The sequence below is a fragment of the Protopterus annectens genome, chromosome 1.part1, assembly GCF_019279795.1.
Source record: "Protopterus annectens isolate FY-2018-M chromosome 1.part1, PAN1.0, whole genome shotgun sequence".
In the NCBI taxonomy this organism is placed as follows: Eukaryota; Metazoa; Chordata; order Ceratodontiformes; family Protopteridae; genus Protopterus; species Protopterus annectens.
In genome coordinates, this window is record NC_056726.1 from 1492090374 (window position 1) to 1492162462 (window position 72089).

Below are 72089 nucleotides of genomic sequence, written 5' to 3' on the forward strand. Positions count from 1 at the left end.
GGAAACTTTTTCTTGCTCTTTACCGATGTCAGTAAAAGTTAATAATTGCATTACTTGTGGGAAGCAAATACCTCATAAGGACTTTCATTTGTACTGTATTCCTTGCCTAAGCCCTGATCATAACATACCTTGTTGTCGGTTTTGTGCTGGATTTAATCAATGCACTATTGAACATTAGTGCATTTTTGCTTCTAAATATTTTGGCTCATGATTTAACTATCTAGAAATTATGTCGGTTAGCAATCCGACTACCGGAATACATAAAAAATGCAAAGAAAAAGACAGAGACAGGCTGTTGATGTCCAAAACTGATGACAATGCTTCTCCTAAGCCAGTTGCTAGTTTGCTGGTACTCAGTGAGGCGCTTTCGCAGCCCCTGATGCTCACTACTTTTGATCCACAGGCCGCTACTGAGACCCATTCGGAGTCCGGTATGCCACGAGATGCTTCAAGTATTGAACCCGCGGATGTCTCTACCTTAGCAGCTGTGCAGGCACCGGCTTTTGAAGGTGTTTTCAGGCCTAATGATTTGTATATTAAACCAACACCATCTTCAAAACTAAGGCCAAAATCTACTTCTATGTAAAAAAAAAATGACGCTTGGGCCACGTATGCAGGCCTCTATGCCTAAAAAACAAATGATCAAAATGGCTGAATATTTAATTACCTTGATCAGGGGTAGCCAACCCCCTCCTGCCAAGAGGCCTAGGCAAGACATTGATTATGACTCTTCTGATCAGGATTCTATTTCTTCTGATTCTTCTACTGAACAGCATTTATCTGTACCTACTTATGAGGACTCTGATGCAGAAGATTCCATTCCTTCTGCTTCTCCTCCTGAGGATTTCTCTTTTGGAGAAACTTTACAAACCTTAAGGGAACATTTCCACTGGGAAAGTCAGGATTTTTCTGAATCTAAAAAGAGACTTAGGGATTTTCTTCTTCTTCCTCAGCACAGGCCTTTGGCTATACCTCCTGTTTTAGACATTGTTGATGATGTTTTTTCAGAATCTAGTATGACTCCTGATTCTCTGTCTCCGGCTCCTAGTAAGCCAGCCAGATACTACATAGTTCCTGACTCCCACAAATTCCTTTTCAAAAATCCTACTCCTGATCCTGAAACCATTTCTCAGAGTCCCAAGGGCATTAACGCCTCTACTGCTAAAAATCCTACCCTTCTGATAGAGATTCCATGGCACTGGATAGATGGGGTAAGAATGTTTACACATCTGCAACCTTGGCAATCAGGGCTTTAAACTGTCAATTTCATATGCTTAAATATCAACAGCATATCATGGGGCTACTTAAACAGAAAATGATGTAGATCTCTGACTGTGTGGAAAATAAAGATTTGCAGGATTTATTACATTCAGCTGAACAAGTTGGAAAACATACTTTGCAATGTGGTTTTGATTCCTTGTAGGCCTCTTGCAGGGCTGCTGTAACTGGATCTATGCTAAGAAGGCATGCTTGGCTCAAAAAGTAAACTCTGCCTGACCATATTAAAGCAAAAATATTGGATGCTCCTTTACAACAGGACCGTCTCTTTGGTAATAAGGCTGAAGAATTGTTAAAAAGGTGGAAGATAAAGCTAAATCTATGCAAACTGTGAAAGATTATTTACAAGTGCAACCTCCAAGATTTAGTAGGCACTGGCCTACTAAGAACTGATCCTTTCCAGTCCCCTCAAGAGCCACTCAAGTCAAATCAAGACATTCCAAAGGCTCCAGGTTTCAGTCACAAGGAGCTTTTAGAACAAAACAATGGGGTGCCTCCACCTCCAAATCTGGAAACAACAAGGCACCTCCCTATGGTAAACAGTCTCAATGACTTTCCTCTACAATCACCAAGCACTTACCATTTAGCCGCCCCTTTGGGGGGAAAACTGGCACTTCATGCATGAAACTGGCAACTTATTACCCAGGACAAATGGGTTTTAAATGTAGTATCCCAGGGATACAGATTTCATTTCCACACGTTGCCAATCCCAAATGGATGGCCAGATCTGCCCCCAAATCAGTGGGCAGAGGCCCATAAACAAGTTCTGTCCCTCATGAACATGGGGGCTATTAAACCAGCACCAGAAGAGGAAAAGGGACAAGGTTTCTATTCAAGACTTTTCCGGGTACCAAGAAAAGACAAATCATGGCGTCCAGTTCTGGATTTATCCACTCTAAACACATTTCTGGACATTCCAAAATTCAAGATGCTGACTCTTCAACAGTTACTACCTATGCTAGGCAAAGATGCCTAGCTGGTAACTCTAGACTTAAAAGAGGCTTACCTACATATCCCAGTCAGGAAATCTTGCAAAAGATACCTCTGCTACTTGCATTACCAGTTCTTTGCACTGCCCTTTGGCTTATCTACTGTGCACAGTGTCTTCACAAAGTGCCTGGCACCAGTAATTGCATTTTGCAGGCAAAGAAATATTCAAATATATCCATACCTGGATGATTGTCTAATTCAGGCAGAAAACAAGGACATTCTTCTAAAGCATCTGGCATTTGTAAAAAGGGTCCTAACTTGTCTAGGGTACACCATAAATGAAAAGAAATCACAAGTAGTACCCTCTCAAAAAATTACATTCCTGGGTGCAAGCTTGAATGCAACTGCCCAGATGACTTACCTTATGCCAGAAAAGCAAATTCAATTGGTGACTTACTTCAAACAGGTGGCCACAAAAACTCTGCTATCTGCAAGACTAATTCTGCAAGCCTTGGGGTTCATGGCCTCCTGCATTCTTTTAATTCCATATGCAAGACTGCATATGAGGAAACTTCAGTGGTACTTAAAAAGTTTATGGAGTCAACATTGTCACAGCCTGGAAACAATGATTTCTGTTATACCTTGCCTGCAACTAGAGTTCCTATAGTGGGCAGAGGCCTGCCACCAAAACAAGACTGCCATTCACTCTACCCCCTGCCGCCCAAACCCTAACTATAGACACATCAGACTATGCTTGGGGGGGCTCATCTGGCAGGAAAGTGCATTCAGGGCAAATGGAGCCCAAATCAAATGCACCTACATATCAATCAGAAAGAGATGCTAGCTGTACAGAATGCACTGACAGCCTTCAAGGACTACCTTCATCCAGGACAAATAATGATAAAGACAGACAACACCACAGTTATGTGGTACATAAACAAGCAGGGGGGTACACATTCCTACCCCCTTTGCAGACTAGCCATGGCATTGTGGGATACGGCCTTGACCTATCAAATACAACTACAAGCTCAATTCCTGCCAGGAAAGCTAAATACTCTGGCAGACAAACTAAGCAGAAATCTTTTGGACCCACAGGAATGGAAACTAGAGCCACACATTTTCAACATGTTAACAAACAAATGGGGGAGCCCAGACATAGATCTTTTTGCCTTACCCCAGAACTATCAGTTGGACAAATTCTGCACAAGAATTCATCACAAAAAAGCTTGGAAAGTGGATGCTCTATCATTCAGCCAGAAAATCCAATCAGTCTATGCTTTTCCCCCTCTGCCTCTGCTCTCCAAAGTTCTACTAAAAGTCAGACAGGACAAACCAAAAATGATTCTGATTGATCCAGACTGGCCTCACCAATACTGTTACCCACTCCTGCACAATGTTTCACACCTTCCGTGGCACTTGCCTCTGACACCTTACCTACTGTCTCAGCAGAACTACCAAATTCTGCACACTCAGCTCCAAACTTTGACTCTTGCAGCATGGCTAATCAACTAATTTAACCCTTGGCATCCCTCAGCAAACCTGTGATTGATGTCATTTTGCAGGCTAGAAGGCCTAGTACTAGAAAATCTTATGCTGACAAATGGAAAAGATTCTGTGCCTGGAACCAATCACAAGGAATAAGCACAGCAATGCCCAATATTCCCTCAGATTCTGCAATACTTAACTGAGATGCTTCACAAGAGTCTATCTTTTTCTTCCATACAAATCCATGCCTCTGCCATTTCAGCTCATTACAACACAGAACCTCCCCTCTTCTCTCATCCTCTGCACAGGCAGTATCTCAGAGGGGCCAGAAATTTAAGACCTCCCAGGAGAGCACCAACTCCTGCATGGGACATCAACTTTGTTTTGGAAAAACTCACTCTCCCTCCTTTTGAGCCAGCTGCTACTGCAGACCTAAAATTTATCTCCTGGAAACAGCTTTCCTTTTAGCAGTCACTTCAGCTAGAAGGATTTCAGAACTACAGGCTCTCATGGCAGTGGAAACTTTCATTATTTTTATCTGGACAGGGTGGCTCTCAGGACCAATCCATCCTTTATGCCTAAAGTGGTATCTAGTGTGGCCCTTAATCAGACCATTCATCTGCCAACTTTCTTTCCTAATCCACAGAACAAGGGTGAGCGGATTCTGCATTCATTGGATGTACACAGACAACTTAGATTCTGCTTAAACAGGACCAAATCTCTAAGAAAATCTGATCAATTTTTGGTGGCATTTGCTGCAGGGGCAGAGGGAAAGGCTATTTCAAAGCAGACTATTTCCAAATGGATAAGCCATTGTATTCATTTCTGCTATATGCACCATGGTAAATCTATCCCCAAGGGGATCAGATCTCATTCCACCAGGGCTGCATCTACCTCTGCAGCCTTTCTCAGAGGGGTTCCTACCAGACATTCTAGAAGCTGCTACCTGGAGCTCAGTTCAAACTTTCACCAAACATTACCATTTACCTCTCTTTTCGAAATCCAGAGCTGGCTTTGCCACTGCTGTCCTGCAGGGCATTATAGCTGCTCCTAATGCTCTATAAATCCATCCTCCCAACCATAGCTTTGGGAATCTACCCAAATGTAATGACTGCAACAGTGAAACATGAGGAGCATAGTACAGTTGTGTACATTTACCATAAATGTAGATGTTCGAGTGCATTCACTGTTGCAGTCCTAGTTACCCATCCTCCAGCCCCATGTTTTTCTCTTACTATACCTCTCCTTTCTTTTACTCTGTTTAAAAGCCTTTTTGGTGTATTTGTTTTTGTTTGGAGGTATATTTTTTGTGTTTTAAATTATACGTATGTATATATATATATATATATATATATATATATATATATATATATATATATATATATGTATATATATTGCTCCCCATTTGGGGGGCACCTGACATCTGGGGCAAGAAAAACTGATGTAATGATGTCGGCTGCATGTTTTATACCCCTGACTACCTGACGTCATGGAAGAAGGGACAGCAACCGACGCAGGACCCAAGACTTTGTTAATCAGGCCGACTGAGGGCAACCTGCCAGCAGATTACCCAAATGTAATGACTGCAACAGTGAATACACTGAAACATCTACATTTCTGGTAAGTGTGCACAACTGTACTATATTTCTAATCAATTTGAAAGGTTTAATAGAGCATATAAATGCATTAATCTTTAAAACGTATTGAATATAACTAAGCTGAAATTGATTTATTAATGAATGAATTGCTTTCAGTTTTAGAGCTGACAAACAGTTATAACCAGTGCAGTATTTCCAGTCGTCTGGGCTTCTGCCATTAGTGTTGCAAGGAGTGATGTGGCGTACCTGCACAGTCCCATGCCCTGTACTGGCCCACTCTCTGAAGTGGGCTAACTCTAGGCTTGGTTACTCACTGCAAGAGGTTTTGTTCACCATGCAGACTGCTGAGCTGGCAGGAATGGCTCCACTGAACTAGCTCAGGCATTCATGTCCTTTGTGAGAGTTTCTCTTGATCATACTGGCCCGTTCTCATCGACATCAGTGGATGTGAAACCTCAAGGTTGTGATCCACTAAGGGGATGCAATCAGGCTTAAAAGGATGAAGAGGCAACCTTAGCTTTCAAGACCAGACGGGTGGCTGGGAATGGAATGCACTCATTAACTCAATCTTCTTCTTCTTTCAGCTGCTCCCGTTAGGGGTCACCACAGCGAATCATCTGTTTCCATTTCTTCTTGTCCTCTGCATCTTGCTCTGCCACACCAACCACCTACATGTCCTCTCTCACCACATCCATAAACCTTATCTTAGGCCTTCCTCTTTTCCTGTTACCTGGCAGCTTCATCCTTAGCATCTTTTTCCCAATATACTCTGCATCCCTCCTCAGCACATGTCCAAACCAAAGTAATCATGCCTCTTTGGCTTTGTCTCCAAACCTTCCAACCTGGGCTGACCTTCTAATATACTTATTCCTACTCCTGTCCACCCTCATCACACCCAGTGCAAATCTTACCATCTTTAACTCTGCCACGTCCAGCTCTGACTCCTGCCTTTTTGTCAGTGCTACTGTCTCCAACCCATATAACATAGCTGGTCTCACTACCCTCTTGTAGACCTTCCCTTTCACTCTTACTGGTACTCGTCTGTCACAAATCACTCCTGACACTCTTCTCCACCCATTCCATCCTGCCTGTACACTCTTCTTCACCTCTTTTCTACATTCACCATTAGTCTGAACTGTTGATCCCAAGTATTTAAACTCATCCACCTTCGCCACCTCTACTCCCTGCATCCTCACCATTCCTCTATCCTCCCTCTCATTCACACACATATATTCTGTCTTAGTCCCGATGACCTTCATTCCTCTTCTCTCTAGAGCATATCTCCACCTATCCAGGGTCTCCTCCACCTGTTCCCTACTCTCATTACAGATCACAATGTCATCTACAAACATCATAGTCCACGAGGACTCCTGTCTGATCTCGTCTGTCAACCTGTCCATCACCATTGCAAATAAGAAAGGGTTCAAAGCTGATCCTTGATGTAATCCCACCTCCACCTTAAACGCATCCGTCACTCCCACCGCAGATCTCACCGCTATCACACTACCCTTGTACATATCCTGTAACATTCTTACATACTTCTCTGACACTCCCGACTTCCTCATACAATATCACAACTCCTCTCTAGGCGCCCTGTCATATGCTTTCTCTAAGTCCACAAAGAAACAATGCATCTCCTTCTGACCTTCTCTATACTTTTCCATCAACACTCTCAGAGCAAACATCGCATCTGTAGTGCTCTTTCCTGGCATGAAGCCGTACTGCTGATCACTAATCATCACCTCCCTTCTTAACCTAGCTTCCACTACTCTTTCCCATAACCTCAAGCTGTGACTGATCAATTTAATCCCTCTGTAGTTACTACAGCTCTGCACATCACCCTTATTCTTAAAAATCGGTACCAAAAACTTTTTCTCCATTCCTGAGGCATCCTTTCACTTTGCAAGATTTCATTAAACAATGTAGTTAAAAGCTCCACTGCCATTTCACCTAAACACCTCCATGCTTCCACAGGTATGTCATCTGAACAAACAGCCTTACCATTCTTCATCCTCTTCATAGCTATCCTTACTTCCTCCTTCACAATAAGGTTTCTTTATTAGCAGTATTCCTCTGTCGTAGTTAGGCTGCAGGCCTGACTGCATTGCAACCAGTTCCATAGACTGCTGTGCCACAATGTACTGGCAGACTGAGTTACATCCTATTCCACGGACAGCTATGCCACACGTTTATTTTATTTTATTTTTATTTAACATTTGTTGACCGGGCTAGTCTAGCTGGATATATGTCCATTTTCAGTAGAGGCCCGGGGAGAAAAGCTCCACAAAGAACAGTCGATTAAAACAAATCAAAGTATTTGGGCATGTTACAGGTCAGGCTACATTGTATCCAGTTTCTTGGACTGCTGTGCCACAAAGTGCAGATCATACTGCATTAGATCCAGTTCCATGGATTGCTATGCCTCAGACTGCTGTGCCACAAGTCATAATCTCAAATCAGCAGCTCCCAGCAATACCCTTCTGATTGCAGCAAAAAGCACAAAGTCACATGTAAGCCTACAGTTTCCCCACTGAGCAGCAGTGGAGGTAGCACCAGTTTCTCGATCAGAGGAGCATTGCTATCATCGTCTTCTTTATCATCATCATCATCAATCATTTTTCCCTATCTTTGCACCATGTTGGGGAGTCAGATATGCTCAGAGTTAGTTCACAACAACAAAAAATACACTGAACCCAACTTAAAGCTTGTAATTGGTCCCCATTAAAACAACTTTCCCTTGATGAAGCTGTCGACTACTTCAATGCTAATTTCCTAGCCATCCTTAACCAACACGCTCCTACCCGCTCTATTAGGATAAAAACCAAACCTGCTCCATGGCTTTCTAAGGAAACTAAGCAAAAACTCCATCTCAGAAATAAATACTGGCACAGATCACGTTTAACTAAGAACCCCATTGACCTCCAAAACTTTAAACAATTGAGAAATGAAACAAAAAAAAGCCATAATGTCTGATAAACAAAACTACTACCTACATTTGCAGCAATCCCAGCATAATAAACCACAAAAATTCTGGGCAAGCATTAATGAACTATTACACCCTGGTCAATCTATTACACCAAACCCACAAGTCTCTGACCACAACAACCCCAAACAAACTGCCAATGCCTTTAATACCTTTTTCACCAAAACTATTCAAACTCTAGCCAGTCAACTCTCTCTCCACATAATTCTACCTCATCTAAGTCTGAATCCAACCCACCTCCTCCATTTCACTTCCAGCCTGTCCCTACAGCTTTTATTCTCACCCTTTTACAAAAACATAAACCTTGCACTCCCTCTGCTGACCAACTACCTGCAGAATACTTACAGTTATCAGCCAAATCTATTGCCTACCCCACCTCCATTCTCATCAATAGAAGCATTACTGAAGGATACGTCCCCAATCTTTGGAAAGTCTCACATATTATTCCCCTTCATAAAGGGGGAGACTCCACTGACCTTTCCAACTATCGTCCCATAGCCCTACTCTTTCCTTTATCTAAGGTTATGGAAAAGTGCATCCATAGGCAATTATTAGACCACCTTCTCCATAATAACCTGCTCTCCAACTCCCAACATGGCTTCAGACCTTCCCACAGCACTACTACTGCCCTCCTCTCCTTCATGGACACCATCAACAAAAACAGCAACCTTAACATGCTCTCCTCTGCACTTTTCATTGACCTGTCCAAAGCTTTTGACATGCTAAATCACAATATACTCATAAACATTCTGAAATCTCTGTCACTTGATGCACTAGCTATAAAATGGTTCCTACCCTACTTAAATAACAGACATCAAGCTGTGCTCTGGAATACCACTCTGTCTACCCAACTACCCGTTAATATTGGTGTCCCTCAAGGGTCCATACTAGGCCCACTCCTATTTTCCATATTCATCAATGACCTTCACGAAGCAGTTCCCCAAGCTACATGCATACAATACGCAGATGATTCGACACTTATATGCTCAGCCACATCTGAATCTGAACTTCACTTCCTTACACAGAACTTATTTAGCTCAGTAGAACTATGGTTTACAAAACGCTGTCTCATACTAAATCCCACAAAACTAAACTTCTACTTTTTACACCTACCAATAAATCTCCACCAATTGACTTCACTATAGCTTCCAATAATAGCACTGTTATATCCCAGGATCTTACTACCAAACTGCTAGGTATCACCATAGACAACAACCTTAACTTTGACACTCATATTAATAATATCTTGAAAACAACTAACAGAAAAATAGGCTCTCTATATAGAATCAAACCCTTCCTCACTCCTGCAACTAGAATAACTATCGCCCGCACCCATCTAATCTCTACCCTACTCTATGCCTCCCATTTTCACTAACCTGTCAAAAAATAACCTTAAAAAACTAGAAAACTCCTACAACAACATAGCCAGATTTGCCACTGGTAACCCTTTTAAAACACACCACTGTATTAATCTAAAATACCTAGGGTGGCTTGAATTACAGCAACAGCTAAAATATAATCAACTGACCATTGCCCATAAAATTCTTTATCAACCTGCTAAGACACCCATACTATCTAATCTTATTCATCCCTACAATAACCTGAAATCCCTAAGATCTTCACAAAAAATCCTCATAAATATTATCAAATCAAACAATAGAGCTGGAGACTCTCTCTTCACTAATACTGTTGGGAAAATCTGGAACTTACTCCCCACTGAACTTTCAACACTTGTGCGAATTGGGCAGCTATGTATGGGGCGTAATTTATTTTTGTAACCGAGTGCCTTTTTTTTATTTTTTTTTCAGGTGAGAGTGGAATGTGAGGTACAGGAAGTAGGTATGTTTGGGGAGGTTTGTTGGGGAGGTTAACAGACAAGACAAGATGCATACAGGGGTGGAGTATGACACATGTGGGGGGTAAACACAATTGACGGGGACGGATGTTTGGATGTCGCGAGCCCATGAGCCCACAGATGGCAACAGTGGAACTGAGATCCCCACCCATGGGCAGTTACCACTGTGCCTTCACAGCCCAGGCTGGGGCCGTGCTGGGGGCTGGATAGGATGGGCAGGCACACCCGTGAGTTGCACCACTCTCAGCTCAAGCTGGCATAGGGGATCAGTCACAAAACGCCTGATCTCACTATGCACCACAGACCGGACCCTATGGAGGGTGAGTGGAGGCTCTCCTCTGGCCACGCTTGCAGAGGGGGGATGAGCCCCATCCTCTGCAGTGCTTCCACCTGAAGGTGGCACAGGGCCACCGGAGGAGGAGGTCCCGGCCTGGGCACTGGTGCCAGGTGCACTCGCCAGCTGAGGTGGGAGAGGTGGGTCCGCTGGAACCCGCCTTCCCTGTTGTCCCATGTTTAGCAGTATTTTATGGCATTTTGGGTTAGTAACAAACAACACCATTCAAAATTAGTTGTAACAGCATGCATCAGTATTCCCATTGACCAAACACCCATGAATTCCGACCATTGAGCAGCAAACATAACGCATGCATATTTAGAACAACAGTGCACATTCCAACAGCATGCAGGGTTGATTGGTGGCAACAGGCCATTAGGTTTGGATATGTGAACAGGGCACATGCATCAACGTACATGCAGGTATGTATGAACCAACAGGACAAATGTCCATGGGAATTAATTGTGAATACACATACCCAGTTTGGTGTGGAATGGCATAATTTGTGAAAATAGGGTAGGGTGGAGAAATATTACATTAACAACTTACACTACATATACATATACTGTACATTCCTAGTAGATGCAGATATATATCCCCTACATGTATTAGTACAGTTTCCTGTCTGTAACCTTAGGAATGTTGGTGATGGGGATGTTACTGCTACATTAATATACATTCCATTTTTATTCATATATGTTCATATCTGGCTGTGTTCAGGTACAGCATACTGCTACATTTGATTTATATGGGTCTAGACAACTGTGGATGTTCAGCATCTCATACAACCATACTATCTCCATAATGCAAGGGTACAGCAACATATCCAAATTGTGGGACGGACACAGTCCAGGTTCTGTACTTTATTTAGGACATTACACTCTTTGGTTGTGGCTGTCTCATTCATTTCATTATGTAATGACTGCAGTGTACCTTTATTCCAGATTTATTACAGCTTTCTTGGTAGCTTTAAACTGTCTTTCTCACACTCTCTCACTTATTTTATATTTACATTTCAGAATGGTACTTAATTCTAGGCTTTATTAACATTTATTAATGGATTACAACAATCCTTTCCAGCTGACTCACTTATTTCATATGGTGGAATTTACAACGATGTATTCAACACTTGTCTATCCTTTGTTGATTGATTACCACTCATTTTCAGGCTGAAGCAGTTATCTGATATTACAATACAGGTGGAAACTCTATTTGAGACTTGTTTAATCTTTATTACTGGATTGCAATACACTCTTTTCCAGTCTGCATCACTTATCTAATCTTACAATACTAGCAGAATTTTTATTCTAGATTTATTTCACCTTTATTACTGGGTTACAACACTGAACTCTTTTACAATCTGTCTCACTTATATTATATAACAATACCAGCTAAATAATTACTAACCTGCCTGGTGGTGCAACCTCAGCAGCCTATCAGCATAGGCTCGCCGATTCACGGAATGAACACCGCAATGAAGGAATATTGGAACATACCTCTCCATACTATAGGCTAGGATAGCATTTCTTACATACGTAATTACATGGATACTTAGTAGTGGGTCATTGGGCATTTGGCGGGCCTCCTGAATCCAACAGTTCAGTTGGTCCTCCTTACGCTGCTTCAGGTCCGCATGGTGGTGACGGACCTGTTCACCAGTCCTCAGAATGCCTGTGGCACTGGTGAGATCATGTGCCAACCGGTTCCATGCCTCTGCTTTATACACTCCCCATTGAACCTGGCCCTGCATGAGTTGTGCTTCATGATCATGGACTAGGAGCCAAACCATATATTTTGCCTCGTCAACACCCCACCTTTGTGCTCTAAAGCGATTTCCCTCACCTGCACCTGCCATACTGACTGCAAATGGGTACCACAATCAGTTATGGTGTGTATTCCCGCCTATAGGGCTTATATATGCCGGTTTTCCCGCACTTATCTGTGATTGGCCATTTTGGATATTTATCAGCTTAAAGCCAACCTGCTTTGTCATTGTTCTATTTTCATTCATTCCTATATATATGCTAATACTGTATTTCTCAGTACAACTGTCATGGCTTAGTGGTTCAGTACTTTGACTATGGTGCACAGTATCCCGGGTTCGACCCTTGGCATTGCTTTTTTTTATTTTACTACTGTCTAGACAGGCTAGGAGGTGTGTCTGTGTAAAGGCGGCTTTGATACAGCTTGCCCAATATTGCCCACCGGTAAGCTGGTTGGCGCGCTGCACAGCTCCGCGCAATTGGCTTACGCTGGGTAATGAATTATTTAGCTATGAGCACTCATATTACACTGGGTGAAGCACTGCTGAGCTACGGGCACTCATATTAAGCTTGTTAAAGTGCTGCTCACCTCCGGGCACTCATATGCAGCTTGTTAAAGCGCTGCTCACCTACGGGCACTCATATTCAGCTTGCTAAAGCATTGCTCAGCTATGGGCAATTATAATCCTTTTTTTATAAATTATTCTGTCGGATTTCTTCACAAATACATGGCCCATTTCATTACATTTTACTTAAATTATAGTTTTATATATATATATATATATATATGTATAGATATATATATATATATATATATATATATATATATATATATATATATATATATATATGTCAGGGGATTGTTTCATACTTATTTAAATAAAAATGGTGAATGATGTTGTGGGGGCTCGAACCATGACTACCTCCTCTTTGGCCAACGTCATTACCGCTACGCTATTGCTACTTGGCTTAATTTGCATATGTAGATCTTATATGCTTTTCAATGTCTGCTAACTGTGGCTGAGCGAAGGGCATACCAGCGCAAAGGAGCGCAAATGCGGGAAAACATTTTTGAAATTATTAAAAAAAAAATGAAACTGCTATTTTTACTTTTACACATTTTCAGTAGGGATTAGTCTGTGGGGATGTGTGGTGTTGTGTTCCTTGACATTTCTAAGGACTAGCTCGTGGGTGTTTATTTTCAGGCCTCTGACTCTTCTGGGGGCGTGTCCCTTTGCAGTACTCGGCATTCGGACATGCCCCCTACTTTCCTACATGGACCGTGTTAGCCTAGGGTATGATTCAGCATGCGCTCATGAATATGCATGGCATGCTGACGTCATGCTGTTCAACTGCAGCCTCCGAGTAAGACATATTAAGTCTTACACGGAGGTTTCGTGAATCCAGCCCATTGACATTCCGTCATATGTCAACACATATTTATGCACAGCTTGTTGGTTTTGTGGATACTACATGTGTCTGGTATGCTGACAAAGGGTTATTCAAAGTCTATGTGACACATGTCTAGATGTGTTCATTGATGTATGTCCTGGGTGGCTGTCTTGCAAACAGTCTAGCATGTTTGGGAACCATGATCCTCACATGAACATACCACTGTTGGTAGGGTTGTGTGTATGTCAGCTTCCAATAGCTCTGTTTATGACTGCAACCATGATGGACTCCATGACCTTGCAGATCAGACTTCATAGGCGTACTGGACTTGACTTCCCATGGTGTGTTGTGCACCAACACTTGTGGGGAGTGCCATATGTAGCTGTGACACATTCAATGGTTCCACATCCTGTGTAGGGGGTGAGGCTAAGCTGACTGTTCAGGTGCATGATCTGTTTGTTCTGTAGTTTGTGCATGACACATATTGGGAATCAATGTATTCCACTTGCTGCCATGCTTTTGGCAGTGGGGGTAGCTGCTCATCCATTCTACATGTGATATCTTCTGGTATGATGAAGTGGACTATTGTCAGTGGGAGATGGGTATGTACATATGGGCCTGTCTGTCATGATGTCTGCATTGTCACTCAGGTACAGATGGCCCTGACTCAGGACATATATGGGTGTACATTGCTATTTATGACATAGCTGAAGGAGGTGTCATGATTCAGTCTGGACTCCTTCTCAGCTACTCTTTACAAAACACCAACGAACATGAGAACTAATCCCTGTTATACTCTTTTACACGCTTAACATCCTACTGATCCTTTGTGATCAGGCTACAGAGTATGTCATGATAATATCCTGGCATGTCCAGGGGTCGGTTTCGTGTGTACTCTTCAGTCCAGCTGGTGGATATTGTGATATAGACACAATGTCACATCTGCCTCATGTACGCAGACAACCCTTTCCTCCTCCCGACAAATGCAGATATATGTGTGAGATGCACCTATATAGACATACAGGGTGCTGAACTCTCTCGACCCATGACTGGCATAGTCTATCAGGTGGTGAAGGTAACCACACACACCACATACCAGTCTCACATATCCTTTAGCAACAGCACTCAAACCACATTATCACACATAGACATACTCGGATGCTGTAAATGTACTCTACCTAAGTGGCAGAAACCTCCAAAGCAGACACACACACACCTGCTACCCCACTATAATACCCACATATCACATAGTTCACAATGTCAGTGTGCCTCACAGTCACTGCCCTTTGGGCTAAACAACACACCTAATACACTTGTAATAGGCGACAGTTATTGTCAGACACACTGACATACCACTCACCAGCCCTAACAAGGGAATAGTCACTTTGGGCTGTCTGTTGGGTGCCAGGATCTGCCGCATAACACAGGCAGTCAGGTCACTCCAAAGCAAGTACATGACTGGCACCATCATTTTCCATGCTGGTGTGTATAACCTCAGACATTACTCCCTGGACCACATGACATGATACATGGAGGAACACTCTGATCATGTAGCCCAGGCCAGTATGACCCTGACCTTGTCTAGCATCTTACAGCCACCAATTATGATGTCACAGTATACGGATACACATATCACATTTGACAGTTGCCTAACAAATTTGTTTAATTCATAGGGGATACAGTGTCTGTTAGCCTATGGTGACATGCTCAACATGCCACGTTGCTTCACTATGGACAGCTTGCACCTGTCACCCTTGGACTTTGGAATGCTGGCTAAGGCTCTTGCTACCACCATAGTGCCTTTTTTAAGCAGGGCTCAGAAGACAAACCCACCTCCATAGACATTACAGGTTAAATGAAACTAAGGGTAATGCTGCTCAACAACAGTTGTGTTAACCTCATATTGCGGCCACTCAGGACTCTCCTCAGTATGGAGGAGAGCAATATCTGTGCACTGACAGACACCTGGTTCAGGCTCGCTTATGCACACCAGCACTACCAGGTTATGTTTCATACCATGCTGTCTGACAACAAGACTTGGAACAGACAACACAACTAGGGGGAGTATCCATATACATCACAGATACACACACCTCCGGGTTAGTAGCACTGCACAAAGCATCACAGACCATACATATACAACTACCATTGTGCAATACTGCCTTTCAGTTTGTTGCCTGTTACAGAACACACTCCCAAACTCAGGAACCACACTAGGCTTTAGTGGGAGCTATGGAGAATATGAAGGTCTCCACAAACACCATTATATTGTGTGTCTTCATATACACAAATATTGACTGGGGATACTACTCAAGCCCTGACACCCTCACCCAACAGTCGCTACATTTTGTAGACTCATATGCTATGGCACAACCAGTCAGCACAGCCACAAGGGGGAATACATATTGGACCTGATCATCACCAACATGGGGACTCTATGCTCCACATCAGCGATATACCCCTCATTGGTAAGGTCAGAACATACATGTATCTCACTGGAGATACATATACCCTCCACACACCCATCCTGGGTAATCTTGGTGAACTTCTCATGAGCCAACGTCTCACTTCGCCGAAGCAAGGTGGTATCCTTCAGAGACCCTGAGACAGTGGCAAATACGGCTCACACTGCTGCATCCTTTACATACACATTCTATGGACACCTAGTGGACTGCATGCATTGTACTATCCCAAATAACAACAGGACTCACTACTCCAATGGCAGGGGACCTGTGTGGTAGACCCCAGCCATTAATAAGCTGTACAACATCAGGAGGAAGCTACTACATGATAGAGCACAATCCCAGACTGGGAAGGCATCTGTGATCTGTACTAGCAGACAGCTACAATCACTCATGAACTTTTCTAAGGGCCGCTTCTACCAGACAATTGCAACAGACAGGTAGGACTATCACACGGCCTTCTTCAGTTATGTCAGGAACCTGGGTGGATACTCACTGATATGCTGTAAGTTACTGCATACTGACTAAACCTACCCTGAACCCACTGGCTTTTCCAACATCCTGGCAAACAGGTTCAGTGCAGATGTCTCCCACCCATCCCCCTAAAGAGCAACTATCGATCCCAACAGAGTATAACCTCCCTGACATCACACAGTAATAGGTGAGTGCTGCCCTCCCCAAAGCGTACATCACAGTATCAATGTGACCAGATGGTGTCCCAGCCTGCATCTTACACGAGCATCATGACAGACGCAACCCTCACATTACATTACTGTTCAATATCAGAGTTACCACAGGATATGTACCCAAGGAATGGCATACAGTGACAGTGGTCCCGCTCCACAGAGTTGGTTGCACAACGGACCACAGATAATATTGCAAGTAGCCTGTTCTGCAAAGCTATGGAGTGTATTGTCATGGGACTCATACACTTAGACATCGGGAACCTACAGACACTGTGTCCTATACATTTCAGCATTGTTGTGGGCAGATCTTTCCTCTTGAACCTGTTTGTATTCTTTAAATGGCTAACAGGTCCATCGACATAGGGACAGCTGTCTGCACAGCCTACTTGAACTCTGCAAAACCCTTCAACACAATAACCCATTGGGCCATTATGCATAGGTTCACCAGCATCAATATGGACACATATCTCACGCGATGGATTGATACCTGGATCAGGGATAGCACCCACATGGTCAGAATTGCAGGTGCCATGTCTGACTATACACCAGTTACATGTGGCATCCCACACGGCTCGGTCCTGGGACCTCTCTTGTTCAGTATATATTTGTCTGACATACAGGCTACCACAGGGGGAATATGGCTGAACATGTTTGCACTTGACTGCAAACTGGGTGCCATGATCAACTCTCCAGCTGCCACATGCATACTCAAACAGGGTCTCACAGAGATGGATGACTGGTGCCTGAGCCACGGCCTACAGCTAAATGCCATTATTTGCATAGTCATCCCCTTTGGGAATAACAACATGCCCACACATTACCACATAGGTAGTACTCCATTACATACGGTAGGAGTTGTTAGGGGTTTGGGGACATGACTTGTTCATACTGTCGCCTTTGACATTCATGTTGCCAAAGTGGTTGGACACACCTTCTATGTGGGCCACCTTATCCCATATGGTTTCACATCTAGATCGAGTGAGGTCATTGTGCCCCTATACTCATCACATCCATGCTTGGTTACAATGCCACATTTGGGGTGTACCTTACCCGACACCTGCAGCAACTTTACTGGCCACGGAAGTTCCTCACCAAGCAGATCTAGGGACTCACACAGATGCCCTGCACAGTTCAGATGCAGTAACTCCAGCTCTACTCAGTCGCTTACCACCTACTCGGATATGATGTGTGCCTGTTGTATACAGATATACCCAACCCAGAATTACTGGACATGCTCCACCTCAGCATATCCGACTCCCTAGGAGCTACACACTCCAGGGACGTATACCTCAGCACAGATGTTAATAGGACATTGTGGAGGGACAGATTCATATCCCAGAGGCTCCACTCACTCCAGAATGTAATCCCAGTTTCACATAGGCAGAGCCACCCACTGACCACCTACAGGAGACATCTTGACGACTGTATGGGTGATCGTATGTTTACCCCTGGGATATCTTCTGTATCCCTGCTAGACAGAGGCACACTAGCCTAAATGTGCATGGGCTATCTTGTGTGACCTACTATTCACACACACAGTGTAGTAATCTGACAAGGTTACGAATGCCAAACACACTCTGGCTAGGCTTATACATGCCCTAGGGCAGATAGCCTAGTATCGACCTCTGAACCTATGCTAATGTTCAGGATGCACAATGTTTATTGCTGATACTGTTTGCAGGTCTTTATCATCTTTGCTTTACCAGTTTCTATGAACAACTTTGGTATCTGCAGAACATATTTGATTATGACAGGGTTCCACTATATTATAGATGTGTCTGTTGTCATATAACTGTGTGCACAGGGTGGATTGCTGGATAGTGACAGGTTCCTGGGTTAACACATGCAACTGCCAGATATGCATGGCCCACTGCTGTATTCAGACATGGCCTAAGAGTGTGAGCATTCCCAGTTCTGCCATTCCGTGTTTTGTTGCCTGACATTTGTCTCATTTATTCAAGTGTGTGAGCATGCCCAGTGTGAGCTTTCAGTATGTTACTATCTGAAGTCCACTACATTGGTTGATGTGTGTGAACATGACCAATATTAATATTTATACTATGTGTGTTGGAAGTCAGGTTCTGTTCTCACTGCAGGACTCACCTTTGTGTCATAACTCGACAAGGATTATGCTGTGCCTGCAGGGTTTCCATGAAATACTTTGCATAGACTTATCAACATTCCTTCATACAGGCTAACCACTGCAATACTGTCATGGTTTAGTGGTTCAGTACTTTGGCTATAGTGCACAGTATCCTGGGTTTGAGGCCCATCATTGCTTTATATTTTCATACTGAGCAGACCAGACTGTTTAAGGGCCCGTTAAGCAAATATGAGCATGCTGGCTTTTGTTCAGCTATGTCCTACTTAGACCAGGCTTGTCCGACATTGCTCAGTATTCACCAACATTGCTAGACTTTGCCCAGTATTACTGAACATTGACCACAGTTGTGCTTGTTGGTGTGTGCGATTTTGTTTGCATATACTACATGGTGGTAAATGCTGTTTAGCACTGCTTTATATTGCTTAACACATGGCAATCATGCCTTAGGTGGTGCTGCAGGGCTGCCTATGTCAGATGCACATACTACACTCCCTGTACATGTTTGAAAGCCAGGTAGTGTCAACTTAGGCATCCCTTTTACTATATGTGCGAGTCGGAGAGAGGTATCATTTCCAGAGTTCCTACTGAGCCAGTGTATGTGCTATGCATTGTCTCTTTGCCAAGGGCACGCCTCCTTCTGCCTACTGGGGCAGGCTCAGGTTGTTCCTCCTCCAAGTCATGCTCTGCCTGTGATGGCCTTGGCAATGGTGGGGGCTGTTTGGCCCAGGCCTATGCTGGTCCTGCTGCAGCTGTTTTCGCAGGATCATATTATGTAGCATAGCACATACCAAGACAATTTGGGCACATGTACTTGGTGAGTACTGCAAGGCTCCACCAGATGTGTCCAGGCACCGGAACCGTGACTTGAGCAGCCCAAACACATGCTCTATTACATTACGTGTTTGTGCGTGTGCCTCATTATGGCGTTCCTATTCAGGTATGTGTGTGTTTCTGATGGATGTCATCAGCCACGGCTCCAGTGCATAACCAGCATCCCCCACTAGGTGACAATGTGGGATGTCCCCATTGGCAAATGTCTGGTACAAGTACGTCAGATGCCATATATGAGAATCATGGTAGCTTCCAGGGCAGCCTACACATACATTCAGTACTATGCCCTGGGCATCACACATGACCTGGCAGTTGATGGAGGGGAACCCCTTGCAGTTGAAGTAGACCCTAGCCCGCTCGCTGGCTGGTGCTTTGATGCATATGTGCGTGCAGTCTATTGCACCCACTACCTCGGGGTATTCCACTATTTGCTGGAAGAGACGCATATTGCTGGCCAATACCTCACGGGAATTGGGGAAATATACATGATCACTGACATGTGCTGACATGGCATCCAGAAGCTGGCGTAGTACCCTGGATGCTGATGCCTGTGATATCCCCATCATATCACCAGTTGGTCTCTGGAAGGTACCTGTTGCTAATATTCTTAGGCCAACACATACCTTGGTTTCCACTGGGATGGGTTCCCCTCTGTTGGTTCTGTGTGTGAGGCGTGGCCTACACAGCTCAACAATTTGCTGCAGGAGGTCTCTGTCCACTCTATAGCGCTCCACTATCTCCAGCTCATGTAGCCCCTGGTAGGTTACCCTGGTCCTGTACACTCTTCTCCGTCTCCTCACTGTGGGTTGTCAAGCAGCATTTCCACTGTCACCACCCTCAGCATGTTGCATATGTCGCCTTATAACAGCAATGGCAGCCCCTAACATTTCTTTGTCTCAGTAAAGCTTTTTCAGTTTTCACTTCTATTAGCTTACTGCAGTGTCTGTTGTGAGAAACATACTGGACTGTTGTTTGTAGAGTTTTAAGTGCTAGGCTGGGCTGGGCTAGTGTACTGCCTGTGTAATTGCCTGATTCTGATTGTTCTCACCTGCTAGCTCTGCTAGTACTCCCTGGTAGCTTCCTACTATTTGTTGTGCTTCCTTTTTCCTTTCTGTTTCCTTGGGGGGGGGGGGGAGCGCTGCGCACAAAAGTGCAAACACGCGCACAGCAGCTAACACGCGTGCACACATGCTTACATGCACTAAATCTTGCTTATTCACATGCCTTAGGTGGTGCTGCAGGGCTGCCTATGTCAGATGCGTGCACACTAGCGCAAATGCATATACAACTCTTTAAATAGCCTTATACATGCTTACTCCGGCTTAAACGTGGGCACTCACGCTTACACACGCGAACTCTGTCTTACTCGGGTTTACACATGCGCACACGCGTGCATACCCATTCAGCAAGAAACTTTGGAGTTATCCATGGCATACACCTTCCATTTCTTGTCTTTCCCTAGCCTACCTGTTGACACACCTCTTTCCATGATGTATAAATGACAGCTGACACATGCCACTCTGCTCCAATGAGCTTCACTTCTTTCATACATACCCCCCTCATGATGTCACCTATCTTCTACTCTGTTACTCCCCATATCCTACTCCTACACTCCACTGACTCTGCTCATTTGCTATATAAACTTGTGATTCGCTATCCTAATGCTCATTTACATAGGATTGTCTATTAATGCTTGGTTACATGTCTTAGACTGAGCTTCCCCCCTTAGCAACCTCTACTTGGTGCCATGTTGTCTTCAGCCTGCCATTCCCTTGCATTGTACATTAACTATTTCAATAAAATCCACATTTGTGGGTTTTAATTTATAGTATTCTGGGTTTTAGAGCACAGCCCGTTTGCGTGGCACTGCGCTATGCTTAAACATTGGAAATTGGCGAAAAAAATAAAATATTTTTATTTTCATATTGCATCAGGAAACATTTCACATGGCCGTATATTTGGCCATTGGCATGCTTCCTGCACTGGATGCAACCTTTATTTGGAGCTGTCACGGCTCCGTTTTGCTATTTGCAGAACGGTACTCAGTTGTCAACTGAGTACATTTCTGCAAATAACACTGCTCTTACTTGGACAGGTTTGGGTTTCCTGAATCACAAATCTACCTCATTTGCATGCCTTTCACCTGCAATTGAGGTAATTTGCATATCCCAGCCCTGTCCGTGTAAGAGCCGATTTAGGAGCTCTCTTACACACCCCTACAGGCTGTTTCTGGATTGCTCTTCGGACATGATGGCTGCATGGAGTCTTACTCTACTCTAAGACTTCGTGCAAGCCTTCGTGAATCTGGCCCTCTGTCTGTACAGGGCATTAGTAGACTTGTTTTTCCTTATGTTTATGTGTACATGTGCTCTCTTACTCACTGTCTCTCCCTTAATTTCCTGTTAGTTTTCCCCACATAGAATGCATCACATCAGTGAGTTAAAACTGGCAAGGTATACCATCTGGGTAGTATTACAATTACATCTCCCTGGGCATGGCACAGTCCTGTCAAAACCATGTACCACTATATAAGGGCCTTCATGTATTAATCTACAATATTTACAACACCTACATTTTCTCATAGCCCCCTGCCCAAAGTTCACTTTCATATTCCATGTGTTATTCACCTGTTATTAAAGAATAACACCTGTAATATGTCTATGTGGGGAAAAGTAACAGAAAATGAATGGAGAGAGTAAGAGAGCACATGTATGAGATAAAGAAAAACAAATTTACTAACGTCAAGCATTGGCATATAGTGTTGGGTGTCCCAAATTCAAAAAGTTTACGTTTTTTGTTATTGATAGGGTGATGGCTTTGAATTTGTTAGAAGATTTTGAAACTGTTTTGAAGTTTAAGGAACTTACTTGGCAGTTGAGGCTTAATGCCTCTATTAGTCCAGGAACAAATAATTCTCTTTCACTAGTGAGTGTGTTGAAGAGAAAGGCTAACGTTGTGTAATTATTATTAAAACAACACAATTTTAATTTATTTAGTTATACATCTATGTATTTATTTACTTAATGAACTATTATATTTAGTTAACATAATGATGTTTTTATGAAATGAATTTATTGAAATGTTTTATGGATTGTAGACAGTGATTTGTTTTAAATAGTACTTACATGATATTTATGATATGCTAATTTTTTGTTGTGATTGATTGCTGCACAGTATTTGAATTGGGGGGATTTGTGCAATGTATTACTCTGATGAAGTCAAGTCAGTAAAGTGTTTTCTTGAGAGACTTTGGTTCTTTTATCTGTTTTTTATTTTTATTAGTTGTGTATGTTCGTAGGGAGTGGCTTTTGTTGCCTCAACTATCTTAGGCAGAGGAATGTGGTTAACCTAGTACAATGCTTAACCTTTCAGGAATGATGAAATATGTCATGCGGGACTACAGGATGAGTGACATTCATGCTGTACTTTACCTGGACAAGTGATGGTTTTGTGTGCGCAGTGCACAGGGGAAGCCTTTGGGTTAAGTATGCCTCACTCCTGTGTATGATAGCCTCAGTACGCAAAGGGATAAAAACTAGCGTATGGATTCTTCCTCCACCAGGGAATGAATGGGTCACATGACTCTTGCCTTGTCACCTTGGTCCTCTGGGACAGCTTTTGCCCCAAGGAGTAACAAATGGGTTGAATTGGTGAGGGAGGGGCACTTAAAGCTCGTCAGAGTAAAGAATAAAATAAAATAAAATAAAAAAATAACAAAAATACAGTGTGATAGCAAACTTACTTTATAAAAATATCTTCTGACAACTTGGCATAAATGCCTTCCAAGAAAGTTGTACAATTAAATATATTGTATACATATAGGTGTGTGTACGTTGTATTGATTATGTAACTTCCTTTGAAGACATTCATGGCAAGGTGCTAAAAGGTATTGGATAATAAAGTGAGTTTGCCACCACTTCATATTTTTTTTTTTAGTTGTACTTATATAAAACAAACAAACAAATGTTACTATCATAGTTAACAAATATATATATATATATATATATATATATATATATATATATATATATATATATACATGGATTTACTTTACAATCTCAAGATACCAAAATATTGAAACCCAGTATCTTGAGACTGTAAAAGCAAATCCAAAGAACATCGAAATGTCACTTACTCATATAGCATGTAAGCGAAATCCGCTTAACAAACCCCACATATCAGCAGTAAGTAAAAGTGGCAGGAAGGTGTACAGAACTCAGCAAAAGGAACGGCTGACATGGAATATCCTGCACCAGGAAAAGTAGGTGCAATATACCAAACGAGCGTGTCCCACAAGGGAATGTCTGTGCTTCTAATGGAGGGGTATATACTGCATCAAGAAAGAAAAGTGAGGAACCGAACACACTGGTGCTGCAAATGGAAGTGCACACAAGCATGCAAAGGTAGGGCAGTCATGATAAGTTGCGGTAGTGGGGAGGAATCGCAGAAAACAGTGCAGCACAATCACGTTGGCAACCCCACTGAAATAGAGACATACAAGTTGTGTTCAGAGCTAAGGCACAGAGCCGAGGTCTTCCGGGACACCCCATGTTTATTAGTCGATGATGCCCCCACAACCACTGCTATTGACATAATCCCCAATCTCCCCTCTAGAAAGACCTTTTTGCAACAGGTAGGGAGGGTAAGGAGAAAGGATATCAGATGTGGGTTCAACCCCTCCATGAAGCTGCAGGACATAGATGTGGAACAGTCCCCATCTAAAGCTGGTGCATTCATAGAGAAGAGGGTAGTGGATGCTAGCACAATGTAGCTATTGTGCTAGCAACAGTAAACCTCTATGACCTTAATAATGCTACCATATGGCGTATGGATGACACCTTTTTCTATAAGAGGATCATCTGTCAGCAGCTATATAGTACACAAGGGGTGGTGACACTCACGTGTTACGCTTGTCACTGGAACCTGTGAACCTATTAATAATATAGGGGTTATGACACTCAAGCGTTACACTTGTCACTGGAACCTGTGAACCTATTAATAACATGGGGTTATGACACTCAAGCATTATGCTTGTCACTGTAACCTGTGAACCTATTAATAACATGGGGTTATGACGCTCAAGCATTACGCTTGTCACTGGAACCTGTGAACCTATTAATAACATAGGGTCATGACACTCACGTGTTACGCTTGTTACTGGAACCTGTGAGCCTATTAATAACATGGGGTGATGACACTCACGCATTATTCTTGTCACTGGAACCTGTGAACCTATTAATAACATGGGGTTATGACACTCAGGCGTTTCGCTTGTCACTGGAACCTGTGAACCTATTTCCCTTTGTTCCCTGTTACATTGTCAGTCCAAATAAAAAAGCCTGTTGATTTTAATATATAGTGTCAAATAATGGTTGTATTTATATTTTTTCTGAACTTCCACCCCCCCCTGAGCTCCTACTTTTGTCTGACTTCCCTAATGACCATCAGTATTGTAAAGAGGACACCATGTTGTGTGTCATCAACTCCACTTTCCAGTAGAACAAGCCTTGCTGTCTGTGAGAATCTTGGTCACCATCCCAGAGGAAGTGATAGAATTACAGACCCAGCAATACTGTTTGGAAGATTTTTTTTTTCAGTCTGGATGCATACTAAGTAGAATTTACCTTCTCTGAATCCCAACTCCAGGAGAATGCCATTCGCTATTCATTTATTTAAATTCCCTGATGGCGTACTTGCTGATTGTTTTGTTTCTTAAAAAACAAAATCATTGTGAGTGCAATTTCTAAGTGCACTCTGATAGTAGTTCCTTTGTTTTGGGTAAATTCTACTCACTTTGCATTTGTTTGACTATGGAGTTGGTAGGGGTTAAGTTTGAGGAATGTGGAAGGCTGGCATCTGACATGTTTGAGTGCAAAGGTTAAATCCTAACTAGCTTAACTTTTATTGTTGAATCCTCCCTGAGTTAAATGGTGGCTATCTGTTTGTATATATATATATATATATATATATATATATATATATATATGTGTGGATCTACTACTATTCACCGAAAGCACATTTCACTGAAACACATTTGACCGTGCACTTTTCACTGAAAGTACATTTCACCGAAAAAACAATTCACCGAAACACATTTCACCAAAAGTTGTAGATGGCCTTTTCCCCACTGTAGTGCGACCCTGGAGTTAGTATATATAGTAAGGGGGGTGTGGGAAGCACCACCCCCCACATGCGCAATGTGGGGGGGTAGAGCCTACCACATATTTTAAATATTTTTAATTATATACACGGATACATATGATTGCAATATATAACTGTTCTCTGACAATAATATATACATAAAATATGTGGGGGCAATGCCCCCTACACCCCCCCTTACTATATATACTAACACTACAGTGGGGTAAAGGCCATCTACAACTTTTGGTGAAATGTGTTTCAGTGAATTGTGTTTTCAGTGAAATGAGCTTTCTGTGAAAAGTGCACTCTAATTTGATTTTTGGTGAAATGTGCTTTCAGTGAATAGTAGTAGATCCATGTATATATATATATGGGTCCTTGTTAAATGATCGAAGCACAGAACTTCGAATCTCATATGGCTGAAACCATATGATCAAAGTTCCATAACCTCAAACATCTAAATGGAGATCTCTGTACAGCGCGGAATGGGAATATTCCCTTTTCTTTACTGTAGTGTGATCTCGGAGTTGATATATTTTAGTAGCAGGAGGTGTGCCCCCCCCCCCCCCCTGCATACATGTAATGTTAATGCTTTGTGTTTTTTTTTTTCTTTTTTTTTGAATAATCGATGTTACGGAACTTTGATCATAAAGTTTCAGCCATATGAGTTTCGAGAGTCTGTGCTTCGATTATTCAACATAGACCCATATATATCTTTTTATATATATATATATATATATATATATATATATATATATATATATATATATATATATATATATATATGTGTGTGTGTGTGTGTGTGTGTGTGTGTGTGTATATATATATATATATATATATATGTGTGTGTGTGTGTGTGTGTGTGTGTGTGTGTGTGTGTGTGTGTGTGTATATATATATATATATATATATATATATATATATAGATATATATATAGATATAGATATAGATATATATATATGTGTATATATATGTATATATACAATTTAAAAAAATAAAGAAAAAACTAAATGTGTGAAGACACTTTTGTATTAAAGGTGTGTAACCTGCAAATGGTTAATAGCTAACTCATACTCTTAGCTTAAGGTAGAAAAACATCTGTGCCTACATGGTCTTGAAATTTAAATTAGGCCTGATCCCAACTGTTCATGCATGCCACTTTCATTTATGTTTCCTAGAATTGTTTTGAGCTGTATTATTTATTTTTTAAGTCTGCCCTCCTGAAATGCAGAATCCTCACCTTTGTTTGCTTCATGTCTCATGAATGGAGAAAGGCAACATTCATCCCTCTACACAAAGGTAGGCCATCTACAGACCCTGGAAAGTACAGACCCATGAGACTCACTAGTCTTATATTTAAAGCCATGGAAAGAATTACCATGGAGATGATCAATAGAGATATAGTAAACCTCCAGGCACTGGAACTAACCCAATTTGGTTTCATCAAGGACAGATAATGCCTTCTCAGCCTGGTGGACTTCTTTGAAAAGGTAACCAAAGTAATGGATGACAGCAAAATCATTCACACTCTCTACCTTGACCTGGCCAAGGCATTTACACATACTCAAGAGGTAAGGTACAAACTCATATGTCACCCGGTGGATAGCCAACTGGCTCACAGACAGGACCCAGGAAGTTAGAATTGGGGAATCCACCTCTACAAAGAGGTCAGCTACAAGTGGGGTCCCTCAGGGATCATCCCTTGGACCATTCCTTTTTGGCATTTACTTCTCAGAAGTCAAGGCCAATGTCAGTGGTCTCTGGCTGACTAAATTTGCAGATTATTGCAAATTAGGAGCTGTCATTGAATCTCACACTGACACAAATGTTCTCCATGAGGGGCTGACACAGACAAACAACTGGTGTCAGAGCCATGGACTAAAACTAAATGCCAAGAAATGCATAATAGTATCCTTTGGGAAGTCATCCACCCCTTTAGCTATCATATTGACAACACACCGCTTAGAGTTGACCCAGTAGTCAACACACATAGATAGTAACCTAGCCTTTAACTATCATGTATCTACAGTGGTGTGGAAATCATTCTATGTTGAGCAACTTATAAACAATTGGCATCTAAGTCCAAGGAAGTCATTCTTCCACTGTATTCAGCATTCATCAGACCTATCATTGAGTACAATGTCACCTTTGGTATGTACCTAATTAGGCATATCCAGCAATTGGAATGTCCACAGAAGTTCCTCACTAAAAGAATACAGGGTGTAAGTAAAATATCCTATGCAGATCACCTCAAAGCTCTATTCCTGCATTCTGTCTCCTACAGGCTTTTGAGGGGTAATCTATGCCTGGCATACAGGGCTTTGCCAGACCCCACTCTGCTGGACCTCCTGCATCTCCAGAAAACAAACAGTACCAAAATTACCCATTCTAAAGGCTTAAACCTTACCTGTGATATATATGTAGGACCTACTGGAGAGACAGGTATGTATCCCAGAGGTTACCCCATATCTGGAACAGGCTCTCCATCCATTTGAAGCAAAGTTCCTCCCTAACCCAATTCAAGTGCAGCTTGCACAGTTGGATAGTAAATGGGAAATTCATCTCTGGTTTGGCACCTATGTCTCTAATGGACACAGGTAACCTGTAAATGATTCACCTCCCAGGCCCATGCTTACACTTATCAAGGGTACCAGTACGTGTCAGAGATTTGGGCTGCATAGCTAGGCTTAAAAAGGCCATTGTGGTCATTAGCCTAGCAAACACCTACGAGCCTTTGTCATCATTATGTTAAAATGTGTGCCATATAATTTGGTAATCACTTGATCACAAAAGCCTGCTTCCTTCCAAATCTGAGATCCTCTTTGTCTTTGCATTTGAGAATACCTCACAGTTCTTCAGATAGGTTTTAGTAGCTATTGTCAAAGGTCTTGAACTACCTTGTACATGATAAGGAAAAAAGTAAAGTGTAGTGGCACATGGAATTTAAACAAAAAAACTTTCTATGTTCCTGTGTTGATAAATGTATTACAATTGTGGCAGTTAGTGCAAAGAATTAAGTCTGTGCATTGCTTTCTGTAGTTCCAGGTTTGAGCCTCACTCTTTCTCACAGACTTCATTTTCTTACTCTAAGCAAGTCATTTAGTCAGACAGTGCTACCCGTCTGAGTCTAAAAATGTATATATATATATATATATATATATATATATATATATATATATATATATATATATATATATATTGCTGTTGTTTATTTGCTTTTGTTTACTAGGATAGCCCATCTGGGAACTGGAATGCCCATTTTCAGTGGTGGTCCATGGAGAAATGGTCCAAAGCAATGACAGAAATACATTTTTCACAATTCAAGATAAAAATAGTCAAACACTATTCTCAAATTATTTGAAAGCAAACAGTCAACAAACATTATTTAGAAAGCATCTCAAATGAAGGAAATACATGTCTTCAAATTACCATAAGTAGAATAGAAAAATATTACATTAATACACTTGTATTGTATCTATTGTAGACAGAGGTAGGATTGCATACTTCAAACTGTAGGTGTGGTACCGTTGCATAGTTTATTAGTTGCCAGGTGATATTTTAGGATGGATTTGAATTGATGCAGGCTATGTAAAAGCCTGATGTAGTTTGGAAGTTTGTTCCATGCCCTGGAGATGGCAACAGAGGGAGGCAAGTCACCGTAATAATTATTAGATTTATTAGTAAAGGTTAGTTTAAGTTCTGAGGATCTTAGGGTTCTATTTGGTGCATGCCATTGGATGAGATTTGACAGGGAATGTGTTTTAAGCAAATGATGAAGTATTTTGTGTGTTGTAAGTAGCTGGGAGAAGGCAATATGTCGAGGCAGTTCAAGATAGTTGAAGGTATTGAGCACCATGCATTGATGGGAGTGATTTGACAGGCTACAGGCAAATTTGTTGTATGTGTTTTCTAGTTTGTGTTTGGTAGAAGAGGTGCCATTTGTGAATATTGTTAAGGCATGTAGGAGGGTAGTGACAGCTATTTGTTTTTTTAGTATGATCACTCAGCAGGTGATTTGATTTGTAAAGATAGCCTAGTCTGCAGTGTGTCATTTTGACTGCAATGTCACTGTACAGAGCAAATGTTAACTTGTTATCAATGATAACTCCTAGTAATTTTTTGTCTTGGTGACATTTTCTATTTGTGTGTTGTTTGAGGAGATAATATTAAAGTCAGTGCATTTTTTATTAATGTTTTAAGAAGGAATAGTATTAGATTAGTTTTGTTGGAGTTTAAGAACAATTGAAATTTATAGACAGTTTTATATAGAAGAGAAAGCTTACTGTGTCATATTTTCTAAGGTGGAAGATTTGTGGCTGAGCAGACTAAAGTTGAGTCTTTATCATATAGTATCTGGTGGTGAGTTTTGAGTCCTTGTACGTCATTAATGAAGGTATTGAAAAGTACTATCCCAAGTATGAAGCCTTGGGGGACTCCTATAGTGATTGGAAGGAATGTGGAGTGGCACTCATTCCATTTTCTAGGTTGGGTATGATTGTTTTGGTAGCTTGTGAACTAGCTAGTTGAGGGAGTTAGTATTGCGGTGGTGGTGCTGCGGTAGCGTTGTCGCCTCACAGTTAGATGTTGCACGTTCGATTCTCAGTTAGAGCGTCTTCTGTGTGTCGATATGCATGAATGGATGTTCCTTCATTGAAGGTTGTGCAGTAGGCCCAGCAAGCCAGTACGTAAAAATCTACTGCCAATCATTAGCGGACCGGAGTTCAGCTGTGGCGACCCCTAACTGGGAAAAGCCGAAAGACAGTAGTAGTAGGAGTAGTTTACATGAGACCTTGTTGAAGGATTTTGAAAATCCAGGAAGAGGAAGAAAACAAAACTATGTGGGATTATACTTTGACTAATGGCATCTAGGAAATGCAGCAGGGCGCTTTGGTGGGGTTAAAAGTCATGTTGAGTAGGAGAAACTAATCAGTTCTCAAGGAGAAAGGCTAGCAGTTGCTGATGTATGCATTTTTCAAATACTTTGGAGAAGGGAGGAAGGATTGCTATAGGGCAATAATTTGACAGATTGGTAGTTGTGTCATCTTTATGTAATGGGATTATGAATGAAGCTTTCCATAGAGCTGGAAAGTAGTTATCTGTAACGGATCTATTAATTAGGATAGTTACAGGGTAGCAGATTGTGTCAGTGACTATACTCAGATATTCAGGCAGCTTGCCAGGAGCTAGAGTTGTGGGTTAATTTTCTTAATATAGTTATTGATGGTATTTGTTATCTAGATGGTTGTTAGGTTGAGTTGGGGTGTGGTGTTCTGGTCGGGGGAGGGGTAAGTGGGGGTGGGGTGGGTGTAGGTTGTTACTGTTTGAGTTAAACTGAGTACTGGATGTAAAGCATTTGTTGAATGAGTTTGCAATGGCCCTGCTGGCTTCAAATGGGAAACAATTTGGGGTGGGTTTTGTGCCAGGTTTTAGGAGATTATTTAAAAATGTTGCCGAAATCTTTTGGAGTTTTTTGTAAGAGTGGTCTTGTTTGTGGAGAAAAAGTTCTTTTCATCATAATGAACTTGTGCGTTTGTGCTTTTTCTGAAGCACTAATATCTGTGCGGATAGAATCAGCTCCTGGTTTGTGCCATTTTTTCAAGGCTTTGTCTCCATTTGTCATGAGTTGTTTAGAATGAAAGGTTAGCCATGGGTCAGGATTCATTTTTACTCCTTTAAAAGAGTCTCTGTAGATCATTCTTCTACTCTAGTTAATAAATAAAAATAAATAAAACATTGAAAGTTCAAACGTGAGGATTACAAATGTAAGGAAAGTACTGATAGTTGTACAAACAATGTACATCTGCATCCACCTTTTGCATTACTTCTTTAAATATCTTGAGTGGAAAATTAAACAAATGTTCCATCATTAGTTATACTGTACTTCCGAATACTGTTGGTGTCACTCAGCTACAACTGACAGATTTAAAATGTTCAACAGCAAGATTTTATGGCATCTGATTTCATTTAGCTAGAAGTTAAAAACATTGCATTTTTCACAATTTATATTCCCTGTATCTTAATGTTACTGCATCTCTACGAGTTTTATTTATTCCAGTAAGTCTCTCATTTTATCAGAAGTATTAGAAACACCAAAGGAAGAAATCACTGCTATAGCGGCCAACACAAATGAAAAAAGGTCAATGTGGCAAACTGATTAGACAGTGATTAAAACTAATGAAGTGCTTTGTAATAATCATGCACTCATTTTGCCCTTAAGGTAGTTGTAAAAATTCAGGATTATCATATTAAATATTGCAATATATCTCTCATTAGACTAGAAAAGTCACATCTGGACAGCACAGAATTTTACCGTTAGAAATTAATAAACTGAAGGCATAATTGTCTAATCTGTTTTAAGAATCATACATGCCAACCATGATATATAAGTTTGGAGTAAAAAAATGTAACTCAAGAAAGACAAAATCACTATGAAGAACAAGTGTAACAGATGTTACTTATCCAGTTGTACAAATAGAAAACTAAGATATAAAACATTTGGTTGTATACCAGAAGAAATGTTAGAAGAAGAACAGCCTGGCAATAGTTGGTGATATTAAGGATGAAGGCATTGCATGACAATGTTCTCCACTCATAGAAAGCAAATTATACTGTTCAACTGTGCAGATTTTCACAGAATGTGCAGATGTTTGCCTCAAATATTTGGTCCATTTTTCATAAAATTGAGTTTTTTCTGGCAAATCCGTGGCAAATCATTAAACACTGAAAGTTAGAAAATAATGACAGACATTTGATTTTCAGACTTCATACCCTTCAGAAAATTCTTGCTAATGCAAAACCTGTCATTCTATCAACTTTCTAAGTTTGTAAGAGCAATATTTAAAAATTGTCCATATTTTTGGACTTGACATGCTCGACAAGCCACGCTGCTTTGCTAGAGACGGCTTGCACCTGTCACCCTTAGGCTTTCAAATACTGGCCAAGGCTCTTGCCACCCCCATAATGCTTTTTTTAGGCAAGGCTCAAAAGACAAACCCACCGCCGTAAATAGCACAAGTAACAGAAAACGGAGGATAATGCTACTCAATGCCAGAAGTCTAAACCTCAAAATGCACGCACTTGAGGCACTCCTCAGTATGGAGAAAATCGATATATGTGCAGTAACAGAAACCTGGTTTAAGGCTCCAGAGAGCACCCCAGCACTACCAGGCTACAACTCATACCATATATTTCGGCCACAGAATCTGGACCAAAATACAAAAGGTGGGGGCGTATCCATATTCATCAAGGATACCCACCCCTCCAGGTTAGTGACACAGCACAATGTTTCAGAGATCATCCGCGTGCAACTAACAATGGGCAAAACTGCAATTCAAACTGTAGCTTGCTACAGATCACCCACCATGTCTCAGGAGCCCATTCCGCATTTCTGGAAACACTGGGAAACATTAAGGTCCTACCAAAGACCCTAATATTGTGCGATTTCAATTACCCAAACATTAACTGGGAGAACTACTCAAGTACTAACTCCCTTGCCCAACATTTCCTAGAATTTATAAACTCAAACACCCTGGATCAACTGGTCAACACTCCCACCAGAGGTGACAACATATTGTACCTGGTCATCACCAACATGGGCGATCGGTGTACCACATCAGAAGTCAACCCCTCGCTGGTTAGATCTGACCATAAACAAATCACTTTGGATATCCGCATTTCGCCCGCATCCCCATACAAGGAAACCACCAAGAAAAACTATTCAAAAGCAAACTTCATGTTACTTAAGACCAAGGTGGACAGTTTCAAAGCCCCCATGCTAAAGGATAATGCTGTCCAAGCTGCAATATCCTTTACTAACGCATTCTACGGGCACCTACAAGAATGCATGGATCGTGCTATCCCAAGCAAAACCAAGACTCACTCCTCCAAGAAAAGGAAACCAGTCTGGTGGACTCCTGCCATAAACAAGCTATACAACAGAAGGAGGAAACTAGTACAGAAAAGAGTAAAATCCCAAGAAGGGAAAACATCCCTGATCAGTATCAACAAGAAACTACGATCCCTCATAAAATCATCCAAGGCGAACTTCGAAAGAAAAATATCCAAGGACTCCAAAGATAACCACAAGGCATTCTTTAGCTACGTCAAGAATCTAAGTGGCAATTCTCAGATCTGCTCAGAGTTAGTGCAGAATGGCACAAAACACATTGAACTGACCGATATCGCCAACATCCTGGCAGACAGGTTCAGTGCAAATTTCACCCCCTCTCACCTCCAAAAGGGCCCATAACCATACCAGAAGAATGTAGAGCCCCTGAAATCACAGACACTCAGTTTAAAATAGCCCTCTCCGAAGCCAAAAACACAACATCAAAGGGACCGTATAATGTCCCAGGCTGCATCCTATATGAGCTCAAAGATGAACTAACCCCTCACCTAAACACACTGTTCAAACTCAGCCTCTCCACAGGCTATGTACCCATAGAGTGGTGCACAGCAATGGTTATTCCACTCCACAAAGGTGGAGCCACAAAAGACCTCGGGAACTATAGCCCTACTAGCTTGGTTTGCAAGGCTATCAAGCGCATCATCATGGAACTCATTAACAGAGACACTGGGAACCTCCAAACACTGGAACCTACCCAGTTCAGCTTTGTTAAGGGCAGATCATGCCTGCTGATCCTGGTGGACATCTTTGAGATGGTTACCAAGGCTATAGACGAAGGAAAGGTGGTACACACAGCCTACCTAGACCTCGCAAAGGCCTTCAACACCATTCCCCATTCTGGTATTATAGACAAGCTCACCAGCCTGAACATAAACCCCTATTTCACAAGATGGGTTACCAACTGGCTCACGGACAGAACCCACATGGTGAGAGTTGCGGGAGCTAGGTCCGACTCTAAACCGGTTACAAGTGGCATTCCCCAGGGCTCATTCCTAGGACCCCTTCTGTTTGGCATACACTTCTCAGAGGTACAGGCAATCACAGGAGGACTATGGCTGACCACATTCGCAGATGACTGAAAACTAGGGGCTATAATTGACACTCCAGCTGTCACAGACATCTTCCAAAAGGGTCTCACTGAGACGGATACCTAGTGTCAAAATCATGGCCTCAAGCTAAATGCCAAAAAGTGCATAGTCATCCCCTTTGGAAAAAACAAAGTACCCACAAACTACCACATAGGTGGTAGTCCCCTAAATATGGAAGACATAATAAGGGATCTGGGGACCAAAGTAGATAGTAATCTCTCCTTTGATAATCACATTGCCAAAGCGGTTAGAAAATCCTTCTATGTGGCCCGCCTACACAAAAGGGTGTGCATCCAGATCAAAATAGGTCATTGTGCCCCTCTACTCATCACTCATCAGTCCCATCATAGAGTACAACGCCCCATTTGGGATGTACCTTACAAGATACCTCCAACAGCTGGAAAGACCACAGAAGTACCTCACCAAGAGGATCACTGGCCTCAAACAGATGCCCTATGCAGCTTGACTGAAGAAACTCCAGCTGTACTCAGTTGCATACCACCTACTTAGAGGTTATCTCTGCCTGATATACAAGGCCATGTCCAACCCAGAATTGATGGACATGCTCCACCTAAAGAAAACCTTATCCCCTCGAGCCACATGCTCTAGGGACCTAAACCTCACCAAAACAATAAATAGGATGTGCTGGAGGGATAGATTCCTGTCCTAGAGACTTCCCATGCTTTGGAACAAGATTCCAATCTACATTAGGCAGAGCTCCTTGCTAACACTCTTCAACAAAAACATTGATGAGTGGATGGGAAACAGAAAGTTTACCATGGGGATCACTTCAGTGGCTCTGCTGAACAGAGGCACAGGGAACTAATCTAAGCCGGCATCAAAAGCCAACACATTCTGGATAGACTTATAAATGCCTTCGGGCAGATAGCCCAGTACCTACCAATGAACCTATGTCCCACTTTCACTTATGGCTTTGTCAAGATTTCTTGTTCAAAGAGGCTGAGAGGAATGAGGCAAATGTCGCATAGCATATAACGCTGCCTTCATAAACAGACTTGCGTATTGCACACAGAAGAACATGCAAGCTTATGTATGCTTCATGTGGAGGCATTTGTAAAAGCCAGCAGTAAAAACAGAGCCTTTGGGCTCCATCAGTTGGTCTTGGTCACGTTTGGAGTTTTCAGTGATGATAGGGACTACTGGAGATCAAACATTACGCTCCCACAGTGATGCAGCAGATTTCAATCACTGCCACTCTCTTCAACAACTACTTCATAGAAACTATCCAAAAGCTCAAACAAAATAGTACATCTCACCCAACCCCTCTATCACCCCCTAACAAAACTCTTCCCAATACATTTTATTTCCAACCAGTTCCAATCACCACTATTAAATCTCTTTTAAATAAACGTAAGCCTTGCTTCCCCCTCTACTGACCAACTACCCTCCTACTTCCTAACAATAGCTGCACAATCCAGCGTCTACCCTGTCACTATACTTATTAATAATTCCATCTCTGATCCCTTGTCCCAGATATCTGGAAATCATTTTATACAATCCCTCTTCATAAAGGCAGCAACTCTACTGATCCTGCTAACTTTAGACCGATTGCTATCCCTTTCAAAAATTTTAGAAAAGTGCATCCATGCTCAGTTAATCAAACACCTTCTTGACAAAAATCTCCTTACTCCTACCCAACATGACTTTAGACCCCACCATAGCACAGCCACTGCATTACTCTCCTTTAATCAAACAATAGCTGAAGTCCATGACAATAACTTGCTCATCTCCTGTCTATTCTTTGATCTTTTAAATGCCTTTGATACTGTCTCTCACACTAAACTCCTTATTAAACTTTCTGATCTTCATCTCACTTCCTGCTCTATCAACTGCTTCTCTAGCTACCTCTCTGGAAGGCAGCAACCTACCCACTGGCAAACTGTCCTCTTTTCATTTCACCCTGTAACTACTGGAGTTCCCTAAGGATGATTCTAGGCCCCCTTTTGTTCAACATATTCACTAACAAACTTCACTCTGCTACTAACCTCTCTACACGTCTACAATATGCTGATGACTCCACCGTTATCACCTCTGCCCACAAAAACTTGAACTCCTAGCTCTCACTCAACAAACCTTCACCTCTGTCAAAGCCTGGTTCTCTGATAACCAAGTAGTACTAAATCCAAAAAAAAAAAAAAAAAAAAACTAAACTCCTTCTTTTCTTCCCTAAAACAATTGCCCAGCACAAACCCTCTTTCTCTATCACCTCTCTTAATTTCACCATCATCAAACTCCAACCCCATACCAAACAAATTGGAGTAATTATTCATGATGAACTAAAATTTGATACTCATATCCAACAATGTATAAAAAAGATCCACCAGAAACTCAGACTAGCCTATCGCAACCAGAAATTTCTGTCACCGTCTTCCAAACCTTCCCTTGCTCAGTCCCTTCTTCTACTCTGCCTTCTCTATGCTGCCCCTGTCCTTACTAATGTTCAAACTTCACTTATCACTAAACTAGAGCAAACTTATCACAAAATAGCCAGGTTTGCCTCTAATCTCCTGTATACATCTCACCACTGTTTTGCCCTTAAATCACTTCAGTGGTCAGAATTCTCTAAAAAACTACTTCTACCCCAACTTCACATTAGACACTCTATCCTGATTGACCCCTCTTCCTGCCCTTCCATTTCCAACCTAGTCTCCTACTACAACCCCCATCATCATCTTCGTACTTCCTGCAAACACCTCCTTGACATATATAAACCCAATAAAAATACAGGAAAGTCCCTCTACAAATACTCTGTTGTGCATGCGTGGAACTCTGTCCCTTAAAACATAAGAAGCATTTACCAAAAACACCTGTTCAAAAATGAACTTGAGTTTTTTCTTCAGACTACATGGTCCTGCCCTTGTGTAGCCCCACTTGATCTAGCCTCTTCTCTTCTCAGCTTTCCTTTTCCATATTGTACTCTTTACTTCCTTGTACTCGCCTCGTATACCTTTATACCTCCCTCTCCCCTCACTTCCATAGCATATATATTCATATAACTATCTTTATTTAAAAAATGGATTGAACGGTTTATCTATTTGTATGTATTTCATGTGTTATATTCTCTACACCTGTCAGTTATTTAACCTACTGTATCCACAGATATCCTCTGACTGTTGATTCTGTTATTATGTTTCATGGTGGTTTTAATGTTTTATCTTATTTTTGATTTTATTTTTATTGTAAAAATATGTAATACTACTTCTGGAGCTTTTCTCCTCGGGTCCCAACTGAAAATGGGCCCCTGGCTTAGTTGGGCTAAGCCAGTTAACAAATGTCAATAAATACATAAATAAAATAAAACAAGCTCTAGTCTGTAGAAATTTTCAAACTAGCTAAAAAAACAAACAAACAAAAATGTAAATAAAATTCTATTCTGAGTTAATGTCTGCTGGTGTTAGCATTAAAAATACTTGAATACTGTAGAAAGTAAAAATATTTAGGGAATTAAACTGAATTATTACTTGACTGATACTTGAAAAAAATGAGAAACATGGCTTTTTGAAATGTTTTGTTGAAAAAATGGGCAGATAGCTAAAACTCAGTAATAATTATTTGCAAAGTTTCATAGAAATAATTGGTTTAGACAGACAACTTCCTTAAAAAACTCTTATCAGTTACTGTTTTCCTAAGTGTTTAAAATTGCCATTGAAGTACATTTCAATTAAATGCATTTTTTAGAATTTTGCATTATATTTTCCATCAATCCAAATAACGAAATATAAAAATTCATGTTTTGAACCTCAGTTTATCTCATTAAAATTCTTTAAACCTTATTTTGGCATCCCAGATAAAAAAATAAATAAATGACAGAGCCAGCGAAACAGAGATACAGATTCAGACCAGGATTCAAAAAAGTCTGTCTAGGTTCTGTTTAGAGCCTACAAGTAATGTATCCATGTACACAGCCATGGTGTTCTCCACCGGTAGCATGCCAAGCATATTAATGGTGATGCGCATCTAAGGGAGGTCAGAACAACATGGATATTGAATCCATGTAAGACCAACAACACACCCATATACCTTTCAGCCCATTAACCTGACAGAAAGGTGCATAAGACAATTTATTTCACTAATTTGGATTTATTTTATTTTTACTTTTATGTATGTGTTTGTATGATGCACCACATTATTTAACTATGCTAGCTCTATGCATCCATACATCAGACATGTACCAGACATGTAAACATAGAAACCAGATTTAAAGTTCTATTTTTTTTATTTTTATGTGCTTGTTTGCATGATGCACCACGTTATTTAGCTATGCTTAGCACTGCGCACTCATGCATTAGACATATGCTAGGCATCTAAAAATAGAAACAGGATGCACTTAATTGTTGAAGTTGTGCAGTGGTTAGCACCAATCAAACTCAAGCAGTGAAGCTGCACTATGCTTATAGTGACACCTTTGCAGTATATCTGAAGATATATGAGCTTCCTTCACTATTCCAGTGGCTAGATAGGTTGAGTCATGACCTACAGTGCATAAGTCCTGGGATTGAATATTGGGCAGTAATACCTTTTCCATATACTCCTGTGAAACTGTGTGAGGTCAGTCAAGCATCGGTTCACTTTAAATTCAGTTATTGGAAAAGATGCATAATGCTAAGCATTGCTTAAACATAGGTAATGTTTTTTTTGATGTTTGTGCATTGCTAAGCTTCACCTAAACATGGGTTGTGCGAGTTTGTGTGATGCTAAGCATATTGGTGCATTTTTTAAAGTTACAGTATGATGCACAATGGCAGAAATGCATCCAATTTAAAGGCAATAGGTGGGAATTGCACACTATTCCTTGCAGCCTGATCTTGACAGTAGATATGGCTGTTGTGGGGGAAGGTGTGCACTTTAGGGCACAACACTGGGGTGTGCAGGAGCCTAGGGTTTTAATTGGACTCCTGGTAGAGCCCTATGGACTCTGGCTGCTGCAGGGCAAGTATCAGGGATGAGAATACAAGTCTGAGGCCTGCGATAGTTTGGCCAGGGACCTGACCAGTGTAACTGTATCCCCCACACTTGTGAGCAGTGCAATCATCATTATGATGACCTCTATCGATGGAAGAGGGGAACCTTGGAGGTGGATCCAAGAAGCATGCGTGGGGAACACCCCACAGATATGTAGTATGTTTTCTAGTAGTTCATAGCAGTACTATACAGCGAGTCAGCCATCAAGACAAACACTATGTGGTGAACAGTAACACCCTCCTAGGAATGGCTGTAAAATATACATATATATATATATATATATATATATATATATATATATATATATATATATATATATATGTGGTTGAGGCAGGCTATGGATTACATCTGTTAATCCTTCCATCAAAGAAGAAGGACAGCAAGATTTGCATTTTGTAAGTCTGCTAAGTCCAGTAAATGAAACCAAGGAACTTAAGATTTACTTGCCTCCACTTAAGTCAAAGTTCATTTGTGATTCTATCAGAAACTGTATGAAAAAAAAAGACAATATGCTTCCTATCAGTTGAATACTGGATCCTTTGTCTACGTGAATTCAACAAACTAGTGGAGAATTATATGTTACTGTTCCTGGAATACTAGTCTTTCAAGCCATATGCCCCCCCCCACCCAAAAAATACAATTTTCTCTGATGTACAGAAGCCATAGACAAATCTTCTGATGTGTGAACAAAATACTGCACCAGTGGGATGAGATATGATTCCATTAACGTTGTCCCCATTAGTACCTTCTCAGTAGCTCGTAGTTCTAGTGGGAACACAAAGTCCTGGTGCTGGCAAGATATTGTGAGATTTGAGAGCTATGTTCTGTGTGGTTACATGCGATTATTTAATTTTTTTTGTAGAAGATTAAATCAGCTGAGTCCGTCACTCTTACAGAAATTATTTTATTATATATAGATTTATAAATAAACATGTCTTATGGTTTAACCAAAAACAGATCAAGTAGCATGAATTCATTAAATCTTTTCTCTTTTTTCTGCTTTGAAATGTTTATTTTAAAAATGCAGTGAACAACATAACAATATAACAAATGAAAGATCAGCTCATTTACACAGATGATGTGTGAGAGTTCTTCTATAAAAAAATGTTAAATGAAACATTAACTCCTTTCCTCGAAGGAAATGTTTTTTATGTCTCAGATGGACAGATGCAGTCATTAAATCATGCCCTAAATGGCATATAACCCTTAAAATAACCTCTAACTCACAGCAATTCATGGAATACTTTTGGGTTCCAAAGCTAGGTGTATAAAAGTTGCACTAGTTGTTAGCCTAGTATAAACCTATGTATCTATTTGTGTGTATGTATGTTTGTCTCTCTCTATCTATACACACACACACACACACACACACACACACACACACACACACACACACACACACATATCTATACCCATCTCTCTCTGTGTTTATATATATATATATATATATATATATATATATATATATGTGTGTGTGTGTGTGTGTGTGTGTGTGTGTGCTTATATGTTTATATCTATATATTTCTATATATAGAAATACTGTAGATATATCTATAGGTATATATACATATATCTATATGTATCTATGTGTGGGTATATATATATATATATATATATATATATATATATATATATATATATATATATATATACATACACATATACACACACACAGACACACACACATACACGCAACAACATAAATTTGTCGACAAACCCAAATATTGATGTTCATAAGGTTGACCACAAAATAAGTTTACTACTTATGCAATGAGCATGTATGCAAATACAAAAAGTAAAATAAAAAAATAAAACATTATTTTTGCAGGGTAGTGGCCAGCCCCCCCCCCCCCCCCCGCAAATTGTATATACTAACTCTGATATCCCACAATGTTGGGAAAAGGGCTTTTTTCCCAGTCCTGGGAACTGAGATTTTGCACACCTGTTGACCATCTGTGTAGTCTACCAAATTGTGTTGACTAAAATATATCAACCACACGTGGATTCGACTCCACAAGCACAAATTCCTGGTGCTGGAATGCTGGAAGAGAAACAGTATCAGTAATGACTTCCTCTGAGAAAAAGCGATCAGAAAGCTACAACTCATCCTGTTGTGATTTATAAGTTATGGGTTCATTCACTTGTCACTAGACTACTGTAAAGAAACCAGAAATAGTTTTCTAAGCTTCTTCCAAAGCTGCAGACAATTATTCTACTGTAATTGAACCTCTTTAATGTGAAATGAAATAATGAGCTACCAATATTTATGAGTGTTTAGTTAATCTGAATCGCAAAGTAAAAAAAGTAATTTTCAGTGTGTCTGCGACTGCTTTGGATCCCTATAGAAAAGTGCACTGTTGTCTTGCTTGTCATCAGAAACAACAGAAAAAAATAAAACAGATTTAAAGGCAAGTAATGAAGGTATGATTAACTACAATGCTGAGAATATTCTAGAAATCCGATCTCATATCTCACTGTGCTGCATGCTTGGTGAACTGCTAGCAGAGAGACCTGTAAACAAAAACACACTCCAGCAACTCCTGCAGCTTGGAATCTTACTGGAACATGACCCTAGCCCTGAGTCGCATCCTGCCGTCACCCAGAATGATACCACAGTACAAGGACAAAATGATTGACTTCAACAATTGCCTCAGCTTCTGGTGTCATTCTAAGGGAATCCAGTATCTGTCTGCCTGGGATGACATGATCGACAGACCACGATGCTTTGCCAGAGATGGCCTGCACCTGTCGCCCTTGGGATTCCAGATACTGGCAAAGGCTCTTGCCACCCCTATAGTGCCTTTTTTAGGCAAGGTTCAAATGACAAACTCACCACCGTAACAGAGGCAAGCAAGCAAAATATGAGGGTAATGCTCATCAATGCTAGAAGTCTAAACCACAAAATGCACTCACTCAAGGCACTCCTTAAAATGGAGAACATTGACATCTGTGCAGTGACGGAGACCTGGCTCAAAGCTCCAAAGTGCACCCCTGCATTACCAGGCTATACTTCATACCACACCTTTCGGCCACCTAACCCGGACCGAAACACTAAAGGTGGAGGCATGTCCATATTCATTAAGGATATCCACACCTCCAAGCTAGTTACTCAGCATAATGCATCCGAGATTATCCAAGTTCAACTAACTCTGGGCAAGACCACAAACCAGATTGTAGCTTGTTACAGACCCCCTACCATGCCCCAGGATTCTCACTCCTCTTTTCTTGATACATTGTAAAATATTAGGGTACAATCCAACACCCTAATAATGGATGATTTCAACTACCCCACCATTAACTGGGAAAACTACTCATGTATCAACTGTTTTCCCCAACGTTTTCTGGAATTCATCAATTCCAATGCCTTGGATCAACTTATCCACACCCCCACCAGGGGCGGCAAGATCCTAGACCTGGTCATCGCCAACATGGGAAACTGATGTTCCACACCAGAGGTCAATTTCTCATTGGTCAGATCTGACCACAAGCTAATTACCCTAGACATCCACATCCCGCTCCCACCCCCCATTAGGAAAACAACTGTAAAAAATTTCTCCAAAGCCAACTTCACGCTTCTGAAGACAGAATTGGCAAACTTCATGACATCCATGCAGATGGACAATAGAGGTACGACTGCTGAATCCTACACAAATGCACTTTATAAGCACTTACACGAGTGCATGGATCGTGCTATCCCTAACAGAACCAAGATACTACCCTCCAAAAAAAGGAAGCCGATCTGTTGATCTTCTGCCATAAACAAACTCTACAACAGAAGAAAGAAACTATTGCAAAAAAGAATAAAATCCCATGATTGGAGGAACTCCCTGATAAGCCTCAGTAAGAAGCTGAGATCCCTCATAAAATCCGCCAAAGCTAGTTATGAAAACAAAATTGCCACTGATTCTAAAGACAACCACAAAGCATTCTACAGCTATGTCAAGAATCTCAATGGCAACACTCAAATCTGCTCTGAGTTACAGCATAATGGCACTAAATATACAGAACCAACTGATATTACCAACATCCTGGCAGATAGGTTCAGTGCTAACATTACCCCCCTCTCACCCCCTAAAGTGCCCATCTCTATACGGGAAGAATGCAAAGTTCCTGTAATCACGGCTGCACAGGTAAAACCTCACTCTCCAAAGCCAAGAACACAGCATCCATGGGACCTGACAACATCCCAGGCTGCCTTCTACACGAACTACAGAATGAACTGGCACCCCACCAAAGTACCATGTTTGGTCATAGCCTCACCTTAGGCTTTGTGCCAATTGAATGGCGCACCGTGATGGTTAACCCACTCCACAAAGGGGGAGCTACGACAGACCCCGGGAACTAGGGAAGTAAATAGTGTGGGAGTTGTTATGGCTTGGCTTGTATAGGCCCTAGGGCCAACCTATGAACCTATGAATTACCGCCCCATTAGCCTGATGAGCCCGGTCTGCAAGGCCATGGAACATATCATCATGAAACTCATAAACAAAGACATTGCAGATCTCCAAACTCTAGACCCCACACAGTTCGGGTTTGTAAAGGCAGATCATGTCTCCTAAACCTGATAGACGTCTTTGAAGCAGTCACCAAAGCCGCAGATTAGGGCAAGGTGGTTCACACAGCCTATCTACATCTCCCCAAGGCGTTCAACACCATCCCTCACTCAGGAATTATAGATAAACTCACTAAACTAGGTATAAATCCCTATGTCACAAGATGGGTTGCCAACTGGCTTACTGAAAGAATCCACACTGTGAAAGTAGCAGACTCCAAATCAGACTTCAGACCAGTGACCAGTGGAGTACCACAGGGTTCAGTCCTGGGTCCTCTCCTGTTTGGTATCTACTTCTCTGAAGTACAGGCTAACACAGAAGGTCTTTGGCTAACTAAGTTCGCAGATGACTGCAAACTAGGAGCCATAATCGAAACTCCTAATGATGTGGACATCCTATAAATGGGCCTCACTGAGATAGATGCTTGGTGTCAAAGCCATGGCCTCAAGCTCAATGCCAAAAAGTGCATTGTCATCCCCTTTGGTAAAAACTCTGTACCCATGAAATACCACATAGGTGGTAGTCTACTTAACACTGAAAGTGTGATAAGAGACCTTGGGACACAGGTGGACAGTAGTCTCTCCTTTGATAATCACATCATCACAGTGGTCAGGAAATCCTTCTATGTGGCACACCTCATCACAAAAGGTTTCTCATCCAGAAAAAAAGAGGTCATTGTTCCCCTCTACTCATCACTCATTAGACCCATTATAGAGTACAATTCCCCTTTTGGTATGTACCTCACAAGGCATCTACAACAACTGAAAAGGCCGCAGAAACACCTCACAAAGAGGATTACTGGCCTCAAACAGATGCACTACACAGACCGTCTCAAAAAACTCCAGCTTTACTCCATTGTATATCGCCTACTCAGAGGCGATCTCTGCCTAACATACAAAGCTATGTCAAAGCCAGAGCTGTTGGACATGCTCCACTTAAAGAAATCCCAATCCCTCCGAGCTACATGCTCCAGGGACCTAAACCTTGTCACCACAATAAACAGAACATGCTGGAGGGATAGATTCCTGTTCCAGAGACTTCCCATACTCTGGAACAGACTACCTATGTCAAACAGAGCTCCTCATTAGCACTCTTCAAGAAAATCTTGTTGATTGAATGGGTAATAGGAAATTCACCCTGGGGATCACTTCTGTGGCTCTGCTTGACAGGGGCAGAGGAAAAAAATTTTCTTGGGTGGCGAAAGCCAGGGTACCTTTTTGGCTAGGCTTGTATAGGCCCTACGGCCAATAGCCTAGTACCTACCTATGAACATGATAAAAGCTGTAGAAACCTGTCAAACATGTCTAACCACTTGACAATCATATATGGGAAGCATATTAAAAGGAAAGGATGTGAATGATCAAGGAAGAGAGGCTCTAGAGGAGGAATTAAGGCCAGATGGAAGAGAAATCCACAGAAGCCTGCACTTCCTTCCATGCTGCTGGCAAACTTACGCTCACTGGAAAACAAAATTAACTACTTAAGGCTGGTTCTTTCCACACAATCTAAGGTGAGAAATGTATTTATTTTTATTGTATTTATTTAACATTTGTTTACTGGGAAAGTCTGGCTTGGAATGAAGCCAATTTTCAGCGGAAGCCAGGGGAGAAATGCTCCAGATGCATGTCTTTGTAACATGTGAGGAAACCAGAGCACCCGGAGGAAACCCACACAGACACATGGAGGACAGGCAGACTCCATACAGAAGGCACTCCAGCCGAAAATCAAACTGGAGAACCTTTTGCTATGAGGTGACAATGCAATCACTTCACCACTGTACCATCCACAGAAATAGGATTTCCTTACAAAATTTTGGAAATAGTTATTTACTTGTGTTCAATGAGACTTTGGCTGAACTCCAGTATAAATTATAGTACAATGTATGTGGAGGGGATGTCATTATTTCATGCTGACAGAAATCAGTCTCTCTGTGGTAAATCTTGTGGAGGGGGTGTTTGTGTGTATATCAACAACAGCTAGTGTACAAACTGTAAAATAATCACCTCTCACTGCTCACAGAACATTAAGATCATGTCACTAAAATGCAGACCCTTCTACTTACCTAGGGTATTCAATGGGGTGAGCATAACAGCTGTTTACATCCCCCCCCAGTGCTACCACCAACGTGGCATTGAACATTCAATATCTGTCAATAAATGACCTCCAGAATAAGAACCCTGAGTTTGCACATATAATTGCAGGTGATGTCAGTCAAGTTGAAATCCATATTACTCTGTTACCATCAACATGTGAACTTTGCAACAAGAGGAGAGAACACTCTGGATAAGGTGTACACAAATGTAAAATTGGCCTACAAAGCAGTACCTTATCCACATCTGGGCAGCTTAGACCATCTGGCCATCATGTGGCTTCCAGCATACACACCACTGCTGAAAAGGGGCAAACCTACAACCAAACACGTAAGGATATGGCCTGAGGGAGCAGTCTTGGCATGACAGGACTGCTTCCAGTGTATGAGCTGGTCAGTATTTACAGATGCAGCTGTAAAGAACTACCGTATTGACCTGGAGGAGTGTACAGAATCTGTAATGGCCTATATTCCAAAATGTGTTGATGATGTAACAGTCATCGAATATATCACCATGTATGCTAATCAGAAACCCTGATTATCTTGTGAAGCATATAAGCTTCTAATGGCACAAAATGCTGCATTTAAATCAAAAGACAAGGATGCCCTAAGAGAGGCCAGAGCAAATCTAAGTAGCAGTATAAAAGAGGGTAAGAAGACCTATGGACATAAAATTCAGGGACACTTTTCTGACTAAAGGGACATCAGTCATCTCTGGCAAGGCATACAAGCCATAACTGACTACAGGCCTGCATCCTCCCCATGTGATGACAACACAGAATTTCTGAACAAACTAAACACCTACTTCAGCAGATCTCATATGGACAACAACAATGTGCCAAATAATTTCCCTGTTGAACAGGGTGAGGAAGGGCTATGCCTAAGACCGTCTGATGTTCTGAAGACGCTGAGGCTAGTAAACCCAAGAACAGCAGCTGGTCCTGATAATATTATGGGAAGGGTTCTAAGAGACTGTGCTATCCAACTGTCCAATGTAGTAACAGATATACTCAACACATCCCTGCAACTAGTCATTGTACCCAATAATTCCATTACGCAAGAAATCCCAGCCGACAAGCCTAAATGATTACTAGCCAGTTGCTCTTACATCAACAGTAATGAAGTGTTTTGGGCGTTTGATCAAGAACCATATCTCTTCAAGCCTACCTGCAACACTGGATACATTACAGTTTGCTTATAGCTCTAACCTTTGCAATGTTGATGCAATAACTATAACAATTCATGAATCCTTGGCACACCTAGAGAACAAGAATTGCTATGTCAGAATGTTGTTCATCAGTTTTAGTTCCGCCTTTAACACTGTCATCCCCCAGAATCTGATATTGAGGCTACTCCAGCTGAGTATCAACATCAGTCATCTCTGGCAAGGCATACAAGCCATAACTGACTACAGGCCTGCATCCTCCCCATGTGATGACAACACAGAATTTCTGAACAAACTAAACACCTACTTCAGCAGATCTCATATGGACAACAACAATGTGCCAAATAATTTCCCTGTTGAACAGGGTGAGGAGGGGCTATGTCTAAGACCATCTGATGTTCTGAAGACGCTGAGGCTAGTAAACCCAAGAACAGCAGCTGGTCCTGATAATATTATGGGAAGGGTTCTAAGAGACTGTGCTATCCAACTGTCCAATGTACTAACAGATATACTCAACACATCCCTGCAACTAGCCATTGTACCCAATAATTCCATTACGCAAGAAATCCCAGCCGACAAGCCTAAATGATTACTAGCCAGTTGCTCTTACATCAACAGTAATGAAGTGTTTTGGGCGTTTGATCAAGAACCATATCTCTTCAAGCCTACCTGCAACACTGGATACATTACAGTTTGCTTATAGATCTAACCTCTGCACTGTTGATGCAATAACTATAACAATTCATGAATCCTTGGCATACCTAGAGAACAAGAATTGCTATGTCAGAATGTTGTTCATCAGTTTTAGTTCCGCCTTTAACACTGTCATCCCCCATAATCTGATATTGAGGCTACTCCAGCTGAGTATCAACACTCCCCCCTCATGTAACTGGATACTGGACTTTCTCATCAACTCACCCCAAATAGTATGTGTGAGAAATAACAGTTCATTCAGTACTACACTGAGCATGAGTGTCCCTCAGGGCAATGTCCTGAGTCCTCTGATGTTCATCTTGTTGGTGCACGACTGCATGGCCAAGCATGAATCCAACAAAATCATCAAGTGTGCGGATGATACCAGTGTCGTAGGTCTTGTCAGAAATTGTGAGGAAACAGCCTACAGGGATTAAGCGGAGCATCTGATTACAATCTGGCCTTGAATGTAAGCAAAACAAAAGAATTAATAGTGGATTTCATGAGGACTCAGGAGATACATCAACCTCTGGAAATTAAGGGGGTGGCAGTGTAAATAGTCAAAAACACCAAGTTCTTGGGAGTGCACATCTCAGATGACCTATCCTCATCAACTCATATCAGCCACGCAGTGAAGAAGGTACAACAATGTCTGCAATTCCTATGGAAACTGAGGAAGGCCAACCTGTCTCAGTCCATCCTCAAAGCCTTCTACAGGGGAACCATCGAAAACATCCCCTCAAATAACATCATAGTTTTGTATGGTAACTGCAAAGCATCTAACCACAAAGCACTCCTGAGGGCAATGAGGACAGCAGGAAAAAGTCATTGGCTCCTTGCTCCCATCCATGGATGATCGGCATGAGACTCGGTGTGTGGGAAGGGCTAGGAAGATAATCAATGATCCCACTCACCCTGCCCATGACAAGTATTTATACATTTCCTCAGGCAGGTGGTATCATAGTTTACACTGCAAAACATCTAGACTGAACAGGAGCTTCTTCCCTCTATCCATAAGGCTGCCGAACTTGAATGCCAGGCATGATAATGCATAATTAGATCAATTTGTGACTTGCTGTGAAGTATCAGCTATAGTAATCACTCTGGGAAATTGCTTCAGTAACTGGAACAGTTAGCCTGATTTCTTATGCTATTACTTCCTGAATGTGCAGTAGTCAGGAGTGAGTCACCACTCCATACATGTACAATGTGACCATCAGAATATATCATACTATAACTGATGATGTGCAATATTCTAAGCAATCACAATGTGAAGTCATAGTCCTTGCAATATCAACTATCAACCAGTATAATACTGTCTAATGTCTTCATGTCCAATTGTAGTAATTTATTGTGTTGTTAATATTTTAATTATTACTGTATGTGCATTAGTCTTACTGTCAGTCATACTATTTGCTCATTGTTATGTCCTGCACGGAGGCCCAAACAATGTAATTTCATTCAGTATAATGTATGTCTGATTGACGATAATGTTTACTTTGACTTTGACATATTGTAAAATGTCACATTAAATTAAGACATGTTGCACTTTCAAAATCTAAATTGTTTCTGTACCGTATATATCTCTAAGGAACTTTATGCATTGCTATGTCACTAAATAATCTACCTTTATATTGTTTTGTGATATGCGATTTCCCTTCTGTAATAGTTGTTTGGGCCCACATCAGATGAGCTGAATGCAAAACGTTATACACAGTTATGGAGTTTATTCTGTTTCATAAGAATGCTTTCTGGTTCTGCATGGATTTCCACCATAAACTGAACAACAGGAAAGGGACGATTATGTGAAACTCATTCAATCACATCATCACTTACTGAAGCATGTAAAGTTAAGGCAGTAAGAAGAGTGACAATGAAAAGGTAGTTAAGATACAGCAAAGATGAAACAATTGGAATAGCCAGGGTTCGAACCATGTATGTGAGTATTCACTCATCTCTGCATGGAATGTGAAACTCATTCAATCACATCATCACTTACTGAAGCATGTAAAGTTAAGGCAGTAAGAAGAGTGACAATGAAAAGGTAGCTAAGATACAGCAAAGATAAAACAATTGGAATAGCCAGGGTTCGAACCACGTATGTGAGTATTCACTCATCTCTGCATGGAATGTGAAACTCATTCAATCACATCATCACTTACTGAAGCATGTAAAGTTAAGGCAGTAAGAAGAGTGACAATGAAAAGGTAGTTAAGATACAGCAAAGATGAAACAATTGGAATAGCCAGGGTTCGAACCATGTATGTGAGTATTCACTCATCTCTGCATGGAATGTGAAATTCATTCAATCACATCATCACTTACTGAAGCATGTAAAGTTAAGGCAGTAAGAAGAGTGACAATGAAAAGGTAGTTAAGATACAGCAAAGATGAAACAATTGGAATAGCCAGGGTTCGAACCATGTATGTGAGTATTCACTCATCTCTGCATGGAATGTGAAACTCATTCAATCACATCATCACTTACTGAAGCATGTAAAGTTAAGGCAGTAAGAAGAGTGACAATGAAAAGGTAGTTAAGATACAGCAAAGATGAAACAATTGGAATAGCCAGGGTTCGAACCATGTATGTGAGTATTCACTCATCTCTGCATGGAATGTGAAACTCATTCAATCACATCATCACTTACTGAAGCATGTAAAGTTAAGGCAGTAAGAAGAGTGACAATGAAAAGGTAGTTAAGACGCAGCAAAGATGAAACAATTGGAATAGCCAGGGTTCGAACCACGTATGTGAGTATTCACTCATCTCTGCATGGAATGGGAATCATTCAAAATGCACAGAAGAAAGAAAAGAAAGGAAAAGGTATCCACTATAAATCAATAAAATGACCGTATCAAATTCATCAAAAGATCAAAAGATGTACAAACGTTCATGTGCTACCGGGATTCAGACTTTGGATACGTGATTAACATTTATTTGCTCAAGCCTCAGTATGAGCATTTAATCATTTAATAAATGAGCAGAAATAATTAAAGACAATTAAAATCATGTCAAATCAGCTTGTGCAATCAGACATTCCATCGCTAGACTCATTTCTCCACAGCTGTGCGGTTGGGTACCTATGCTTGGCATACATTATTCACGTTTCACACATGAATTTGTGGCATTTACCTTCAGGGAAGGATTTAAATGTTAACTGCAAGTCAAAACAATGTGTCAAAATGATGATTTTTTTTTCATAATACTGCATAGATGTTAGAAAAATATGATCATTATAGAGGGTCATTGAATATACACACGTCAGGACAGCTATACTGTATCCAACGGATCATTTCTTTTCCAAATGCAACATGACAAAATGAGCTGGAAAAGTGTGTGCTCAGGCTAATACACTTTGGATTAACTGCAAATAACAATGCACCTGTCTAGTTACAATGTAAGAATAAAACATATTGCAGTTTTTTCACATGAGGAAAGCCAACCATGTTACAAAAAAACCTGCTCAGCCTGCAGATGTAATAATCAGTTTGCTTAGAAAACAGCTCTTCATCTGATTGATAGTTGTTCCCCATAATAAAAATGCTAAAATTAGTAATGAGTGTTTTTGTGATGATCTATTAATGGAGCACTCGATAAGGAAATCCAGATCATGATTTTATAATTTATTGCTAGGCTGTGAACTAACATGCCAGTTTTCTGTAGCTGACTGTTGCATATTGTGCTCTTTGCAGAGCTGAAATGCATACCCTTTCAGTGCATTAGTACAGATCTGAAAGAAAATGTACCCAAAAGATGAGCAAAGCCCTAAATGCTGTATAATTATAAAGTGAAAAATAATTTACATTTTATTTCGACAATTAGTACGGAAAGATGTTTTTTATGAATACAGCATTGTAAACATGTTGTGTCTTACATGCCTTTTGGTGCACGTTAAAAATACAATGCTTAGATTTAAACTTCTGTTGTAAAATAAAGTTGTGCCAACTACATTTGCGCAAACTGCTTCTGTATCTTACTTCTCCTTGTCCTGGGAGTTAATTCAAAGTATTTAGGCTCTAATGGGTTATTTCCAATACCCAACATAAAGAAAATCATTTAGCCAGACAGGGCTTACCTGGCTAATAAATGTCTGCAAAAAAAAAAAAGGTTCAGTCACATATGTATCCATATGATATCATCTGTCATCATGACATGCTGTGCAAGAAAATACACATGCACTTTGGTACCATCATATAAAGAAACACAGGAGATAAAGCAGGAAACAGACAGAAAAATGTGAACTAACCAACTAAATATATAAATATTGATATATAAATAAAGAAATATGAATTTACTTCCCTCAGCTTCTATTTGTTTACTGAAGAAAATAGAGGTTTGGTTCACCTCAGTCTATATTTTCGTACTATATGACCCTGATCAAATCACCTTACCACTCAGTGTTCCTGAGTCATGTCGGAATCAGGTCCATTTCAAGTACTTCTCTACCCAATTAACAAATATAGACAAACAAACTAACAAATAAATAAATGTCTGTAAAACTGAGACATATTGGTCTGTGGTTTCCACTATGAGAAGACAAAAACAAATGCACCAAGGATCAGAATCCCTGAACTGCATTTGCTGAAAAAAACTGCCCCCCCCGAACATATCTATACCAATTCTATGGTCACAACAACTCAAAGAAGAGGAAAATTCCCCCCAAAAGGGAACCACCAACAACACAACTCACTGACAATGATTTACTATGGAGGAACTCCCCTCATCAACAGGGTGACCCTCGGACAACTGCAGCTCAAGTATTCAGTCTTCGTCCACCAATAGGTTACCCTGGTACTGTGAAAGTACTGTCAAAGGACATTAAGTAAAAAGAATTATAATGCCTGCGTCTTTCTTTCTGTTTTTAATGTTTTTACTTGACTGTCTGCTACTAACAAAATCATCTCTCAGTCAAATGGCCTTTCATTACCCAGGTACTGGTGCGTGATGGCTGATTGATAGTGACTCACATACAGGCAACCAGCAGCCATTGTTTGCATTGTTCTCTCTAACCTCGCTATGTGTTCCCTGTAGCACATTCAGGGTCTGAAGTACAATAGCGATCAATGAAGGCATGTCAATCAGATCCATGAGTGACAGCCATGTCCTCATTAAAGCAAGAGGTCCCATGGGGACTGCTGTATCCATCAGAGATTCAGTCATGGGTCTGGGCATCTGCCCCCCACACACATACACACACATACACCCACTGACACTGACCCAGAGGAGAGGTGAGGTGGCAAAACTGTGTCTCTCTCTTCCTACACAGCAGTTCCAGCAGGGATTTGAGTTGCTAAGCAAACTCAGGTCATCTGGGTCATAGTCAGGGTTTTTTTCCTTTTATTCTGACAAAGCTTTTTTTTATTATTAGAGTTGGTTTGCTTTACTTGTGAAACATCTGGAGCTGACAGGGCTACTGACTTCACAGTAAGAGCTTTACGTAAAAAAAAAATCTATATGTGACATGAAAAGCAAAGTCTCTGGAAGATTCAAGATAAGAACAGCTATAGTGACAGATGAAAATCTAAGTATAAAGTATTTGCAAATAGCACCCATTTTCAAGGCATCACCCAAAGATCCTTGAAAAGGGTTGCAGACAATTTATTTTTTTACAATTCTATGTTTTTCAAGGGTCCTCCTCTTTTGGCATATATGTACACATCTGTCTACTATGGCCTTACAGCTTTATCTATTGCATTCACAATGATCTGTCATATGATATCTGTCTGATGGACAAAACCATAAAAAAATCACCAAAAATGAGCAAATTAACATTTTTTTCAGGTGCCAATCACATCTTCATCACCCATGGGTTGGGAGACCCCACACACTCCCCCTGACTTCCATATACCAAATTTACCATCACAAAGCAGTGGAGAGCATTGCCCTTTTTGCAATATGTAGCTACTTTACATTTTCCAAATGGATACAGACAGGGCCAGCCTTTGGTCAACTGGTCCCTAGGTAAAAGGGCTCCACAGCACCCCCCCCACTACTCAGTGCCCTCAGCCTTCTACCTACACCATCTGGATTACTTTTTCTTCCTTTTTCTCATAGCTTGTCTTTTTGTTCAGTTTTTTCTTATATTCATTCAACACATTTTAAAGAAACCATTTTTCTACAAAAAAAATAAACAATTAAATACTGGAAAAGTACCCCTACTAGAGAGGTACCCTAGGTGGCCATGTAGTTGGCCTATGCCTAAGGCTGGCTATGGATACCAAGGTGAGCTGCAGCATGTCTTACAAGGATAAAGTCAAGCAAAACATATCTGTACTGCCCATATTCCCTCACCAGGTAGTTGTATTAATTTCCCATACTGACACTGTAATGCAGCATGGGGGGGGGGGGGTCATGCACACCTCAGTGTGTTGTCCTGTGGATGAGATCTTAACATCTGCCTGATCTGGTTGATGTAAAAGATGCCATGGCACTTATCAGAGATTAAAAGTACAGGATGTTCCCTGGTGGCCTCGGCCAAATTTATCCTAGTTCATGTGAATGCCACCTTGAGTCTCCCCTAAAAGAATCCATTGACCTAGTGGAATTAACCTGGTCAAAGCATAACTAATATAAATAAAATAAGGATATGGGCACACTTTACTTTAGGAATTAAGGTATCTGCAGGTACGTAAGTCTGTAAAAGACCTTCATTTGTGACATTGTACTTTGGGAACAAGAGTTCTGCATGTTTTATAAAAGATAGTATATGGTTAATTTCTTAGCCAACATATTTCTGATGGATAACATTAAGGGCAAGGTTCTGTAGATCATATTGTTTGAGATGAAAATGATCAATTATTTCTGGGTTGTGGCAAACAGCAGGCCACCACATTTATTGGTATTTATAACCAATTTGTCCTTCTCATTTTATTTGCTGAGGTTTATGAATTTAGACTGCGAATTTCCATTGTAGGTTGGCTGTAGAGTTGTCTGGATTAAAGAAGAGTGCATCATCCATGTAGAGGTTAAGACTGAGAGTAAGTAATTCATGTGGGATATTCTTAATAAACAGGGCAAATACTACAGGACCGAGGACTGAACCTTGGGGTATACTGTAGTCAAAGGCACTAGTGTCTGATAATGTAGCGTCAAATGATACCTGGAAAGTAAACAGTTACTAAACTAATTGATACTCTTGAACCAAAATATAGATTTTATAGTTCTGACAAGACTAGAACATGACTAAGCATTTCAAATGTCAATTCCATATCAGTGAAATCCCCAACTGTTAGTAAGCCAGCATTCATTTTATAATAGATAGCATCTGTCATTGAATATAGCGTGGGTGTTGCATTAAAGTCATGTCCAAATTAAGGCTGAACACCTGAGAGAAAATTGTACATGTTTAGGTGATCAAAGATCTGTTTGTGTACTACCTTTTTCAAATATCTTGTTTTTTGGGCACAGACACTGTCAACCCATGTGCAAAAATCAGAAGAGAGGCTGTGGATGATTGGAAATGGATGCATTACACATGGTCCTATATCTTTGGGGATGAATTGTAGAATGCTGCTTGGGTTCTTTTATTTATTTATTTTACATATGTGGTGGTGCTGCGGTAGTGTTGTCGCCTCACAGGAAGACGTTGTCCTGTTCGATTCTCAGCTAGAGCGTCTTCTGTGTGGAGACACATGCGTGAATGGGCATGCCTTTGTTGAAGGTTGTGCTTCAGAGTTGGCAACTCGGCACGTAAAAATCTACTGCCAATCATTAGCAGACCGGAGTTCCACTGTGGTGACCCCTAACCAGGAAAAGCCGAAAGACGCAACAACAACAACTTATTGGCCACATAAGCTCAGTTAATATAACAGTCCTTTTTCAGGGGCAAATCCAGAGGACTGTCTGGTTAAGTGACTTGCACTGAGTCATACAACAGGTAAATTACGGTGGAAGACATCAAACTGTGGGAACTTAAAACTGCTTAATATAGCACTAATCTTAACCTTTCAAATGAGATGTTTTGTCCATACTTGCATGCCAATATCATCCGTAGTTACTAATCAAAGTTATTGCGCATATGTTTCGCATGTGACTGACTGCAGTTAACTTGTTTAACTTGTTCCATCCTCTGTTTTACTAGTACTGTAATATGTTGCAAATTATCTCTGTTGTACTAGCAATCTCTTTATGATTATGTATTTTGTATTATGGATATTTTTATTATTGTCACTTGTGGAGCTTTTCTGCCTGGGCCACCACTGAAAAAGGACATGCGTCCAGATGGTCTTTCCTGGTAAAAAATATAAAATAAATAAATAAGTAAAAATCTGCTTAACAGTACATAACTTTACTCCTCTGCACTAACTGTGGCTTATCCATTAGCTTAGTGAGGATTTGTAGAAATTAGAGGTGAAGTCTATTAAATTCTATGCCAGTTGTTTTGCCAAATTTTTCAGGAAATTTTTTACCTGATTAGCTGTGATTTTCTCGAAATAGAAAGATGGTAAACATCGGCAAACACATTTCTGGAGTGAAAGATGTTGAGAACTGTGAAGGCTAGAACTGGCCTGGTTAGATAATTCTTTCAAAGTCTGAGTGAGAAGGATCTAAATTCAGTAGCAAAAAAGTTACTGCGGTGAAAGATTTGTCTGCAGTTTGACAACAGAGGCTTTTCATACTTTTCCAGAATACTCTTGGCCAGGCTGTTAAAGGAAATTATTTTTTCATACGTAATATAGCTTTAACAGTGTCAGTTACAACTCTGAATCATTTTTAAAGTCTAGGTAAGAGTTATGTAATGTATTGTTAAGAGCGTCAGTTTTCCAGGTCTTTCATGCCACTTTTGTTTACTTTCATTTTTTTTTTTTTTTTTTTTTTTTTTTTTCTTACGTGGAATGCATCATGTGTCTGTGAGGTATGTCTGTCTTACAACATACAGCCATATTCTCTCAAAGACATCAAGCTTATCAGCTTATTTATTTTTTAGACTCCCAGTATTAATAGTCTCACCTTCACCTTTTTAGTGAAAGTACATCAAAATTCCCACCAAATGGAGATTAATCAGAAATTAAAGCTAAGTACAGAATGAAGTGCAATATCCATATTATAGTCAGCTACATGTTTTAAGAATGGCTACAAGGAAGTTTGTGTCCATGCTGACTAAACTTTTAAATATAAATTAACAACATGTTCTTGAATGTCTGTGTCAGTATATCAACAGGTAGCATTTATTTGGTGTCAGAAAATTAGAAGGCTGTGAATTATTTTCCCACACTACATAGTGAGATTAATTTCCTAACCCTGACACTGCAATGCGGGGGGGGGGGGGGCATCATGTCTGAGTGTGTCGTCATCCAGATGAGATGTTAAATTGAAGTTCCATCTGCCTCAGGTGATCATAGCTCAGTTGGATGTAGAAAATCCCTAGGCACTTATAAAAAAGTAGGAGAATTTCCATTATTTTCTGGCTAGATTTCCTCTAGTAATTATGAATTGAACTTCAGGATCTCCTCTGAAAAAAGGACACTGCCAGTTGGAGTAACCCAGTCCATGAAGAGTAAATAAATAAATAAATGCAATTACCATATAATACTTTATGAATCACTACTGCTTTTAAATACAAAGTTATACAAAAAGCAAGTGGTATCCTCTTTGATTTATTTGGGTTAGTGTTGTTAACTGTTGCACCACTTGCATTTCTACCTTGATAAGGTGAATGTGTAAGTGTCTGACACCATACCAGTCAAGCCAATGATATAAATCATGTCTGTGCTTGACACAATGGTTATACACTTATAAGTTTAAATTACAGCTTGTATAAACATGGATCCTGGAAACTGTCACCCCATAAGCCTGACTAGCTTGGTCTGCAAAGCTATGGAAAGGATCATCATGGACCTCATAAATAAAGATATTGGGGACCTACAGACACTGGATCCTACCCAGTTCGGCTTTGTTAAGGGCAGATCCTGCCTCTTAAACCTGGTTGATTTCTTTGAAACAGTCACCAAGGCCATTGACGAGGGGAAGGTGGTCCACACAGCCTACCTGGACCTCGCAAAAGCCTTCGATACAATACCCCACTCGGGCATTATAGATAAGCTCACCAGCTTAAATATAAACCCCTATGTCACTAGATGGATTGCAAACTGGCTCAAGGACAGAACCCACATGGTTAGAATTGCTGGAGGCATGTCAGACATCAAACCAGTTACAAGTGGTGTCCCACAAGGCTCAGTCCTAGGACCTCTCTTGTTCGGTATATATTTCTCGGAGGTACAGGCCAACACGGAAGGACTGTGGCTGACCAAGTTCGCAGATGACTGCAAACTGGGCGCCATAATTGACTCTCCAGCCGACACAAGCATCCTCCAAAAGGGCCTCATAGAAACAGACAACTGGTGCCAGAGCCAGGGCCTCAAGCTAAATGCCAAAAAGTGTATAGTCATCCCCTTTGGCAAAAACAAAGTGCCCACAAATTACCACATAGGTGGTAATCCATTAAGTACAGAAGAAGTAATTAGGAACCTGGGGATCCAAGTTGATAGCAATCTCTCATTTGACAACCACATGGCCAAAGTGGTTAGAAAAACATTTTATATAGCCCACCTAATCATGAAGGGATTCAAATCTAGATCAGGGGAGGTCATCGTGCCTCTTTACTCATCCCTCATCAGGCCCATAATTGAGTACAATGCCCATTTTGGGATGTACCTTACCAGACACCTGCAGCAACTGGAAAGACCCCAAAGGTACCTCACCAAGAGGATCAAAGGGCTCAAACAGATGCCATATGCTGCCCGGTTAAAGAAACTCCAGCTCTACTCAGTGGCATACCACCTGCTCAGAGGCGATCTGTGCCTGATGTATAAAGCCATGTCCAACCCGGAATTAATGGACATACTGCACCTCAGAAAATCCAAATCCCATCGAGCTACGCGCTCGAGAGACTTGAACCTCAGCACTGAAATAAATAGTACATGCTAGAGGGACAGATTCATAACCCAGAGGTTCCCTTCACTCTGGAATAAAATCCCAGTCCAGGTTAGGCAGAGTCCCTCATTGACTCTCTTCAAGAGGAATCTTGATGAGTGGATGGGAGATCGTAGGTTTACCCCGGGTGTCACTTCTGTGTCACTGTTAGACAGAGGCACAGTATACTAACTTCGTAAAAGGGCATATCAAAGTAAATTTAAAATGGGTGGCGAAAGCCAAACACATTCTGGCTAGGCTTATAAATGCCCTGGGGCAGATAGCCTAATATGAACCTATGAACCTATGAACCTATAAATGACAGTAAATACAGGCTGCACCACAGATGGGTACTGAAAAATAATTTAAAGCAATTTGTTACTTCCACCTGACACTCATATTAACAGCACATCCATAGTAAGTTAAAGGTAAACAATAATTTTTGTTCTAATAGCTAAAGGGAAGTAAAGTGCCTTAGTAGATAAGATTTCTGTCTTGTGTGCCTAGGTTTCAGTCCTGAATTTCAGTTATCATTTTAAAAGAGTTTGCTTTCTTTTTCTTGCATTAGTTTTCCTAGGGTATTCCTATCTTCTTCATGAAATATGTTGATTCACTCACTATTCTAAAAGTATCTATATTCATTGTGGTGTGAACCATGGCTGAAAAGGTAAAAAATAGACTAGTTTATTTGCTTTGTAACTAATGAATTAAAAAAAAAAAAAACGGTCACATTCTCTTTTGGTAGTGGAACACTTAAATGTGCTGAATTGTTATGTAAATACTATATATATATATATATATATATATTTATATCTATATATATATATATATATATATAGATATATATATATATATATATATGTCTATATATATATATATATATATATATATATATATATATATATATATATATATATATATATATATATATAAATGTTGTTGTATCTTTCGGCATTTCCTGGTTAGGGGTCGCCAAGCGGAACTCCGGTCCGCTAATGATTGGCAGTAGATTTTTATGTATCGAGTTGCCAGCCTTGACGTATAGCCTTCATCTAAGGTACGCCCACTCACACATGTCTCCACACAGAAGATGCTTTAGCTGAGAATCGAACAGGACAATGTCTTACTGTGAGGCGACAACAATATGTATATATATATATATATATATATATATAATGTATATACAATGTGACGGGTTAGAACACAATGTAAAAATTTACAACAATGTAGAAATGAGGACTAGAAAACAAACCTACCAGTCTGGATTTTTCAAACTTTCCTGTGTATATAGTAAAGCTGGGAATATAAATAAACATTATCCATATTTATCATCACCTTCCATGAATCCTTCTTTACTAAGGGATGTAGATTTTAGCATGGTTAGTAATCAAAATTTATCCAAAATAAATATGTTCACACTACTCAGGCCAAGCAATGCTATTTGCTTGCTGTCCTGCTGAACTATCAAGATCCCAGAATGAGATCCTGGTAAGTGCCACTAAGTGTCTACTTCTAAGCCTGTTTTTTTGACTCATTAAGGCTTTGAGTTTGAGTGTGATTAATGGAAATTGATGCCATTCAAGGCATCTAGTCACTACTGGGAAAATGAATCCTGTATGAAGGAAAGCTGGTTTTTAAGATATAATAAGGCAACATTGAAATATATTTTGCTGTAAAGAAGGTTCCTGTCAAGTGTTTTGAACCAAGGTATGTAAACTGCTTAATTAGAATCATTATTGGGTGTGGCAGTTACTATTCAGAGTGGAGAGTTTTGAATGACTACCCAAATATGACAATGGTGCAACAGTTAGCATTGTTGCCTCACAGTAAGAGGTTGTCCCATTCGATTCTTGGCTGGAGCGCCTTCTGTGTGGAGTCTGCATGTCCTCCCCATGGTCAAGTGACATTTAAAGACATGCAGGTAGGTGCGTGCGTGAATGGGTGTGCCTTATTTGAAGGTTGAGTGTCGGGCTGGCAACTCGGCACCATAAAATCCACTGCCAATCATTAGCAGAGGGGAGTTCTGCTGTGGCAACCCCTAACCGAGAAAAGCCGAAAGACTTTTTACACAGATATGGCAGTGATCACTCAGATTCATTATTAAGACTGGACATCTCATACGTGTGAGAGATGCTATAAATTCCTGATGATGTAATTAGTAGTGTGTCCAGTCATGGCAGTCTTAGCTCAGAAAGGCTATCATGCTGGTGAGCCAAGTGCAGAGAACAGCTGATAGTGGGAGCAAGAATTCTTACCTCCTGTTCACTGCTGCAGATGCTCAAATTGTTACATGGCCCCTTCACTTTTTAAATCCATGTGAATGTTGTAGCTACCCTGTACTCTTCTGTTAAATCTATCTTTGCAACTGTTAAACATGATTTAATGCATGCAAATACAGTATATGTTCCACATTTTCAAAAGTTACAAAACTGTTTTCCATAATTTTATCATATGCCTGTTTCTCACCCCAGTACAGTTTTATTCCTAAACATAATTTCAAGCCTGTTTTTACCTCCTTATTTGTGTACATTACACAAGTGCTATGACTGATATTAGTCTGCCCTGGATCATCAGTACATTAAGTTGTTTAACAAATCATAAATGACAATATCTATATCGTTCATAGCTTTGGAAGGGTTTTTGATGCGATCTGGGTACATAATGTTCTAATAAGAAAGAAAAGATGGATAAAGGTACGTCCCGCACATAGTTACCTGACGATTTGTGCTTTGGAATGGATATAAAAATGCGATAATTCTGAACGAGAGTGCTGGGATCATACAGTTCATGCTACACTGAGGGAGACCTACTAATTTGAATTGAAGTATCAAAAAAAGTAAACTGTTTCTTCAGGGATCAAGTACTTTTCACTCTGGGAGAAGAGGCAGATGCTTACATGACTAGTTACAATGTAACAATAAACGCTTACATGACTAGTTACAATGTACCAATAAAGAAGCTGCATAGCACTTCCAGCTGTCTATTCAGTAAATTCTGTAACCTTTGAAGAGGTACAATGAAAGCTCTAAGATGTATTGCATAATGGCACAAATCCTCTACTGCACTGAGACCTTCCTGATCTCATGGCGACAACAAAGGACTCTGATACATGTTGTCAGAGGATTATTGCTAATAACAATGCAGAATTAACCAAATGATACCGTCTTCCCTGTCATTTTTTTCAGCATGCTAAAGCCTGTGAATAAAATACCTGCTTCTGTGCATCATTAAAGGTTATGGCATCATGCAGGCTACTTTAGGCTATGCTATTTTAGTACACTAACTCAATAAAACAAGAAGCACTGTGGAGTCTTTTATTAAATGTCTAGGGGATTCAATAAACCCTACATGGTCATTTTCTACTGTGTGCTCATCGCGCTGTGATGCACACATGGCAGCAACGAGTTTTAGATTCAATAAGCACGGTGTAGAGGAATGCAGCCCCATGCAAACAAGGTAAACACTGTAGCATGCTAATTACAGCATAAGCTGCTGAACCAATCCAATATGGCTGAGTTATTCAACAAGCTGTAAAGCAACCGTGTGGACTCCATGCTGGTTTTCCCTGCAAATTTCAAAAGCTATGGAAATACAGCCATGGAAAGAAGTCTACATAGACAGAATATTAGGGGCTGCTGCTGCTTCAATCCACATGCTACAGGCTGAAGCCAGTGCTACTGCTGCTCTCACTAGGCCCAGGCCAAGAAGGAGAAGTGTTTTCAGGCCCCATTGAACCTTTCACAGCCTACATAATGTGGTAATTGTAGAGAGCTGCAGGATGAATAGGGACACACTACAGGAGCTCTGTGACCTCTGCTGTCCTCAACTCTAAGCCAGGGCCAACAGAAGACAACCCATCCCCGTGGAAACAAAGGTATATGCAGCACTTAAAATCTTAGAGACAGGTACCTTTCAGAGCCCGACAGGGAACAGGATGGGAGCATCACAGGCATCATGTAGCACACTACCCTGAAGTATTGGACTCCATAGATTGCACACATATAGAAATTAAGGCACCACCCAGGGAACAGGGTAGGGTCTACATAAACACAAAGGGCTACCACTCTGTTAACTGGCAAGTCATGTGTAATGCCAAAGGAATCATTTTGAACGTGTGTTCAGGCAACCTTGGTAGTTACCAAGACTCACATATCTGGCACACCTCCTATCTGTACCAGATGTTTGCTAGGGGGGGATACCCCACAGGGTCATTTACTAGAAGATCCAGGTTATGCACTGGAACCATGGCAGATGACACCCATCAAAAATGCACCCTCACTCATGGAAGAATGTCATAATAAGGCACACACTAAACCAGAAATATCATAGAGTGTGTGTTTGGGCTGCTGAAGTCATGGTTCTGGTAGCTAGATATATCTGGGGGAGCCCTGCAGTACAATCCATGGACATGTACAGAAACATTCACAGTATGTGCCATACTACATAACATCATCCTCAGAAAACAGCTTCAGCAAGATCAGCAAGGGGAAGGGGCACACATCCCACCACCAATGACAAGGTCACCACAGCCACAGGCAGATGAAGAGTCAGCGGGGGAACCGCCAGTTGCTGTGGGTGTAGGCAGACATAGCTGTACTCAATATGTCCTTGCATTGGCAAAGAGACAATGCATTGCACATTCACTTACCAGCTAATGGCCTAAAATCTTTCTCCTGTGCACATACGGATACTCACATTGATGCTGGGCAACGATCACAACTTTTACCTCCCCATGTATTGGATGTGCTTGCATCAGACAGAGTCAGCCCTGAACTAAAACTGTGGCAAGTGCTGCATTTAGAAATAAAGTCGTGAACCTGGAGTGTATTGTGTAATAATATGAATGAAAGCCATATCCTTGTAGTTCACTAACTGGTACTGTAAGCAAGTAAAAGGTGGGAGATTGTTACAAAAATTAACTTAACATGTGACAGCAGAGACGTATGTGACATATGTATCCATTATTGCCTCAGACATCAAAGACTGACACAGTCGTACCTCTCAAAAGTACTAATGATCACTGCAAACCCTCAGGAGTATCATCATGCATTTGTACTAGAAAATCATTAGAGAAAGTTAAAGAAGTTAGAAACTAATGATGCAGATTGCAGCGTCTGACTTCACAGCTCTCATAAGATCATTCACTATAAAGGTGGAAAATGTTGATGCTATCAACTGTTTAACTTTCCAAGGCCAATATAAGTCAAAGGTAGAATTACCATTTCAACACCACAGATGCAGATATACTAAGCAGTAAGTCAGTTATGCACACTGAGCATCAGACACAAAGCTCCCTGAATCCAAAAAATAAAAAACAGGAATATGGCACAGTTATCATCACTTTCACAGGATATTTTGTTTTTGTGTGTGTGTGTGTGTGTGTGTGTGTGTGTATGTGTGTGTGTGTGTGTGTGTGTGAGGGTGGGTGGGGGGCATGAAGCCTTTGGTGACACAAAAGGTCAATCAGTGTCTGTGAGTAAGAACGAGAAGTAAACAGACATTTGGATAAACCAACAAATGGCCAATGAGACAAAATGAGTTTTAAGCTGCACGGCTGAATCATGTAACTGTTGTTTGTGTGCCTGCAGGGGTCACCAGGTGAAATTGGTGTTTGAGTGTCTGCATGAACACAGCCAAACTCTGTCCTGGTTCTATATCTTAGTATGTCAGACAGGTGTGAACCGTGTATGGTAGAGGTGGTAGTTCATCATTGTCATCCCCGACCATGAGAACTGGTCTACCAGGAGTTGCACTGGCACATCCATGCCTACGGTCAGATGTAGTGCTGCTTTCTGAATGTGACTGATGTCTGCTGGATGAGCTCCTTCACAGGGATGCCCATAACCATGACACCATGGCCTGCCATGTCTGGGTGTGGACAGCTCACTTAGTGACAGGGCACTGGAAGTACTGGTACTATTGGACCATGATCAGGCACAGCCACGTTGGCTAACAGCAGATGATGTAGCGGACTTATGCCCATGAGGATGCATTTCCCTCACAGCAGATGTTCCATCACAGACAATGCTGATTCCATGATAGACAGTTCCCTATTATGCTGTCGCAGACGCAGTTTGTCGAATGCATCTACATTAAACTGAAAAGTGCAAAAAGGCAAAATAGTGAAATGGCTTTTCAGCGAATTCTTTCCCTGGGAAAGAATCTGCTTGGTCACTTTCATTACTTTGCCATTTTCGACATTGTAGTGCGATCTCAGAGTTGGTATATGTAAGTAGGGGAGTGTGGGGGGTATAGCCCCCCATGTTGGGGGGTGTGGGGGGGTGAAGCCTCCCACATTATGTAATGTTTTACAGTTTTGTTTTTTTTTGTTTTGTTTTATTTCAGAACAGCAAATCGCTGTTCTGAGGTTTCAATATTGTAAGCTTTCATTTACATGGGGTCAATTATGTGTTGTTCACTGTTGTGAGTGTGCAATATCATAATATAAACCCTGATAGACACCTCTTGCTCCATCACAGACACCCCTCATTCTAATGTGTCATTCATCCTATCCAGTGAATCAGTAACACAGTGGAGGCAGTCACACATGTCAGACTGTGCCACATCCACAACCCTGATCATTTGTCTGGACCACTTATGAGAACATACCTGTGTCTCCATGATGGCTCTAAACATGTGTTGAATGGCATGGGAAGAGACACCTGGACTGGGTGAAGGAGGGACAAAAGGCCTCCTCTGAAAACCCCGACCAACCCTCCTGCATGGCATCTCATCCACACTTTGGCTACGGACAGACTCAACAGGCACTGAAGCCACAGTAACTACATTTCCCTGATCAATGGCCTTGCCCTCTACCTGTCCAATACCTGTGGGGTCATTGGAATGGGCCGTCATAGGCCTACTAGCTGTGTCCGATGGAATTGCAGGGCATGGCTGTATGTCAACCTCGGTATCAGATTCAACCTCTGCACGTCCAAACTGTGCCTTAATTTGACCACCATCATCATCAAAGTCTGCTGATACAATGACATCAGGTGGCAGAAGACAAACTTCCACTGTCATAATCACTTGTGATAAAAAGCAACAAACAAATGAATAACTACACTACTCTAGTGCAATATCTGCTAAAAACTAAGAGTAGTGATACATGCTAACAAACTAACAGTGCTGATATATGCTAACAAACTAACAGTGCTGACATATGCTAACAAGCTAACAGTGCTGATATATGCTAACAAACTAACAGTGCTGATATATGCTAACAAACTAAAAGTGCTGATATATGCTAACAAGCTAACAGTGCTGATATATGCTAACAAACTAACAGTGCTGATATATGCTAACAAACTAACAGGGGTGATATATGCTAACAAACTAACAGTGCTGATATATGCTAACAAACTAACAGTGCTGATATATGCTAACAAACTAACAGTGCTGATATATGCTAACAAACTAACAGTGGTGCACTATTACCACAGTACAACAATACACACACCAGGCCCAACATCAACAACACACACTTCTTCTTTCGGCTTTTCCCAGTTAGGGGTCACCACAGGGGATCACCTGTCCGCTCATGATTGGCAGTGGAGTTTTACACTGTCGAGTTGCCAGCCCAGCAGCCAACCTTCCACAGAAGGCACACACACATGCACTCACACCTAGGGCCAATTTAGAGTGTTCAATCCACCTGCAGCATGTCTTTGGGATGTGGGAGGAAACCGGAGCACCCGGAGGAAACCCACGCGACCACAGGGAGGACATGCAGACTCCGCACAGAAGGCACCTATTTATTTAAATTGCTCAGCAGTATTAACATAAAAATGTTTGCCTTACCATCTGCAGGTGAGATTCTTCTCTGTAATCCAGATGGTCCTGAAAGAAGTTAAGCAAAAGGTAAGGGCTACGTTATCACAATTAACAGTAACGGGGGGGGGGTAATACGTTTACCCTATTATATGTCCATTAACTAAAGTTTCAACAAGAACTTGGGTGACAACTCTAACCTAAGCTAATAACAGTAGCAATCTTCAACCACCCCCCCCCAAAAAAAATGAATGTGACACAGAAGTAAGGTATTTTTCTTGTCAGACTGAGCTACTGGGCCACTGCTGTTTTGATTTTGACTGTTTTACTATACAACAGTATTCAACTGTTGCGATTCTAAAGCCTACCTGGAAGTTCCTCCTGAGATGTGCTGACTTTCTCTGAAGCTGTTGCACCGACATACAGGAGATGATGTACTTCACTTTCCTGGGAGCTGTCTGTATCCCTGGTATTGGCCAGCAATTCTTTTTTCTCAATAATAAATCTTTATTATTTTTAACTTTTTCATACACACTTAAACAGAGAAAAAAAAAACGAAAGTAATTTCTACACAATTTCTATCAACATTAACATAAAATATATACAATATATATATACATGAATGCTTTCACCATTTGAATAACATATCTACAAAGTTTCCATCCAAATATAATCCCTAGCAGTAGTAAGGTTCTTCCAAAGCTTATACTATATAGTCTAAAATAAAATAATAATGGGATTTCCTGATTTCAATAGATTAGGCTAATATAGTGTTAAAAATTTGTTCCCAAATCTTTAGATTGTTTGAATGTTAACTTTGGTTATTGATAACATATTTCTGAGCTAATATATGTTTCATCGCTAAGATCTTAAAGGGAGGGGTTGCTATCAAGCCACCACTAACACCAAATGAAGAATTCCTGGCCACTCAACTCCAAGAATTCTACCAAATGGCTAGGAATTCTTCATTTGGTGTTAGTGGTGGCTTGATAGCAACCCCTCCCCTGGTAACCATCTATTCAGAGCCTCTACTGCAGCTGCTTTCCTCTGTGCAGATGTGATCATGTAAGTGTCTCTGTAGCACAGCTGCTCATATGGCCTGCCATGGCTACCCACAACATTCATGTCACCCACGATGTGATTCCAAATTCGCATACTGTGTGCCATATCTCCCCATCTCCTTTCACACAGGAAGGCACTGTGTTGCCTAAAGTCAGCATCAGTGAAGGGGGAGGTCTCCGAGGATTGCCATGCCTGGGTGGCATACTCCTAGTTGTCTCAAAAGACAACAGAAGGATAACACACATAAGTATCATATTAACTACAAAGTAACTTTTCCCAGATACAACAGAATATGTAGCTACTCAGTATTACCCATTGGAAAAACATAAAACAGTCTACAGATGTGAAATACGAACAGGAAGGATGCAAACAAGGAGAGTAACAATAGCGACATATCCTTGTTTGTGCCAGAATAGTAATGCAGCCTAGCTCCCCAACAGGCAATTGACACATTTTGCTAACAAACCATCTTTGAAATACTAAAAATGCTATCCAAGGAACTTTCCTTGAAATGTATGTACATATTTACCACAAAGCATTCCATTTTCAAGAATTGGAAATCATGTATACCTATGAAAGGGCTTGACAAACATGCCCATGGCATCAGTACACTTCTAGTTAATGCAGACAGATAAAAGTGTAAAAGCCTTTGCTCAGATTTATAAATGTATTCCAGCATATGCAGCATGTAGCTGACAAAATGCATGCATACCTTTTGAAGTTCAGTAGTCCTCTGTACAGATATATCCTGAAGAAATAGCTTACGTTCAGTCTTCTCTACATAAACAAGTCTCAGCACCATCAGTTTTCCTAGCTACATGGTTGCCCTTGTTATATGGTGTATATTCAGGGCTGTTAGCTCAGTGAATATGCAAATGAGGTGTAAACTGATTAGAATTACTGAATCCCAAATACTTGGATGTGTGTAGGAGATGTAAACATAGTGCAGCCACCCATTAAGTGTTTGTTTTTAATGGATTGCAACTGTGAATGATTACTGGTTGGGAGAAGGGAAACCCAACAGCAGTGCAGGCTGCCTTACATGCAGTGGGTGTGCCAGGTTAGATCTACAAAGTGTTAGATGTAAGGTTGGAAGTTTAAGTAAGTAGCACACAATTCACAGGTTGTGTACCATAGCATCCAACCTGCCCTTCATTTGTTGGCAAATGCATATGTTATTATTTCTAGTTAATATCCTCACACATTTTAAGGCCAATGATGTAGCATGACTTAAAGACTGCATGTTTCAGGTTCCTGGTCAGATAACTGAAGACAAACCAACAAACACAGAAAGGTAAGACAGAGCTATTAATTTGCAAGCAATAATCACAACAGGTTGTGTGATCACTAAGTGCACTACATTTAGAAATAAATTTACTAATAACACTTGTATGGTTTCATATTACTGTATATGGTATTGCAGTTGGTTGTATGCAGAATGATTTCAGTTCTTTGCTGCAAAGCTGTTTGTGTGGCAAAGAGGGATAAGGCACACATCCTGTGTTCTGAAGGTTCATTGGAGTGAGTTCAAATCCAGATCTATGTGGATATATCTCATGTAAACCATCACTTTCTAGTGTATATGTCACAGATTGAGTTTTCTTTATTTGTAACTACTAAGGGGTGGGAGATTGGCATAATGGTTAAGTTGCTTACCTTACAAACACAAGGTACAGGGTTTGATTCTCACATGGATAATTGGCTAGGCTTAAAATGGTCCCCCAACGGCAGTTAGCCTAGTACTAACCTATGAACTAGTCCCTTTTCTGTCTTGATTTGTTTCATTTATTTAGGGGGGGCAGTGTTTGCGTGACGTGGTGCTTAGTGCAATCACAGGAATGACGGAAATGAATGGCAGGTTTGGCTGTGCTGATCTCATTTAGGAGAAACACGGCAGTGCAGAAACTGGACAGCTGGACCATCCAGGAACCAGACAGGACCCAGACAGCAAAAAATAGAAACTGGATACATTCAATTAATTCTGTTGGGCACTGCACAAACCTTCTAAATGACTTTGTGTAGCAGTTAATACAGAGACCTTCATAATGATTAGTAAGTTAGGGAATGTCATGTAACTAGTCCTCCGGCAACAGGTGTGAGTGTAGGGTTGGAATACTGATGGTCCTGGGTTCTAATACAGGGCGTGCAACCTTTTTTTTTTTTTTACTAGTCAAGTTATAAAACCACATGTCACAAGGATAAAGGAATCATGCAAGTACGTGAAAATATCCAAACAAACAGTATAACCGCAAAACTACAAACACGGCTGAAAGTGTCCAGGAAATCCAAATATGCAAACAATCAGAGTTTATTGATGAAATGTAAGTGCTTTCACATTGTCACCAACACGTCTTCAGACATCATTTAAAACAAAAGCAGTCACTGACTGTTGTGACAGTGCAGTTTATAGCAATGAGCTGAAACATGAACAAGTGTTATTTCAACTGTCTTCTGGCAACAGGTGTAAGTGTAGGACTGCCATACACATGGCCCTTGTTTCTAATCCAGGACGTTCCATAAACTTTTACTGTTGTTCCACTTCCCATTATATTCACTCTCAGTTATACTTTAGATAGTGGAGCTGATATTAATTATATGTACGAGGGATGACACAAAATTATTGTGATTTTTATTTATTTTTGTATGTATTATCAGATGTATGACTGAGGGTATAGTGCGTACTGTATTTCTCTAAGTATAGGTCTGCTATCTGGACTTGCATGGCATTTACATTTGCCTAAGACACGTACACAACTGTCTGTACATCCAATAACCTTGTCAGGTCACGCATGTACATGTGTAACAGTGCATGACGTCACCTGCATTTATGCCTGATGATGTCTGAGCAGCACTTCTTCAACAGTGCAGAAGTAAATATTGTAGCCCTTATGCCTAGAGTGTAAAATCAATGTTCTTATTCCTCACTGCTTGGCATCACTGTTTTCCGCACACCATCACGCAAATGTTTTGCAGGGTTGTGTGCACTCCAGTAAATGTGATAACTGGAATTGGCAGGAAAACATCAGCCTTTATTGTTCTAGATCTGCTGGTAGATTGACATGACATGTGTTAGTGGGGTAGGTGTCAGGTTTAGGGTACAGAGGTGAGGTGCACAGGAGCCCAGGATATTTATGGGACTCCTAGTGAAGAACCACAGGCAAATACTTCTGCAGGGGACTCTTCTGGCTCCCAGTGCAAGTCTGACATGTAGGATAGTTTAGCCCATGCTGTATCTAGTGCCACTGGTATCCCATGCATTGAAGAGCAATGCAAGCAGAATTTTAATGATCTACAGAAGAAGAAAAGGGATACACTTGACCATGGAACTGAGAAATTTAGGACTGCATACATCCCACATCTGTGTAAGTATCAACTCAAGAGAGTACTTGTAAGGCTTAGAAAGCTGAATATAGACAAGACTGGTATGTATAGGTTCATAGGTTGTACTATGCTATCGGCCCTAGGGCCTATACAAGCCTAGCCATAACAATTTCCTGGCTATTTCTTCCCAGAATATTTACTTTCCTGGTCTTCTGTTCTTTTCCATTTTCTCCCCAACTGCCAGTGATCAGGAGTGCCATGACCAGGCCCATGGGGGCTAGACTGGGGAGAGTGAGGGGAGGAAGTGGTATGTAAGCAGCAGTAGAGAAGTGCTATTGTAACATTAAACATTAAAGATAGCTTTTTTGGTATTTTAAAGAATTGTATCAAACTGAGCATGCCTATCCCAACTGTAAATGCAAGTATGCAGTCTGTAGCACAAACCAATTTTAAGAGTCTAATATTAGACTTTAGTCAGTGGTTGAGGTTTCAAATTCCACAATTCACATCTATACCATATTGTTATTCCTTCAATAATATTTACATTAAATTAAAACCTCTATACCAGTGGCACAAATGGCCTGCTGTAAACTGCAATCTCTATATCTGGAAGAACCATATGTGCAGTATATGAAGATTTCAAGAATTACTTGCAGCAGTCTGTAGTATAGTGTGCATCTGTTAGGAGGCAGACTTAAATG